A 72089-nucleotide genomic window follows, 5' to 3' on the forward strand; every position below is an offset into this window, starting at 1 on the left:
ACATCATTTCACATATATCATTATAGTTTTCACTAACACTATATATAATTATACCATGTCAACTCACATAACACATACTTCCCTACCCAACTGATATAGTTATACATCATCATTTATATTTTTTATTTTTCTTACTCTTTCCGTATTTTTTATTCAATTTAATCTCCTTAAAAAATTCCCTTTCAATTTCATCTAAATTTTACTGATACAATATAGGTAATATTATGTGAATTCTTCATACAAACATACTTTTCTACTCATTTGATACAGGTATATGTTACTACCTATATTACCGCAGTTACTTGTACTTACAAATTCTTCCTGTGTGTGGCGCGATTCGCCTCTTCCATTGACCCTCTGCATCCTCAGCTCCCGTGGGAGGCATTGGGTTTATGTCCCACCGTCATTGCCAGCTACTGCCGGAGCCACCATGTAAGTTGTGAGATTGTGGGGGTTTCTCCCTCCCTCTCCCCTCTCAGCTTTTAACGACCATCATGCTATGCAAAATTGCAAAATACTTTTATATGTATTATTTTTTGTTGTTTATAGATATGGATCATACACCCACTCTTGAAGAAGTGGCGATATTAGGCCACGAAACACGTCAGTTATGGATGTTATGATTATACTCAATTTACTTTTATCATTGTCTATTGCTATGCTGGTTCTTTCAAGCTGGCTTGGGGACCATTCATCATTTGTACTACTCCAGTTTTTTATATATACCATGCATTATGTTTATCCTGTACATTATGACTATATGATATATATATATACAAATAATAAATACTATATTTTTACCTACCAGCCCTGTCATTGTCATGTCTCTCATATAAAGTCCCAACAATTTGCCTTTTGGCTTTTTTTCTAGGCGGTGAGGGGTCCGCCGGGTTCTCCTCCCCGCACCTTTATATTTAAACTTTTACACTATCGAGACCGTGATCTTGTCCTGAGGGAGGCTCATATACAGGGTGACCTGCGCTATGACAACACCAGTCTTTCTGGATTATTCTGTTGAAACCCAACACCAGAGGAAGTCATTTTGTCCATGCCAAGCTGCGTGAGAAAGGCCTGAAATATAGTATGCTCTTCTCAGCCAGATTACGGGTCCAGGATGGCATCAATGCAATTGCAATTTTTTACTTCCCCCAGGGATGCGGCCTCATGGGTGGAAGCCTATAAGAAGAACTAATCCTCCCTCATACCCGTTGCCTTCTTTGCACGTTGCCATATGCCCCGCTCTGTTGGTTGCCTGCAGCCCCCCCCCCCTGGAGATGCTTTTCCCGGTTACTTTTCCCCTATTTAGACTGCCCCTCGGGGGGACCAAGGAGAGGCCTCTTGTATTGGTTTCTGTTGACCGCCCTACAGTTTTCTCTATCCCTGGGGTGACTCTCAACTTACTCCTCCCACTGTCCAGTTCAGCTCACGGTTCTTGACTGGCATATGTGCCCGCTTACCCTGCAAGGAGTGATGGCTATCTATGAGTGGACTGGGGGGTGCTGCAGCGGACCTCTCCCCCCTATTTTACCCTTTGCTATCTTTGGTTGCTCTGGGGAATATATATATGGTCTCATGTGTTTATCCTGTTTATGGCCCTGATTTCCTGTCACCTAACCCAGTGCAGCAACCATTGCTGGAGTTGTGTTGAGGTTCCTTTCAGGCTTCCTCTCTGTTTAATACCCACTTTATTGCCACTAAGTACTGTACCCCCAGGTTTCTGGGTGATCTATGCCTCCTATCCTGGCCGGAACCCCCACCTTCCTGGTGTGAGCTGGAAGTGGGGTAGTTCGGTGTCTCTTGATCACTCCCCCCCCAAGTGAGATTGTAATGTCCACAAACATTGGATGCAAGTCCTCTCCAGTTTTGATGGGATGGGTGGGGTGGTGGGGATGGGGGGGTTTGTTATTTGTTGGTTTTGGTTTTGTTCTATTTGTTTTTTTTTTCCATGGTACAGCATTTTCTCTGCACAGTTTTACTTGTTAATGTTGGATTGCAGTGCTTGCTGGCGTGTGCTTCACCCGGGTCCATAGGGCGAATGGATGGGGTGAGCCTTCATACCCTGCACCCTATTTGTTTTCTTTTCACCATGTCTTGCATTAATATTATCTCCTGGAACACCAGAGGACTGAACTCTCCTGTGAAGCGGTAGCTGGTGGTGTTTCAATATCTTAAATCACTAACTCCTCATATATGCATTCTCCCAGAGATTCATTTGGTGGGTAGCAGGACTCTGGCCCTTAAACTGTGGATTGGCCACCATCACCACTCCACCTACTCAAACTTTGCCAGAGGGGTCAGCGTCCTGATACATAAGTCCCTACCTTTTAGACTGCTGGACCTTGCCCTGGACCCGGATGGACGATATATCCTGCTTAATCTTAAACTTGAGTCTATTAGTCTGTTGTTGGTGGGGCTGTATATCCCTTCTCCTTCCTCAGTTAATATGTTACATAAGATTACAAAGAAAGCTGCAAAATTCTCCAATGACAATGTCATTTTTCTGGGGGATTTTAATATGGTCCCGGACCCGGGCATGGACAGGATGGCTGGGGGGTCCCTCCGTTCGTTTGGATCTTGCCATTTGGGCTGAAACTGACGGGATTACGGATGTGTGGCGACGGAGGCACCCCCAATCTCGGGAATATACTTGTCATTCTGCTACCCATAAGACCTTCTCCCGCATTGATCTGATATATGTGAGGGGGCCTGTCCTGCCTAGGGTTCAGGAGGTCAAGATTCTGTCGAGGGGAATCTCGGACCATGCCCCAGTCCTTTTTGCGTCTGGAGGTGTCCGATCACCCCTCTGATAGACTCTGGCGGCTTTCTCGCTTTTGGATTTCTGACATGGACATGGAGCCCAGAATTGGGCCCCTGCTTACCACTTATTGGGCAGTTAACCCTGGTACGGCCTCCTGGGCTGTGTCACGGCACTGCCGCGTACTCACCTGCGTCTGGGCGCCTGCGGCGTTCTCGCAACAGAGTCTCAGTGCTTGCCGGTCGCAGAGACACCCCTCTGGGTCTGCGGTGGCTCCTTCTCCTCCCCTCACCTCTGAGGCCTGCAGCAGCACACTGTCATGGCAAGATGGCGGTCGCCATGCGGTTACAGTGTTTTACACAGAGGGAGAGAGGAGAGTTGAAGATCTGGTAAGATCAGGTTCTATGAAGCAAACCAAGATGGCGCTGGGTCTCTGACCTCCCTTTATAGCCCCTGGCAGCCCCACCTACTGGTGGGAGGTGGCGGGTCATGTGATCCTGGCTCCCTATATAAACCAAGCACACCTTCCAGTCAGTGCTTGGTTATTTTCCTTGCTCCTGTGTGTCTGCTAATTGCATTGCCTGTGTTCCTGGTTCCTGATCCTTTCTCCCTCAGGTGGATACTCCTTGATTGCCTGCCAGACCTGACTCCAGAGTTGTCGACCTTACCTCCTTCTCTTCATTAAAGGCCTCCGTGCCACCACAGACCCTACGGGGCCCTGTTCCCACTTCCAGGGACTCCTGAGGGTCGTGATTGTAAGGGAGTGCTGTTCCACTGCAACTGGGTTCCCTCTCCACTGCAAGACCCCAGGTGGGTTGTGACATAATAACCAAGCCGCAAAAATGGAACCCGCAGGAACAGCCGAAGCTATTACTGCTCTCACCCAACAGATGACAGCCTTGGCTCAAGCCGTCCAAGATCTACAAGCCAGTAACGCTATGCTTCTTCAACATGAACAAAGAAGGGCTCAGTCTGTACCCCTTCCAGACTCACCCCCAGACACTGGTCCAGTACTAACTGCATTCCCAGAACCAGCCATTCCTATGCCTGACAAGTTTACTGGAAAGAAGTCTGAACTGCGATCATTCATCACAGCTTGTGAACTACTCTTCGTCCTAAAACCACGCACCTACCCCAATGATTACGTGAAGGTCCGCACAACCATTGCCTTGCTGTCAGGTCAACCACAAACCTGGGCACACCAACTCCTGCACTCAAAGAGTCCAATACTGGAGACCTGGGACTCTTTTGCCGCAGCTATGCGTACATTATATGATGACCCTTTGAGACCCTCCGCTGCTCGCTCAGCCCTCCGTTCCCTCCGGCAAGGAAGAAGACCTGTGGAGGATTACACCACGGATTTCCGGGAGTTGGCGTCTGACACTGGTTATAATGAAACTGGCCTGATAGAACAGTACCGACTAGGACTATCCGAGGCCTTAAAAGATGAATTAGCCAGAGTTGGGGTACCCCCTTCCTTGGAGGATCTGATCCTCCTAGTCACCCAATTAGACCGACGCTTCCGTGAACGAAGAAGTGAGAGACAGGCTCCAGCTAATCTCCGGTCCTTGGATTCCCCAGGCCCTATGCCTTCTGCTTCTCCGTCCTCTTCCTCATCCAAGGAACCTATGCAAATAGGCATGGTTCGCCGTCCACTAACGGAAGAAGAACGCAAGAGACGCCGTTCTCAAGGACTTTGTCTCTATTGTGGGAAAGCCGATCACCAACTCCGGTCATGCCCCGTCCGACCCACAACCTCACCTGGTAAGGGTTCCTTAGCCCCTTCTTCCTGGACTTCTACTGTTCCAGCCACCTCTTCTTACTTGTCTGTTTCTCTTTCTCTCCAGTGGGGAAGTAGAGATCTCCAGATTACGGCCATCATCGACTCCGGAGCCAGCGGGTGTTTCATAGACCAGACCTTGGTCCGATCACATCATCTGCCTATGCAACTTAAGTCACGGCCGTTATCCCTATTCGTGGTAGATGGGACTCCTATCAAAACTGGACCCGTACTACATGAAACCGGTCCCATCTGTCTCCTACTTGGTCACCATAAAGAGACTATCAATTTGGATATTGTACCCTCACCAATATTCCCACTCATCCTCGGCCTTCCCTGGCTTCGCGCCCACAATCCAGCGATAGACTGGATTAAGGGTACTCTCACCTTCTCTTCCACCTTTTGCACCACCACTTGCTTAAAAGAGGCACCCACGCATCTACTCACGATAAACCTTGACCCTCAAGTTATCTTGCCAGACAAATACAAAGAATTCCAGGATGTCTTCAACAAACAGAATGCAGATCAGTTGCCCCCAAGACGTCCATATGATTGTCCAATCGATTTGCTCCCAGGTGCCCCTATCCCCTATGGACGTGTATTCCCTCTGTCGGAAACTGAACTCGCGCACCTCAAAGGGTACATTTCTGACAGCCTCGCCAAAGGTTTCATCAGACCTTCCACGTCACCAGCAGGAGCAGGTATATTTTTTGTTGGTAAGAAAGATGGAGGTCTTCGCCCATGTATTGACTACCGTGCCTTGAATAACATCACTATTAAAAATCGATATCCTTTACCTCTGATACCTGAGCTCCTAGATCGATTAAGGAAAGCAAAGATTTTCTCGAAACTAGACCTAAGAGGGGCATATAACCTGGTCCGCATACGCAAGGGGGATGAGTGGAAGACAGCATTCAGGACACGCTACGGACATTTTGAATATTTCGTCATGCCCTTCGGGCTCTGCAATGCCCCGGCCACATTCCAGCACTTTCTGAATGATGTCTTCCGTGATATACTGGATTCTTTTGTCGTAATATATCTAGACGACATCCTGATCTTCTCCTCTTCTTCTGCTGAACATAATGAGCATATGAGAAGGGTACTTCTCCGTCTCCGTGAGCACAGACTCTATGCCAAGTTGGAGAAATGTGTTTTTGATACAGAATCTGTGGAATTCCTGGGGTACTTGATCTCTCCGGGGCAAATACAAATGGACCCTCGTAAGATCACAGCTATCCTGGAGTGGCCTATCCCTAAGGACAAGAAGTCTGTACAGCGCTTCATTGGGTTTGCCAATTTCTATAGACGTTTTATCAGAGGTTTTTCCCAGGTATGCTCCCCCATTACAGCCCTGACAAAAAGCCACAACCTGTTCACATGGACCAACCAAGCTCAAGAGGCCTTTGAGAAACTAAAAGAACTGTTTACCCAGGCTCCTATTCTCATCCAGCCCGATTCTACAAAGGCCTTCTTCCTTGAAGTTGATGCCTCCGATATTGCCATTGGGGGTATCCTGTCCCAAAGAGGTGAGAGGGATGATCGACTTCACCCCGTGGCATTCTACTCACGAAAACTCTTGCCCGCTGAAATAAACTACGACGTGGGCGAAAGGGAACTTCTTGCTGTCAAAAACACTCTAGAGGAATGGCGCCATCTCCTTGAAGGAGCACCCTTACCTGTAACTGTATATACAGACCACCGTAATCTAGAGTACCTACGTACTGCTAAGAGACTGCGCCCCCGTCAAGCCCGCTGGGCTTTATTCTTTTCCAGATTTAATTTGCAGATCACCTACCGCCCTGGGTCAAAAAATCAAAAGGCAGATGCTCTATCACGCATGTATGAAAAGACAAACCCAACAGGTCAAACCCAAGACACCATCCTACCTCCAAACCAATTCCTAGCAATACAGGTATCACTCCTAGACCGTATACGCAATTCATCGGTCCAACCACCGGTGATGATACCTCCTCTGATCCAGAAACAAGGCTTATGGTACCATGGTGAACAACTGTATATACCACCTTCACTCCAGTCTGAGGTAATTGGCCAGTTCCATGATACCCTTTCAGCAGGTCACGGAGGAATTACCCAGACATTTGAAAACATTAGCCGTTATTATTGGTGGCCTTCTATTAAATCGGACGTCAGGGATTATGTTCTTTCTTGTGATATATGTGCTCGATCAAAGACCCCAAAGATAAAACCTGTGGGTCTTCTCCAACCTCCTGCAGTTCCTCGACCATGGACCGACATAGCCATGGACTTTATTGTGGATCTACCCTTATCACACAAACACAACACCATCATGGTGGTAGTGGATAGATTCACAAAAATGGCACATTTCATTCCTTCTGTAGGACTTCCATCTGCTTCAAAGACTGCCTCCTTGTTCCTGCAAAACATCTTTCGGATACATGGATTACCCCAAACCATCATCACTGACCGTGGGTCCCAGTTTACCTCCCATTTCTGGTCCCATTTTTGTCGTCATCTAAGGATCCAACGATGTTTATCCTCGGCTTACCATCCTCAGACCAACGGCCAAACAAAACGTACCAACCAGATTCTGGAACAATATCTTCGTTGTTTCACTACACATCTGCAAGACGACTGGTTATCTCTGCTTCCCACAGCAGAGTTCTCCTACAACAACCACATGCACCACTCCAGCAAGATGACACCTTTTTATGCCAACTATGGTTTCCATCCATGTGCCCTTCCAGAGCTACCTTGTCCAAACACAGTGCCCGATGTAGCCTCACAACTGAACAAACTTAGACATCTTAAGCCTATGTTGTACCAGACCCTGAAAATAGCACAACAACGCTACAAAGGATATGCAGACAAGAAAAGGTCCCCAGCACCCACCTATGTGCCAGGGGACAAAGTCTGGCTGTCCACACAACATATGCGTTTGTCTTGCCCCTCACGGAAGTTGGGACCACGTTACATAGGGCCTTTCACTATAACCGAGATCCTATCTGCTGTGGCCGTCCGCCTGGATCTCCCTTCCACCTACAGGTTACATCCGGTTTTTCATGTATCCCTCCTAAAACCTTGGAAACCCAACAGATTTCCTTCCCGTATTGTGGCTCCACCCTCTCCAGTGGTTGTGGATGGCTCTGAAGAGTTTGAAGTCCAAGAGATTCTTGATTCCAGACGTCGTAGGGGAAATCTGGAGTATCTCATCCACTGGAAAGGGTATGGCCCAGAGGAAAGATCCTGGGAGCCAGCTAAGAATGTTCATGCACCTGCCAAGGTTAGAGCTTTCCACAGAAGACACCCTGGCCGACCAACCCTATTTCGCGCCCTGAGGTCGCGTTTAGGAAGGGGGCTCTGTCACGGCACTGCCGCGTACTCACCTGCGTCTGGGCGCCTGCGGCGTTCTCGCAACAGAGTCTCGGTGCTTGCCGGTCGCAGAGACACCCCCTCTGGGTCTGCGGTGGCTCCTTCTCCTCCCCTCACCTCTGAGGCCTGCAGCGGCACACTGTCATGGCAAGATGGCGGTCGCCATGCGGTTACAGTGTTTTACACAGAGGGAGAGAGGAGAGTTGAAGATCTGGTAAGATCAGGTTCTATGAAGCAAACCAAGATGGCGCTGGGTCTTTGACCTCCCTTTATAGCCCCTGGCAGCCCCACCTACTGGTGGGAGGTGGCGGGTCATGTGATCCTGGCTCCCTATATAAACCAAGCACACCTTCCAGTCAGTGCTTGGTTATTTTCCTTGCTCCTGTGTGTCTGCTAATTGCATTGCCTGTGTTCCTGGTTCCTGATCCTTTCTCCCTCAGGTGGATACTCCTTGATTGCCTGCCAGACCTGACTCCAGAGTTGTCGACCTTACCTCCTTCTCTTCATTAAAGGCCTCCGTGCCACCACAGACCCTACGGGGCCCTGTTCCCACTTCCAGGGACTCCTGAGGGTCGTGATTGTAAGGGAGTGCTGTTCCACTGCAACTGGGTTCCCTCTCCACTGCAAGACCCCAGGTGGGTTGTGACAGGCTGCAGTGCGGGATGCCTTTAAGGTATGCTCTCAGGGACACTACCAGACCATAATTGCACAAGTTAGGACAAGTAGGAAAGCTGACTTGACTCAAAAGGAAACGGAAGCCAAGGACCTGAAAATTTTAGATACCCGCACCCGGGACCCTGCTCATTATGCTCGCCTCCAGACGTTGACTGGAGATGTGCTGAATCTACGAACAGCCCTGACTCAAAAGAAACTGCTCCATCAATCCCAAAGAATTTTTGAAAAGGCAATCTTTTGGCTTGGCTCTCCAGGGAACAAACAAATGGCTACAGTATACCGCATATAATTGACCATTACCAGACCCTATACGAATCCCGTATCACGCACACTGACAGGGACTTAGACCAATATTTGGCTGAAGTGGACTTCCCGGTCTTGGCTGATAGCTACCACACCAAACTTGATGCTCCCATCACCGTTACTGAGATCCAGAAAGCTGTGGCCTCACTCCAGTCTTGGAAGACCCGGGGCTCGGATGTGATCCCGGTAGAATTTTATAAAACGCATATAGACCTATTGGCCCCCCACCTACATTCCACACTGACTGGTTCTCTGACGGAGGGTTCTCTCCCCAAGACTATGAGTGAAGCGGTGATTGTGGTGATTCCCAAGCCGGGCAAGGACCTGTCTTTTTGCTCTTCTTACCGCCCTATTTCCCTGCTTAATGTGGAAGGGAAAATTGTATCCAAAATCCTTGCCAATTGTCTTAACACAGTCATTGCAGCTTTGATTCATGCAGACCAAACAGGTTTTACACCTGGTAGGGACACAGACACGAACATCCGTAGGCTTAACACGCACATGGCCCTGGCGGCAGAAGGGCGGGTGGGGGTGGTGGCCTCTCTTGACGCCGAGAAGGCCTTCGATTCGGTGGAATGAGCTTTTCTTTGGAAGGTTCTCAGTCATTTCGGCTTTGGTCCTAGATTTATATCGTGGATTCAACTACTCTATGGCCAGCCGGTGGCCAGGGTCCGCACCAACTCAACCCTATCTAACTGGTTCCCATTGGCTAGGGGCAGCTGTCAGGGCTGCCCATTATCCCCGGCCCTTTTCGCTCTGGCCCTGGAACCCCTTGCGATTCTGCTGCGAGCGGATCCTGGGGTGAGGGGCATTAGAGTGGGAGCGGTGGAGAAACTATCTCTGTACGCAGATGACTCACTGATATACTTGTCTGATGCCTCATCCTCGCTCACCACCGCTCTGACTTTATTTGATACCTTTGGTCATTACTCGGGGATCCGCATCAATTGGACCAAGTCGGTCCTCTTTCCCTTGCACCCGTCGGTCCCCCTCATAGACACACAGACTCCGCTTCGTTGGGTCCAGGAGATAGTATATCTTGGTATTCAGGTAGGAGCTGCCTTAGAGGACTACAAAAAAGATAACGTAGACCCGTTGCTTATTCAGCTGACTAGGAGGTGTGCAACCTGGCACACTCTCCCCCTCTGCCCAGTCAGGAGAATAAATTGATCAAAATGGTATACTTGCCCAAATTTCTGTACTTTTTTCGGAACTCCCCGACTGATATCTCCAAATCCTTCTTTTCCAAACTTGATGCGGTTGTGTCTTTTGTCTGTGCTGGATGGACTCCCTGGGTTGCCAGATGGATACTTAGTCTACCCTTTTGGGTGGGGGGCTGGCGCTCCCCAACTTTCAACTCTATTTCTGGGCGACTGTGTTGGTGACTGTCCGGTGGTGGTTCTCCCAGCCTAGGCAGAATTCGGTGGTGACCCTGGAGGCAGCCATCTTGGGCTCCTATGGGGCATTGAGCAACCTCGTCTTTAGGGGGGCGCACTCATCCCATGGTAACAACCCCTATGCGCACGGTGATGCGGGTGTGGGCTCTGCTCGGGTGGTGTATAGGAAACCCCTGCATATCTCTCCCCATGTTCCTCTGTGGGGCAACCCGTCCCTTTAACACTTATGCACAATTCCAGATCCCCAGGTGTGGGCAGCTAGGGGAGTCACCACCCTGAAACATGTTATACAGGATGGGAAGCTTCCCACATTTGTGGCCCTACGGCAAACACACTCCCTACCCGGCTCCATTGAGTTCCGATATTGGCAGCTCTGGCATGCCCTCACAGCACAATTCCCAGAACCCATTATCCTGAAGTCAGATCCCATAGAATGTCTATTAACTTCTCGGGTCATGGGTAAACCACTCTCCTCCCTGTACCTAAGACTGTCAGCGGCATACGGCCAGAGTCTCCTGCAGTCCTTTGACAAATGGAAGGGTGACATCCAAGACCTGACGGAGGACGATTGGGACAAGTGGGTTGGCTCTTACGTCCCCTCCATGATCTCAGCTAAGGACAGGTATATACAATTGAAATTTCTTCATAGGGCCTACTTTACGCCCCAAAGACTGGCTAAAATATATCCACAACGTGACCCCAGCTGTACCCGATGTGGGCATGAGCATAAGAACTTCATTCATATGGTCTGGTCCTGTCCCAGGCTTGCCTCATTTTGGCAGGCTGTAACGGGCACGCTTGGCGATGTCCTTGACACACTGGTACCTCTGGAGCCTGCTGTGACACTACTCAATAAATGGGATGATATTGTAGGAGATAGGTATGCGAAGTTGTGTATCACATATGCTTTGTTCTATGCGAGGAGAGAGATACTTCTAAGGTGGAAGAAAGCTGCCCCCCGACTCACACCTCCTGGATAGCCACAATTGCTAAATTGCTAAAAGACATTGTCACATATAAAAGCAGGAATTGCTCAAGGAAATTTGATAAAATTTGGTCCACCTGGATTGATGCCATGGGTACGCCCGTTGCGCCCAACTTTGGTGTTGTGGGCTGATGCCAAGGTGCAGTGGAAGCTGTTATTCCTATTCACTCTGTCTGCCCCTCCTCCCCCCCCACTTTTTTTTCCTCTTTTTACGTTTACCTATCTCACTGGACAGGTAAATTCATTTATATAAAGTCCTGAGATGTATATTTGACTGCTTTTGCTGTCGAAGATGCTTCCTCTGTATGTATCCATGCTTATGTGAATAACTTGTGTCTAAGATGTGTAATTGTTACTGATGCCTGAAACGCAGTACCCTGTGCGTAGGGTGCGTTGTGCCATGTTATCTGTTTTTTCTTTTTAGTTTTGTACTGTTTGTTGTTGGTTCAATAAAAGTTCTCTGTTAAAAAAAAAAAAGATATAAGCAATTCCACATTAGCAGATCTGCTGGCAGATCGGTATCTCTCACCCACTTGCCGTAAGTGATACCCGGGTGATACAGCTCTGTTCGGCATCCACTCAATACTGCTCTGTCTCTCACCCGCTCCATCTCCCACCCACTCAATACCGATCTGTCTCTCCCCCACTTGCCGTAAGTGACACTCAGGTGATACTGCTCCGTCCAGCATACAATGACGACCTCGGAGGTCACGTGGTCACCCCGGGCGTGACAACACACGTGACCTCAGAGATTGTATGTCGGACGGAGCGGTATCACCCGAAATGAACATTTTCCAAGAGTCGTGATTCAATACATTTTTCCAGGGGTTGTATGGACCCTTCTGTCCCCCTGGCTCCCTGGCTGTAACTGGTCTTTAACCACTTTAGTCTCTGAAAGTTTTACCCCCTTAGTGACCAGGCCATTTATTTGCAATTTGGCACTGCGTTACTTCAACTAAAAATTGCGTGGTCATGTGACACTGTACCCAAATACAATTGTTGTCCTTTTTTTCTTACAAATAGAGCTTTCTTTTGGTGATATTTGATCACCTCTGCGTTTTTTAGTTATTGCGCAATAAACAAAAAAAGAGCGACAATTCTGAAAAAAACACAATATTTTTTACTTTCTGCTATAAAACATCCCAATAAAAACATTTAAAAAATCTAATTTTTTTATTTTTAGTTTAGGCCAATTTGTATTCTGCTACTTATTTTTGGTAAAAAAAAATCCCAAAAAAGCATATTTTAATTGGTTTGCGCAAAAGTTATTGTGTTTACAAATTACTGGATAGCTTTTTGGACTTTTATTTTTTTTGCTTTTCTTAGTAATGGAGGTGATCAGCGATTTGTAGCAGGACTGCGACATTGTGGTGGATAGATCGGACCCCTAAATGACATTTTTGACACTTTTTGGAGACCAGTGACACTAATACAGTAATCAGTGCTAAATAATATGTACTGTTACTGTATAAATGACACTGGAAATGAAGGGGTTAACACTGGGGGGGGGGGGGGGTGATCAAAGGCATTAATGTATGCCTACAGTGCTTACTGACTGTGGGGGGGGAGGGGCTCTTTGACAGGCACAGAGATATCGGGGTTTCAGCTTAGCTGAAACTCCTGATCTCTCTCTACCTGTGTGACAGAAGACTCGCCTGCTTTGCTTACAAAGGCATCTTGCTGGGTACACTTCAAGTCTTCCTCTGAATACCAACAATCATATCTAACATGATATTAAAAACACCTTTATTATTTTACTCTCTCCTAAGACAATTAGCTATTACAACACCCGATACATTGCGGGATGGGTTTCATACTCCCAATGTGCACATACACCATCATCAAATCTGATTGTGTCTACGTTGACTTACAATAGCTAATAATTTTCTTCAAAGTGTGGCTAAATTCCTCTTATTTCCTTTTATACCTCCCCATTTCCACCTTTTTATTAGTCATTCCTTTACCTCTCCCCCAACTCCCACTACCTAATTCGAAACAAGGTTGACATATCTTGGATGCTTGTGCTGGACACAGGCACCCTGTCATTCGCACTCTCCAACTATGACCTCTTGGATTTTTCCCATCTTTAATTCAGTAAACTTTTACTAAGATGCATTATAAGATTCAACTACATTGTTTTCATGGGTTGTATATCTTTATTGTGCTGTCCTTTTCAAGTATATAATAATGCCCACTTCTGGTCTTTCTGCTCTGATTCATGTAACAATATGTATTCATTTGTCTTTTCTTTTTTCTTCTTTTTATTGTATTCCTGTTTAAATACTCTGTATTGTTCAATATGCATCTGTTTGACATTTACGTTGGTGTTTAAGTAATTTTACCAAACCTTGTATTCTTTTTACTTGCAAATTGAAATAAACGAGTTTGGAATAAAAAAAACAAAATAACAAAAGAAGCAGGCGGGTCTTCTGTCAGTTTCACTGACGATCGCGGGAGGCTGGCAGTGATCCTCCCGTGGGCTGCCTCCTGCTGTGTCTAATCACAGTGGGAGCGCGGCTCCGGCGGCGTTTGACGCGTGCACAAAATCATGTAGATCTACGTGATTTCGCGCAGCCGAGCTGCCTTGCCGCAGTATATCTGCGGCGGGCGTTCGGCAAGTGGTTATTCATGAAATCGATAGTGTTTGGTGCTTCCTTGAAGGATGGTATTTTAAGTTTATATCTACTTGATTTTTTTTAGACCTGGCATAGAAATAATGGCTCTGTTGGTCACATCCCAAAAATATTCAAAAGAAATTAGGTAACCTGCCAGGGCAGTTTATTTATTTATATAATTTGCATTTACTGTGCTTTGAATATTGATTACGGGTATATGTCATACTAGCTGACACTTTAAATCATGAGCAAATCTTTCTAAAATCACTGAGGAATCAGTCCAATCACCTGATTTATTGCCTACAATCATTTTGATTAGAACTGAACCACAACTTACCATCAAAAAAAAACATTTTCTTCTTAGTTGATCTGGGCTCCAAACCAAGGTAGACACTCTCTGCAATGTCTTTGCATCACTCCTCAGTCGTGCACGGGGACATACAGTTTTGTCAACTGTTCTATGATAAACTTGTGTTTTGCTGGCAGTTATAAAATATATATAAAAAACAACTGCGCTAATCCAACCAAAATAGAAATGCAAAGCAGCAACTTCAAGTGTGACCGACACCCCAAAAAGCAATAATGTATATAAGTTGTGCTAAAGAATAATCAGACGTATATAATGAAATATATCAAACAGTGAAAATGAATAAATTGATAGTCCATAAAAGTCAGTGAATAAATCAAATATTGGAAACGTGACTTGGGGGTAACCGTGTAGATGAAACGCTTACCAGAAATCGGTAAAAATCGTGCCAAATGATAACGACTCCAGATGTTCGGCAGGGGCTAAACAAGATAGATCTCACAATCTCAAAATTATCCCCTCAGTGTAGTAATTATATGTGAAAATAAAAATATAAACGCCATAGCGTAAAACCAAAATACCAATTGATGGAATAGCACTCTATGTATGTGAAGATCACCAAGACTCCAGTGATAAAAAAGTGCTCATATGAAATATGTGAGGATAAAATCCAAATTGGTGTAAGAAAGGTGAAACATCCACCACCAAAGCAGACCTATAAGGTACTTCTTACCAAAAATGAGAGAAGTGACAGCTTAAATGGTAGATCCAGACACCTCCACCGATAGGAATGCAGCTTACCGGAAAATCAACTGTGAGGCTCATATAAAATCCACAAAGGGTCCCAAACATGCAAACACTGTGTAGTCAATAGCAACTCTGAATAACCTTACCAGATAGAGGTATAAATGAGCAGAGATGATATCAAGCTGATGTAAAGGATCGATGACCAGATCTCCTGTAACAGCCACTGGGAACTCGAGATGTTGTGGAGGGATTTCAAACATAAAATACAAGAGGGGACGCCATAGCATAAAATCCCACAAAGTTATAAAATATATGCTAAGGTCATCTACCTCATGAATAATGCCATTCTACCAATCCTTCTGTGCCCACTTCTCTGTTCCTGTGCATTGTGTTAATGCATGTTGTGGTACCCCTTAATTTGCATTGCGTTCAAGAAGCTCATTCACAGAAATAAACCAAAAAACAGACATTCAGCATTTTTTATGATGAAACACTCCACAATTTACTGTAGAGCACTATTTTGCATTGTGGTGAACGTTGTGCATGTTCCTCAGAGCTGCACTGCTGTTGGGGTAGCATTCAAAATGAATGGTACCTCAACACATTATCACATGTAACATGTTACCATGCTCTTTATTGCGACACAACAAATCGAAAAAGTAATGTCATTCTCTGATTTTATCTTCTAGTATGTTTGATGTTTAATTCACCAGTCTCTAGGAAATGTTGTGGTTTGACCACTGTAACAAGTTATTTTCTGTCTTTAGTTTAATACACATTATTGCAATTAACCAGTCATATTACAAATAATGGAAATCTTAGCAGTAAACAAAATGTGTTCATATTTAAAATTGCATTGAGTGTTACTTTTCGAAGTTCAAATAAGGATGCAAAAGTGATTCATGATTAGATATGTAATCATAATTACCATTAAAATATTAATAAATGTCTACCAGTCTATTGTCAATGAATGCACTATTAGAGAGTACAAAATACATCACCTTTTGTCATTAGGAGCTGCAGCACCATTTGTTATTGCTAATAAATTGATTGAGCAAACATAATATCTGAAGCAGCAGAAGGCAGCTGGCTTCTGGTGTTTAACCACCTCCTAGACAGCAAGGATTTGCTTTCCACAAATTTGTGGCAATGTTGAATTGTAAGTCTTGATAACTTGCTACACATTTTCACTGGCAAGTTGTACACTTGTAGAGCACTTGAAGCACAAGTTTTAGTTGACACTTTTCCAATTTGTAGCAAATTTGTGTGGCAAGTCTCTAGCAAGAGCAAAGTTGCACTGGTGAGTCTACAGCAGGAGCACTGCAAGTCTACAGCATTAAAATTCAGTCACAGTGACCCCTGTGGTGGGATGACTATTGCACAACATAACTAAACCAGAAAGTGCAGCATACTTGCAGAATGTTGGCAAAGAAAGTTGATCTGGAGTTATGCAATGCGGACTTCCTGCAATTGTGTGCAAACTTGTGAAGCCTGGCAAGTCTAGCAAAAGCTTAGCAAGTCATTTTTTTAAACTTGCAGCTCAATTGCTTGCTATCTGGGCTGTTGTAAAAATAGTGCAAATCCTAATATCAGAGGTCCAGAATCCAGTGGGACAGCACAGGAACTGACACAGGGATCAAAGAACAGTTTAGACAAGCTAGGTGTGTAAACTATGGATTTATGCAAACATAGAAGCGACCAAAGAGCAGATCTAGGATCTGTGCAAACAAACAGAAACTGGCGCACAGGTTTGGAATAATACAGGGTACTCTGTCATAAGCAGACTAAGAAAAGCTTTTACTCAAGAGCAAGCAGCAAAAAAGTGGGTCCTCAGGAATGCTGCGGGTGTGTTTGGCTGAAGGACAACTCCCATGCTAGGACACTTAAGATTTGCTGGCAACAGTTTACAGTACGGGGGGAATCAGAAGCAGAAGCATAACAAGAATCTTCAGGGCCCCGAAGCAATAAACCACAAAGGGCTCCCCTGACCCCCGGGCAACCCAGCCCCATGTGTCACTCCTGTAAACCTGGATAGGAGGGGTGGCGGGGTCAGCATATAGAGGAACTTATCCCCTCCATTTTCTTCCTGAAGTGGAGAGGGGATTGGTTCCTCTATATCCCACCAAGCCGCCCCTCCTATGCATGTGTACAGTGGTGAGGCATTGGCCCCTTGGGGCATGGGGTAGGAATGAGTCTCAGCTGTGGTAGTAGTGATGGGGGGATGGAATGGGATCAGTGGCAGCAGTGGTAGTAGTGGTGGGGGTTGGTATGGGATGAGTGGCAGCGGTGGTGGGGAGCATGAGATCAGTGGCAGTGGTGGTGGTGGGGTAGATAGGATGGGATGAGTGGCAGTGGTGGTGGGAGCGGTGGGGGATGGGATTAGCGGCATTGTTGGGGGGTGGAAACAGTGGGAGCAGTGGTGGGATGGGACGAGTGGAGGTGGTGGTGGGGGATGGGATGAGATGAGTGGCAGCAGTGGTGGTGGGATGGGATGAGTGGCAGCTGGGGTGGTGGTGGTGGTGGGACGGGATGAGTGGCAGCAGTGGTGGGATGGGATCAGTGACAGCTATGGTACAATGGGATGATTGGAAGTGGTGGTGGTGAAGGGATTAGGATGAGTATCAGTCGTGGTGGTGAGGGGGGGTGGGATGAGTGGCGGCGGTGGTGGTGGGGGTGGGATCAGTGGCAGCGGTGGTGGTGGTGAGGGGGGGTAGAATCAGTGGTGGTGGTGGTGAGGGGGGGTGGGATTAGTGGAAGCAGTGGTGGTAAGGGGGGTGATCAGTGGCAGCGGTGGTGGTGAGGGGGGTGGGATCAGTGGCAGTGGTGGTGGTGAGGGGGGTGGGATCAGTGGCAGTGGTGATGGTGAGGGGGGTTGCTAAGGGCCAACACATGTCAGGTCAGGAACCGAACAAGTCAGAGGGGACCGCCCATACACAGAAGCGCACTAAAATTTTGAGTCATTATATACAGTACTATCAGAAACAGTCAGACTAAACCAAGATGATGTATCTGCACTGACTGATAAGGAGGACAAACTGTATAATCTAAAAGCAGCAGATAAGATATAGGGGTAGCCAGTGCCTCTGATAAGGCAGTACAGCTGGCCCTCCTGTACCGGGCCTGAGCCTCATGAATTCAGAAGGGGGCCCGGGCACCTGCTGGCTGTACTACCTTGTGACTCCTGTGGAACCCTCTGCAGCGCAGCTGGCTTTCTCCCTGTGCTGCGCAGAGGATCAGTTCTACATTCTTGCCTATGGTTCCTTTATTTAGCAAGCTGTCCCATACCGGCTTAATTCTGCGTAATTGGCTGCGTCCCAATTTCGAGCAGCAGGGACAGCTGCAGAGTCTCTCTTTGCCTTTGCCTTTCCCTTTACGCTGCCCCTTCCCCATGTAATCGGCAGTGTTATCTCATGAATGGAAGAGAGATCGAGGGAAGAAATTTTCTGCCTGTTCCTCCCTGAGCTCTGCTCTGCCGACCTCCACACTGTGCTCTGTGTCCACTGTAACCTAAAGTACAGACTGCAGGGCCTGAATGTTGTAGTGCTTCTGCTGGAAGAGGGTGATGAAGCTGAAGAAAGTTCAGGATTCACAAAGGGGGAGAATGTGCCAGGAGCCAGCCTAGAACTGCAGGTAGACACCGGCTGCCACTGCAGTGCTGGAACTAGAGGCCAGTGAATAGACCTCGCCCTCCACCTGACAGACTACTCTGCACCAGCCATTTCTATATGGCACCCCTGAGGCCCCATTCACACTTAGCGTAGTTGGAATGCATGTTCCTGCTTGTATTTTTTATTTTTTTAGCTTGTTTTTCACACGTAGGGCAGCTCATTCACTTGAATGGACTGCCCTACGTTTGACAAAGGCACCATAGAAGCTCTAGAACATTTTTAGGCGTGCAGCTTTGCAAGTTTGCCACATGACAAAACGTAAGTCTGCTAAATGTTTTGGGGTGTCATTAACAATTAATGCGAGTTTACAGTTCATTTCTAAATTGTATTGCAAAGTGTGTATTTCCCATGCACCTTGTCACACGCTTAGGAAATGCAAAGTGTGAATGCAGCCTAAGGACTCTTTCACATGGTCGTTGAGCCGTGGATTTACCGCAACCCCTGGCTGCACACCCAAATCCTAACAATACAGTCAGACAGGGCTGTACACATGTTGTAGCTGCAATGTTTTACTACACAGCTGTGGCATTTTTAAGGTCCAGTAGGCTGTAGGGGGCTCTGTGATTTCTAACAGCAGCCCTGGGTGTAGCAGATGAGCTATAGTGGTGGAAAAGGATGGAAAAAATTAGATAAAAGGAAAGAGGTAAGTAGCTGGGGGAAACAAATGGACAAACTAGCCCAAAAGTAGGAAAACCTAAAAACGGGTAAACCAAAAAATGGAATCAGACTAGACCCAGGCTAGATTTATTACATATACTGTATCTACTGTAGCTAATGATGAATAGTTCAAAGGGAATTTAAAAAACGTATCTGCCAAAATGTTTTAAAGCAAAGCAAATCTTTACAGCTTCCCAATTGCCCGCCGCACATTTATTGTGGCAGGCTGGCTCTCTTGCGCAAACCAAAGTAGCCCTATGTCGGCCGTGCACGTGGTGCTTGGGGGCGAGCAGGCACTAAGCTGCGGGGATGCCGATCAACGGGGCTGGCAGCCGCAATCGCTCCCTGCTGAGAGAGAAAACAGTCAGCTGTTGTAAACACAGCTGACCGTTCTTCTCTCAGAAATGATCAGAGCGCCTGTGATCCTTCTATATAGGATCACAGGTTTCTGTGATCATTTCACAAGCCCATCCCCCCACAGTTAGAAAACACTCCCCTAGGCTTACATGTAACCCTTTGATCACCACTGTGTTAACCCCTTCCCTGTCAATGTCATTATTACAGTAACAGCTACTGTATTAATGTCACTGGTCCCCCCAAAAGTGTCAAAAATGTCAGTTAAGGGTCCGATCTGTCCGCCGCAATGCCGTTAAAAATCGCAGATCGCCACCATTGCTAGTAAAAAAAATGAAAAATAAAAATGACCTAAATCTTTTCCCTAGTTTGTAGACGCGATAACTTTTGTGCTAACCAATCAAAATACGCTTACTGGGATTTTTTTTTACCAAAAATATGTAGCAGAATAAAAATTGGCCTAAAAGGATGAAACATTTTGATTTTTAAATTTTTTTTTGGGAATGTTTTATAGCAGAATGTGAAATTATTATTATTTTTTTTTTTATTCAGAATTGTCGCTCTTTTTTTGTTTATAGCAAAAAAAATAAAAATCGCACAGGTGATCGAATACCACCAAAAGAAAGATCTATTTGTAGAAAAAAAAAAAGAAAATTTTATTTTGGTACAGTGCCACATGACCACACAATTTTCTGTTAAATGAACACAGTGCCAAATCGCAAAAAATAGCCTGGTCATTAAGGGGGCAAATCCTTCTGGTCCAGAAGTGGTTACATTTCTTTTGCATCTCACATTTAATTCTTCCAATGCATTGTTTAATGAGATACTGTCACCCTACACATTTAGGGAAAGCTCCCTGACTCGCTCAGATGCTGTCACTCCCATGCTGCTCCTTTCACTTTCTCAGTCTGCACAAATATCCCATTTTATTTAGAAGTTTTAGTTACTTAGGTGCCAAAAAAATTGATTAGGTAAGGTAACCATGTGCAAACCTTGCAAATTAAATTATTCATTTGTCTATCCAAAGACATCCCCATTCCCATATCAGTAATTATTATTATTATACAGGATTTATATAGCGCCAACAGTTTTCGCAGCGCTTTACAATGTGATGGAAGAAAATACAGTTACAATACAATTCAATACAGGAGGAATTAGAGGGCCCTGCTTGTTAGAGCTTACAATCTAGAAATTGATATTGATTAATGTTTCTATATTTGGATGTCGATTTTGACTGATACACGTGTAATAAAGTGCTATTTAGCCAACGCTCCCTATTAATTAAAACAGCTATCTAGTAATTGTAGTGATTTGTGTTAAGATGGCTTAAAAAAATATAATCGTGTTACCACAACTGTTATATATAAAGTGATAGTTTTTTTGTTGCACCTGCCTCCAATAAACAATAAAGTGTTACCACTCTTGTGCTTCCTTGCTTATACAAATAAATGGAATTCATTATTACGCAAACAAAAAAATACATCGACATAAGAAAACATATAAATATAAATAGAGTCTCTATATCTTCCTCAATAAAACAGTGCTTCTCCAAGTAGGTGAGGTTATACTCACCTCCAGCAAAGACCTGCTGAATCAGGTCAGAACACGCTATCCATTATGGAGGTACATATCCAGGCTCCTCTCCCCCACACCACACCACCACACATACTGTAGACTATTGTCTGTTACTTATATACATCCCTTATGGGGTACACTAAGTCGTTTTTCTGTCTAGGGGTGTAATGGAGGTGGGTGAAGGAGAGGCATCCTCATATGCCTATATATAGTGTACATCTATACTGAGTATTGTCAGCATTTAGTAATGTCTCTTTAAGAACCTTAAAGTGGTTGTAAAGTCAGAAAGTTTTTTACCTTAATGCATTCTATGCGTTAGGATAAAAAGCCTTCTGTGTGTAGCAGCCCCCATCATCCCCTCTAATACCTACCTGAGCCCCCTCTCTCTCCAGCGATGTCCACGAGTCCCTCAGCCATCCGGGACTCTCCCTCCTGATTGGCTGAGACACACAGCGGCGCCACTGGCTCCAGCTGCTGTCAATCAAAGTCAGTTAGCCAATCGGGAAAGAGAGGAGGCGGGGCTGGACGGCAGCTCTGTCAGGATGGACACAGGGAGCTTCAGCTCAGGGTGACCCATAGCAAGCTGCTTGCTGTGGGGGCACTTGACAGGAGGGAGGAGCCAGGAGCAGCGAAGAGGGACCCGAGAAGAAAAGGATCTGGGTTTCCCTGTGCAAAATCAACTGCACAGTTAGGTAGGTAAGTAAATTATGTTTGTTATTTGAGAAAAAAAAAAAAGAAAACACGAGACTTTACATTCACTTTGCGTTAAAATGTAGGTGAAGTAAGCTCTTTTTTAGAAATAGAAGCTGATATAACTCTGAAGCTTTTGTTTAGTGATACATACAATTAATTTATTAATTAAAAATGAAGAATACACACACACGCGCACACAACTTCAATGTTTCTCTAATAGCAAAAAACAAAATAGGGTGTTTTGACGCCCTGAGATGGAGCCATCCAGGTATACAATGAATAAAGGCAGGTGTACTTAAAAGTCCTTAAAGTCAAATGAATCCAAAAGTTCACCAAAAGCTAGACTCAGTGGTAGCTGATTAATAAAGAGCTAGACGATACTCTGTGTGAATGCAAAATGGAAGAACGGAAACAGTGCCATCTAAGTGTAGCATAAAAAACAAACTATTTTATTTATTTATTTATTTTCGCACATGCCTGATGAAGGGGTCCAGCGCAGCTCTGAAATGTTGAACCTTTCTTTCTGTGATGTAATTATTCTTCAATAAAAAAGCTTTTCGTACGGCATTAGTTAACAGCTGGCAAAAATGAACGTTGACCTGTGATGCTTTCAGTTTCCAACTGGATGTTGCTGAAGCCCCCCACTACATCTGAGCCTGATCCAGGAACATGTGCGATGGGAATATTGACATAAACATGTGAAGGCAGCACACAGTACATTTTAGTAAGCCATCTTCCCTACTTAGTCTCTCTCCTCCTGGGGTCATCAGTACTAACTCAAAGGGCCCTGGTTTTCCATAGGCTGTGTGTATCCAGCTTACTGCTATTTGCAGGTAACCTTCATGAGACAGGATCTGGCTTCCATGCCCCAACTACCTTAAGGCTTCTCCCAACCTGGCTTAAATATGGGCACTGACTCACCCAATACATCACTACAAGAGGGCTCTAATTTGAAGGAGCCTAGCACCTGATTATACTATTCTCTGTTACCAGCACTATTCTGGGACAAAGCCACTAAGTGGCAGAATAGCTAACTGTATCTGCCTACAGGCACATCTTCGTCTTTTCTCTGCAGAGTGCCCCAGAAGCCTTAAATCCCAGATAGCTCTATAAAAAAAAAAAATTATAGTCAGAGCCTAAATGCTGTAAACATAAGCCCTGCCTGTCCTTGCTGTGTTTTGCTACTGGCCAGCAAGGCTGCACATTCCATCTGTTGGCCATAGGAAGACACAAGCTGCAGGAAAGGTGAGTCTCATGGCAACCATGGTCACAGTTTTCTTTTGCAACCTCCTTCCCAAGCCTTTTCTGACACTTTCCTCCTTCGTGTAAAAATCTACTTTTTTTTGCTAGAAAATTACTTGGAACCCCTAAACATTATATATATTTTGTTTTAGCAGAGACCTTATAAAATAAAATGGTGTGTGTTGCAATTTTCTATGTCACACGGTATTTGCGCAGCAGTTTTTCAAACGCAATTTTTTGGGAAAAAACACATTTATGAATTAAAAAAAAAAACAATAAAGTTAGCCCATAACTTATATAAATGTGAAAGATATAAGTATAATGTGAAATAGGAAGTTACACAGAGTAAAGAGATACCTAACATGTCATGCTTTAAAATTCCATCTGCCTGTGGAATGGCAGCTAACTACTGTGCTTAAAATTCTCCAAAGGCAACGCTTTAAACGCCTTTACAGGTTACCATTTTAGAGTTGCACATGAGGTCTGGTACTAGAATTATTACTCTCACTCTGGCGTTCATGACAATACCTCACGTGTGGTGCGATCACCGTTTAAAAATGCTTGCGGGAGTAACGTATGCGTTTGCACGTAAGGGACGGGGTCACTTTCAATTTTTTATTTTTTTATTTTATACAAAATCTTTTTTTTTTTTAAACTTTCTTTTCATTTTTTTGTGCTAACTTTATTTGTGCTAACTTTATTGCCATCACAAAGGATGAACAACATCCCTTGTGACAGCATTGGCCATGACAGGTCCTCTTTATGGAGATATTTGGGGTCTATTAGACCCCAAATCTCTCCCCTGGCCCCCCATGCAGCCGATCAGACCGAGATCCGTCTGATTGGCTGCTTTCCTGGCTGTTGGTGGCCAGGTAAACAAAGGGCAGAACAGGAAGTGACAGATTACTCGTCGCTCCCGGTTTCCAGGGTTACAGAAAGAGGGGAACAACGTCGGTTCCTCTCTCTCTGTACAGGGCAACCACATCGGGACCGAAGAGCCTGGGAGAGGGGGTGGGACACCCTTCCACCACCCGCAGAAGGGATTGAGTGGCTAATTAGCCACTCCGATCACTTCTATTATTACAAACTCAAAATAAGGCTAGTTGTATATTAAATATTCCCAATCCTGCCTACACTCATATAGTGTTTGTCAACATAGCCTGAAAACCATATTTCAAAAATGTATCCTCCTGCCTTGTAGAGAATCACCGGCTGAAAAAAATGGTACCGGGATGATGTCTGTAGGTGCAGGCATCATCCTGGTATAACCACTGAAACCCAAGGACATACAGGAACGTCCTTGGGTGGGAATTGGTAAGCACCATAGGATTTTGGTTTTGTGGGGAGCTTTCCAAAGAAATAATGCAAATCTGCTATTCAACTGAAACTAAAGTGTTTTTAAAAAAGCTGACAGTTTGTCTCTTCTGTAAAAGATATTTCTCTCTGTCGCAGCTCAGCTTACAGTCTTGGCATGACTTTTTGCCATGACAAAGTAACTATTGTGCCCATTCAAAGAAATTACAGCATCCTAGCCAATTAAGTCAGCCAAAGACTCCAAATCCAAAAGAAGACCCAGTGGAGAGGGAAGCAATGTCAACTGAGCGACGAGGAAGATTTCAGCCATCGCATTGCTGGAGAAGGGCATTTTATAAGTGTAGCAGGTTTTCCAGGCATTGGGCCTGATGTGGGTCTGCCATTGTTACTGGTTACCTCTCCAGCCCATGTGAGCTGCGACCCTGGGTGTGAGAACTGAGACACTGACAACTCCGGCATCTTTGTTTTGTTGTTTTATTGTAATTAAGGAGATGGGAGAAGGGAATGAGTGGGATACTCCTTTAGGCTCAACTAAGTACAACTTGGGACTTTCTCAGGAAATGTCTGTTAACGCTGTCTTGACGCTAGCCAACGCTCACTGACACTCAGAACACACTGCAACCTGAAAGAAATGCTAGATCCTCGACCTTGAGTGTAGAAGATCCAGGACTGTAGAACAATGAGCTACAAACACTGCGGTACTGCAAAGTCACTCACTTCTTCCTCCAGCCTTGCACAGCTGGTCTCTCCCTCCTGGAACTCTGCTCCTGCCAAAGACACCCAATCACGCACTTACCTCAAACTTATACCCACTCCCAGAATCCCTTTTGGCATAATCTGCCTTCTGAGGTAGTTACAAGCCTGAATGTGTCCCCTGATTGGGTTTCCTCCACTGCCCTATGAGAAGCCTCTCATAGGAACCAGTGGGGAGACTCCCCTGTCAGCAGGCACACCTGGAAGCCATGACACCCTGACAAAAATAAATCATGGCCCTGCTGTTAGGCAGACAAGGCCCACTTTACATTTGCCTAGCACCTAGCTGTAGGGTGCTACACCAGGTTATTTTATCATAATGTACAAATATGCCTACAAGCTTACCTAAAATATATATAAAAAAGGTCATGTGGCCCACAAAATTTTCACTTGCAGTGCAGCAGTTAAAAGGAGTAAAATAAACTGACATTTGCTTTCAGGTTGAACTTGGGGATCAACAGACCAAATAATGAGTTGCTATGGGGGTCATATAGTTATATCCCTGCTATATGTACTTCATTAAGTTACAGACCTAGGTTAGGCAAGGTTAAACTGTATTTTTTTTTTTTTTACTTCAAATTGTGTGGGCCACTTCTTTTAAAAATGTACATTTCTCCCTTAACTCACGAAGACCATGCCAAAACAGTAAGGGCTCAGTCATGCACACTGCAGCTCAAAAAAAAAAGCTGCTTGTTATTAAATATCACTTAACATGTGTTAAGCATACTGGTATAAAGAAGTCTGTGGCAACTTTTTTCCACTTTCTACAGTACTTTAAATTTAGCTATAGCACCTTTAAACTTGGCATAATTACTGTATTTTATGTAAGCAGATCATAGCAAAGTAGAACAGACACTTTAATGCTGTTCTTCAGAGGAACATGGTCCAATACAGCACTTAATATTGGACCTGTTGGGAAAAAAAATATTATTTCAATCATTTTAGTGCAAATAGCTGTAATATTCCAACAATGCAGAGCTTCATTTCCCATATAAAGTCACATAGCTCCCCCAAGAGGATCTTCAGAAAAATACTTTAGTTAATAGTCCTGCAGCTACCCTTCAATGTTAAAATAGTAACAGATATTAGCTTTTTTACAATCATTGAGATTATTGGTTTGCATTTTCAGACAGATGGTTCATTTATTGTGTTACTTTATTAAAATTGCTCAGCTTTTTGTGATATCATCAAATTTTATACCACACTGTGGATATTAATGGTAGTTTTACTGTAACCATAAACCTGTATATTTTGTTTCTTAGGGTACAATGTTGATGATGATATTTTTGTCAGAATATCGATAACGTTTAAAATGTTTTTTTTTTTTTCACTTTTTTTTATTTATTTGTTTATTTTTTATTTCTATTTCTAAGTTTCTATTTTTTTTCCTAAAGCTAATATTTAGTGAGTTTTTACAAAGTATTTTAATACGTGCAGAATGATAAAACTATTCTTGCATTCTCTGTAAGGTGCCCTCTTCACATGACAAGGGGATAAAATTCAGCTACTATAATGTCTGTGAACAATAGTAAGTAATATCATGTTTGAGTATGTGTATACCAATAGTGTAGCGCTAATCATAAATTGATGAAAAATGATATGTGAAAATAGTGACATAAATTAACACATATAGTGCGTCCAAAAAAAACGTGTATCGGTTGAAAGTGCATCCAATAGTAGTGTATCAAATGAAAATCCAATAAATATTAGTTACAAACTAAACAGTACTTCATATATGAACATATAAAGTGCGTGCAAAAACGTGCATCAGATAAGAGTCCAATAGAATAGTAAAGTTCAGACTATGAGTCCCAGATTGGACAATAGGCAAAGGATGGTGTTCAGAGCCAAAAAATCCCAAAAGATGATGAAGCAAGATGAGGCACCCGTGAGGAATGGTACAAAATGGCTGCTTACCGCAGATCATGGGCCCCCAAATTAATGGACAGGCCGACAAACGCTTTGTATGAAGATCCTGTGTTCTGATCTAATTCTTCCAGAGATTCAGGGGTTAAACCATAGACACACAGGCGACTCCAACAATATAATAGACCCATGGACATGGGAAAGGAGAGTAGGAAAGAACACATAGCGTAATCCAGTTTTGAGAAGGGAAACATTTATTAAAAGTTGCACTTACATGTAAAAAAACAATCCAAGCAAATGTCATAAAAGACCGCAGCATCCCACGATCAATGAATACAGTCAGCGTTCAGGGGGCGTGGTTTCCGTAGCGTCCGGTACCGCCCTACCGGTTTTGTCACATCTGACGTCGTCCGGGGCGTGGTTACCAGACACTATCACCACGCCAATTATATCCCCCATTGAAGATGACACGTCCGCACCCGCAGCCAATCACAGGGGACTGTTTGGCGGAAGTGTCCCGCATACACCTCTTCACTTATGGGCAAAAAAACAGACTGCCTAAGATGAACGTTCTCATATGGCGTAAAGCACAAGATGAGAGGCGTAGATGACAAGATACAATTAAAAATCGTATTAGAAATACAGCAATTTAATAATAATATAAAATTATATATATATGTAGCCTGGGAGAAATAGATCTGATGGTAACTGTTTCACACCGGAACCATTGCATAAAGATGCAATGAACTGATTTCTGCTCCAGATTAATGATCACAAATAAAACATGGAAAGAAGATTCTTACCTGTGATTGATAGATGTACCATGGGGTATTAAGGAGATCGTTGAAATAAGGAAAATATTGTGATATATCTGTACTGGAATCAATCTAATATCTACCCCGAATAAATGGCATAAGGATTGGAGACATCTAATTTTACAGTTGTTGGAGAAGATTGAGAGGTCTGAGACGAGAAAAGATCCCATCTAAAACGCTCGTTTGAGTGTAAATGGAGGTGAGCGGCCATTTCACTTAATGTCGGATTGCTAGCTCACCTACCTACCCACTTGGCTATTATTGGAAGTTTCATCTCACTCTTCTATTCACCTGAATCTCTATATTGGATAATTGAGCACCTAGCACTTTAATTACTGCATTTATCCGTTAAAGGACTTTATGGACTTTTGTGCACCTTACTCAGCACTATAGCACTTTCCTCACTTTACATTAATTGTTTGTTAATTTCATATAGAATTCACAATATTACATTGTAGATGGTCACTTGTCATTCACTATATTGGATTTACAGTTTTTTATGCTTTTCATCACTACTATATATTAAGTTAAACTACTGTTACACATTTTGGAAAGATATTGTCACTTCTTGTCACCTTTTTATCACTTTTTGATACATCACCATACCATTAAGTCGGCATCTTTGCTTATTGTTTACATATAGATAATTAGGTTACTTGTTTATTTATTATCGCTCCCACATTTATTCTACACTCTTATTATCAGGTTTTTTAGATACTCTTGAGGATATCAGAATGATTTAGTCTTTGACTGGTCTTTTTAAGGTCGGCATACAAATCATCTTATATTTAGTGTTTTATCTTCCTTGAATTGTGCGTTTCTTGTGTATAAGCACCTGGATCTACTTTTATTACGGATTATTTATTCTCTTCAATTTTTATCTATTTATTTTGAGTGGTCCATCTTTTAAAGGAGTTGAGCGCTGATTTTCTTTTATGTTATAAAATAGTCTGAACTTTACTATTTCTATTGGACTCTTATCTGATGCACGTTTTTCTACGCACATTATATGTTCATATATGAAGTATTGTTTAGTTTGTAACGAATATTTATTGGATTTTCATTTGATACACTACTATTGGATGCACTTTCAACTGATACACGTTTTTTTTGGACGCACTATATGTGTTAATTTATGTCACTATTTTCACATATCATTTTTCATCAATTTATGATTAGCGCTACACAATTGGTATACACATATTGTTTTTGGATTTCTATAGATTCAGTGTTTAGCAGCTTTTATATTATCAATTTTTGACGGTTATTCATATTTAGCGCAGGTCTTTTTGGATTTTATAATATCATGTTTGAAACAGAACACATAGCGTCACATGTGGAGAAAATAAAAAATATTTAATAACATACAATTTACAGAAAATATTTTGACTGATTCTAGCTCACTTACTAAGTAACTTTACTTCCCAATAAATGTACGATGCTATCATAACTAAAATGATACTCTTCCAAAAAAAAATTCAGTTTGCAAAGAATGCACAATCATGGGCAAAGACATTTAAAAAAAAAACAGGCTTCTTCCTTGCACATGATTGAATTTGAGAATTTCAGAGATATATTCAATTTACCTCATTCACTAAGCTACAAACTCCCTCTTTGCAAAGTGGATGTTCACTTTGCAAAGAAAATGTTCACTTAGATTAGGGGGCATTTGAAATACAGTTAGTGATTTGAATGGTTTTCTGATATTCTCCAATTCACTTGACCTGTATGCTGAATAGGTTTGTATAAAGCTAAAAGCACAATAATAGGTCATGGCTTTTTTTTTTTTTTTTAAAGGCTTTATTAGGTCATGGCAATTTAATATATTTCCTAGATTGATGTACAACAGATCACAAAAATCAAGGACTGACTTTAAACTTAACCGTTTAACATCCGTCAGCAAAGAATATCTAACCTCTAGACAAATGTTATTTTAAACCCAGTTTCTAGCCAAGGTGTTAAGGGGTTCAGCAGGTACCTACTCCTAACACTTCTCTGTACTATTTAGGTAATTCCTCTAAAAAAGGATCGGGGGGTAGGAAAAGATAGTAAATTGTTTTTTTCTTAGTTAGAGATTAGAACCACTTTAACCACTTGCTGACCGCCCGCCGCTGGCTCTGCTGCGGGAATCGCTGTACCTGTACGGCTATCCGCGTCAGCGCTCCTGGGGGCGAGATCCTGGGGCCTATAGGCCGTCGGCATGTCGATCCACAGGACCGACAGCACCGATTGCCGCCGGGCACCCATGATCGCTCCCCGCTGAGGGAGAACGATGGTCAGCTGTTGTACACACAACTGACCGTTGTTCTCTCTGAAATGATCACAGAGTGCCTGTGATCCTTCTATATAGGATCACAGGTCTCTATGGTCATTTCACAAGTCCCTCCCCCCACAGTTAGTAAACACTCCTCTAGGCTCACTATTAACCCTTAGATCACCCCTAGGTTAACCCCTTCCCTGCCAGTGTCATTATTACAGTAACAGTGCATATTTTTAGCACTGATCACTGTACTAATGTCACTGGTACCCCCAAAAGTGTCAGTTAGGGGTCCGATCTGTCTGCCGCAATGTCACAGTCCTGCTAAAAATCGTAGATTGCTGCCATTACTAGAAAAGAAAAAAATGACATAAATCTTTCCCCTAGTTTGTAGACGCGATAACTTTTCCGCAAACCAATCAATATACACAAACCAATAATTAATATAAAAAAATTGATTTTTAATTTTTTTTTTGGGGGGGGGGGGAGTTATATAGCAGAAAGTGAAAAATATTGTTTTTTTTTTTTTTCAGAATTGTCGCTCTTTTTTTGTTTATAGCGCTAAAAATAAAAATCGCACAGGTGATCAAATACCACCAAAAGAAAGCTCTATTTGTGGGGAAAAAAAAGAAAAACAATTTTGTTTAGGAACAGTGTTGCATGACTGCGCAATTGTCCATTAAAGTAACGCAGTGCCAAATCTCAAAAAATGGCTGGTCATTAGGGGGCAAATCCTTCCAGTCCAGAACTGGTTAAAGTGGTTCTAGATGCTTAAAGTGGAACTTTGTCCATAGCAATTTGATGAAAAAATAATGTTCTTTAGCACAGAACATGCATTCTACTTGAATATATATGCTATCAAAATTATTGAGTGCTATAAATTGCCCCCAGCATTGCTCCTGTTTCTTTTTGGTGGAGGCTGCCATTTTGCTGAGGCCCAGATCCCCTGAACAGCAGTAAATCATAAAGTGGAACTAAACCCATTGATTTAACGGTTCAAAAACAGTTATGTACCTGGAATGCCATGATTGCTAACTGTCACATTTACTTGTGTCCTCAACCAAACTGTCAAATCATCAAATAGCTGGTGTCATAACTGACCACATATGAAGTATCATGGCAGTTGCAGATCAAACAGAAGCAGCTTCCTTGGCTGTAAAAGCTGGACGGTTTTACTCTGCTTTGAGGCTGTCAGCAGATTGGCCTCAAAAATTTAGAAAACAATTTAGATTATTTTGATAATAATAGGGAGCAACTGAGCATGTGCAGAGCAGGATGAGACAGTGTACTGCTTGATTTTAAACACTATAGACACCTATTTTTAATGTTTTACATAGCTATACCTGCAAAAGGAGCCAGCCTGAAGTGATCTAGCAGGACTTAATTTTCTGACTAAAGTTGCGCTTTCGGGTTTTTACATTTAATGCATTTTCTCCATTAACCACTTTACCCCCAGCCCTATTTCGGACACTTTTTGTTCACAAGTTAAAACCAGTATTTTTTCCTAGAAAACTACTTAGAACCCCCAAACATTATATATATTTTTTTAGCAAAGACTCTGGAGAATAAAATATCGGTCATTGCAAAATTTTTTGTCACGCGGTATTTGCGCAGCGGTCTTTAAAACGCCATTTTTTTGGAAAAAATTTGAAAAATCACATTTCACTAATTTAAAAAAATACTAAACAGTAAAGTTAGCCCATTTTTTTTGTATATTGTGAAAGAACATGTTATGCCGAGTAAATAGATACCAAACATGTTACGGTTTAAAATTGCGCCCCCCGTGGGATGGCGAAAAACTACGGTCAATAGAGATCTCAATCTGCGACGTTTTAAATTTATTTTACGGTTACCAGTTTTGAGTTAGAGTGTAGCTCTTTTTTTTAAATGATTGCCCACGCTCTGGCGATCGCGGCGATACCTCACATGTGTGGTTTGAACAGCGATTTCATTTGCGGCTCGACTTGCGTATACGTTTTTTTTTGTGCGCGAGCTAACGGTGACGGGGGCGGCTAAATTTTTTTTTTTTTTTTTTCCTATTTATTTTTTCTTTTTTTTTTAACTTTATTACAGGTTTTTTTTAAAAAAAAAAAATCTGATCACTTTTATTGCTGTCACAAGCAATGTAAACATCCCTTGTGACAGCAATATGTGTGACAGGTACACTTTATGGAGGGATCGAGGGTCTAAAAGACCCTAGACCCCTCCACTACACTTCCCTGTATGCAAAACGCCAAAAACTGCATTTTTGCATACAGCCGTTTTTTAAATCTGCCGCCTTTTGCGGCACAGTAACCCGGATGTGACGTCATGGACGCCGCCTCCGGGTTACGTCATCGGAGACCCGATCGATGCCGTTTCCGGCATTCATCGGGACTCCATCCAGCCGGCGGACGTGCCGGCTGGGTGCTCGGGGCTCCCGGTGGGACGGGAGCCCCGAGCAAAGCCGCGGAAGGCGGCGGGAGGGGGGGGCGTCCCCTCCCGCCCCCCGGGTAACGATCGAGCGGCTCCCGATCGTTACCGACGGAAAGCCGACCGCCGGCTTCAAACAACGGTACCGGGATGATGCCTCTAGCTAGAGGCATCATCCCGGTATAACCACTCAAAGTCAGCCGACGTAGATCTACGTGGCTGGTCGTTAAGTGGTTAAGTAGAAAACCTTCCAGAATCAGTTCCCTCCAGCCCCCAGCTAAAAACTGACCTGGCTTTTCTCCTCATAAGCACAGAGACAGCAGCAGGAGCCATTAGTGACTGGAACTGCAGTTAATCAAATTCTGTGAGAAGGGAGGTGGGATCGAGCCACGCTGCGTGTGTCTATGGACACAAGGAGCCCAGATTGGAAACAAGCCTGCTTGTCTGCCACCATAGCATGAGGCAGTGTGTCAGCTAGTAGCAGTGTAAATGTCAGTTAGGGGTTTATTTACTAAAGCTAGAGAGTGCAAAATAAGTCACAATTCTGCAGAGAAACCAATCAGCTTCCAGAATTTATTGCTAAAGCTTAATTAAATAAGCTAAAGTTAGAAACTGATTGGTTTCTTTGCAGAATTGTGACTAATTTTGCCCTCTCTAGCTTTAGTAAATAAACCCCTTAGTGTCAGGGTAAGTGTCTGTTAGTGTCAGTTTCAGTTAGTGTCAGTAAATGGCATTACAAGTGTCAGTTAGTAGCAGTGTTAGTCGCAATGTTAATGTCAGTGTGTTTTAGGTAAGAAAAGAAGGTTTCCTGATGGCAGCCTACATGTGGGTTAATCCCGCCTCCTCTCCAATGCGATAGGCCCCACTCCCATAAATTTTAGCTCCTGGCCAGAGACTGCGTTCCTTTTTTTTCCCCTCCTCTTGTGGACTCTATATGCACTCACCCAGAAGATGGTGGCACCCTAGTTCCACTTGTTGAGCCCCAGCTGTGGGTTGGATCGGGCCCTTTGGATGGTGCGGTGTCAACTAGCCCAGGGCCCAGCCATGGGTGGGCAAGTGGCGGTCAGGCAGGATGCCCCATGGATGTGTAGGTTGCCTATATGTTGCCCAGGATGGACGTGGTTGGTGTAGCTGGCAGATCTCAGAAGATGGTCCCCGCTACTGGCCTCCATGGCTCTTCCTGCTGTCAGGCTGCGATGGAACTTTTGCGCATGCGGGAGGCCACAAGTGAAACCGAGGCCTGGTTTCACGCATGCGTGGTTGCTCCAGATCCCCACACTTGCGCATTTGCTGTTCAGGGCGGGGGGTTTAAACGTTGTCAGGCCCCTGTCTAGAGGGAAATCCTGTGGGCAGTGTGCAGCAGCTTCTCCAGGCCCTGTGTGTCTTTCCATAGGTACCAGCTGCTGTGGGTGGTCTGGGGGGTTCTTAAAGGGGAAGAGGAATGCTTAGTGTATGCTTTTTTTGTCTTCCCTGAAACTCTGCTTTGTCCCAGCAGTCCAGTGGGACCCCCCTCTCCCCTATCAACAATGTATAAATCGCCACCTCCCTGTTGTCAGCCCTCACACCCTAGGTAGGTGAGGATTTGGGAGATCACTCAGTGACAATGAGCAGCATGCATGAGCCTATGGGGTCTAACAGTATGTCTCTTCTTCTTATCTCTCTTCCTTGTTCTCTTAGTTCCAGGTCGGATCGTTAGACCTCACGAGATGATAGAGACCTCGCCAGGCTGTTAAGTTGGCATTCTTCATCCAGATCCAGGCACCATTGCTCTCCAAGGATCCAATACCAGGGGGAGAAGTTCTAATTTCTCCTCCAGACACCGCTCCCACCGCCATGACAGCTGCAAAGGGTGGCCAAAGGGCCTGCTGGGGATGTGGGGCCCAGGTCCCAGAAGGCAGATCGGTGTGCAAGCCATGCTATGCCCAGGCAGTTGGGGAAAGAGAGACAAACAACCAGCAGATGGAGTCACTAGTAAAGCGTGGGGTGCAACAATCCCTGAGAGAATGGGGTATGACCCACACACAGAGCCAATCCACCATTAGGTCAGGCTCCCCCGCTGGGGATGCCCATGAAGACCCGGGCCCTTCCCAGCCAAGCTATGCTTCCGCAGGATCGTCGGATAGCGAGTTAGAGGGAGATGATTTCTCCAGCGGCTTTGACTTCGCCTTGGTCTCTCCCCTAATTAAGGCAATCAAGGAAGCCCTAAAGTGGGAGGAATCGGCAAAACCCCGGAAAAAAAGAGGAAATTCTTTAAGCACTTGGGGAAGGAACAAGCCAACTTGCTGCTTCTGGAAGAACTTAGAGACATTATCTCGGAGGAATGGGGGAAGGTAGACAAGAGAACCTCCCTGGCGAGCAAGGCGATGAGGCTCTATCCCTTCAAAGAGGAAAATGTGAAGCACTTGGAGGCCCCTCCCCTAGTTGACGCAGCAGTAATGCGTCTAGCCAAGCATGTCACCCTGCCTCTCGAAGATGCTGTATCCTTTAAAGATGGTTTGGAAAGAAGGATCGACCTGGTTCTTAAGAGGATTTACATGATGGCCGGTATGGCTTGTTAACCCGCCCTGGCTTTGGCAGCCATGTCCAAGGAGATTTGGAGGAGTTTTGGACGAATAACGTTGATACCGTACTCAGGGGCATCCTTGAAGAGGTGGCCAGTGGGTCAGCCATACAAGAGCTAAAGTTAGCATTGGTCTTCCTGGGGGAGGCCACTATTGACATTATCCATCTGTTGGACCGGTCTATGCTCTCGCCAGTAACAGCCAAGCGAGCGCTGTGGTTGCGTCCTTGGTTGGCCGATTCGGGCCTCTAAGCAGGCTTGGTGTAGGGTCCATTTTGAGGGGTCCTCGCTTTTTGGTAGTAAAATTGATAGTGCCATAGCCCTGGCCATAGGCGGGATATCAGGATTCTTACCCCAAGACAGATGCCTATTCAACCAGAAGATACCTCAGTCAAGGAGGTGAAGCACAGAACTGGTGAGGGAAGCGCGTTTCTATAGACCAGGCAGAGACTTCAGAAGAAATTGGAAGAGACGTCAGATGTGTTTTCAGGAGACTGCCAAGAACTCAGCGTCCAGTGGATGAGAGCCCTCCAAGTCCTTTCGAGATTTGGCCCGTCCAGGCAGGTCAGGTGGGGGCACGCCTGCTCCATTTTTGACATTGTCTGGACGGCCTCAATCTTGAACTTCTGTACCATCAAATATTCCTACTTAAGTTGTATTTGTATATCTGCTGTCTTCAGCTTTCTACACTGTTTAGAACGTGAACATTGTGTTAGAATTTTCTCTTCGTGCTTCAGCGCTGGGTGTGGAGTCTTGGCATACACTGTGTGACAGCTGATTGGAGGAAAGACACACAACACCCCTTCACATAGGCAAAGGAAGGAATAAACATGCAGAGATGTGCTGTAAATAGACAAGCTCTCTGGTAATCTATCTCTATGCACCCACCCCTACACAAATTCCCAGCTGCTTTTATCTCCTGTGTAGGAGAACTTGTCAGAAGTTATCATGCTGATAAAAGAGGAGCAGAGCAGCAGAAAGACAAGGGACTTAGGGCTTTGAAGAGAGATAAGTATATACTACAGAAATATGTGCCCAGGTCAGATTTCACGAATGGGGTTAACATCCACTTTAATGCACAATAAAACATTACATTATGGCATGTACATTAAAGCAACACATAGCCTGATTAGGGGTATTTTTTTCTTTAATTTACAAAAATTGCCCTTAATTGATTCCCTACATATACCAAGAAGAAACAAGCTTTGAACAACACTTACAATAAAAGCTCCATAAGTCAGAATCACTGTCAACTAAGCTCTACAATTGATCATTTGCAAACTCCTAATATCTGAACAAACAAGTCCTTAAGAAAATTAAAAAAAAGTAAAGAAAAAAGCAATAAGACAGAATTCTGAAAAAATCGAGTAAAATAGAACTACTTAATGTACATCATCCCATTGCAAAATATCTACTTTGATCAGTCCTGTTAAATAGGAGGTAGTAGAATATAGAATTTTTAATTTAAAATTTTACATAGATTTTTTTAGCTTCCAAGGGAAACATTGCATTTACTCTTTAAGTTTGTGCCAAAGGGATTTCTTCTTCTCCTCTGCCTGCAAATGGGCAGCTATGTGGAAAGATGTGCATCTGTGCTAGGACACAAAGTGATGCTCAGATTGAATACTCATTCTCTCTTAGAAGTAGTTGACTGAAGACTATTAAATAAAACTGAAGCAATAGAAAGTGTTTATTATCTATACCACCAATTCATGATATATTTTGAAGTATGAGCTATATATTATTTATTACAAAATGTACTTTTATTAAAAATATAATTTGTGCCACAAATTGTATGTAGCATATTGGACTTGCAATGAGACCTCTATTCCCAGGTCAGATACATACTGTATCTGGAAAGTGTTAGGCATTTACAAAGGAAACAAACCCAAAGATATCAACAGATTTAACATGGTCACTATGGCATAAATGTTGACTTAAAGGATAACTCCCCTTTCGTGGGGAAAAAATAGCAGATAAAAAAAAAAATAATAATAATATAGCATATACAATTTTGACACAGGCAAAGTCATATTTTAACTGAATGTTATTATAAATGACCTTTCCTTCTCAATCTGCAGTTCTATAATTTTCTGTAACATGCAATATGGCTACCTGGAGCTGTTCTGTACACGGAATGTGTACTGACCACACCCCAGAAACATAATTTCCTGCTTGTGTGATTGGCTCACCGATTTTCCTAGAAATCTGCCTAACATAAAAGTCAGATTTCAGGCATCCCCTGCAACAAAAATGTCATTTTTGGTGGGATACTCCCAAAAGGAAATCACATCTAAAAGGGATACAGACCCTGCAAATTTCCTGCAGGTGCAGCAGCTGGTTGATATTTGTGAAACCATTCCCATTAGATCCACTTTCCATATGAACACAAGCAAACAAACAGTGATTTCTTTAGAATAAAAAAAAGGTAGGAATCTGCAACAAAGTTTGTTAAAATCCTTACAACGTGCATAGATCACCAAGAGGGAAATGTCCATTTCTCAACAAAAGTGGAGTTACTCTTTAAACTAAAAGACAGGCAAAAGAGAGTGAAATTTATGCTTGAAATGCATTTATGGCAGCTGTTTTCCCTGTCAAAGGATTTGTATTTCTGCCTTTCTAGCCCTAAGATCTACAAAGCATTGCAGAGTGAGGTTAGTAATCTGAATATGCTCCACCACTGGAGTTACTTAATACAGCTAGGTCACCTACCTACTCTCCAGTCTATATTTGCATAGAGAAGGATCAGCAGTGGACTGTTAGGTAATCTCTCTTTCTTTGTCCTCATTCCTTGTCAGGATATAAGCATGTAAAACCCCTAATGGCTGCCAGTGTTGGCCCGCCGTCTCCCAGTCTATATAGGGTAATTACAGAAGGCTGGTATCAAGTCAAAATTAGGAACTGACATTTAAAGTGTCATTTAAATATACTTTTAGTGATTTTTATTGCTACAACAAAGCATTAATTATTGTTTTTTATACAGTATCTCACAAAAGTGAGTACACCCCTCACATTTTTGTAAATATTTTATTACATCTTTTCATGTGACAACACTGAAGAAATTACTTTTTGCTACAATGTAAAGTAGTGAGTGTACAGCTTGTGTAACAGTGTCAATTAATGTGTCAATTAATGTCTAAACCGCTGGCAACAAAAGTGAGTACACCCCTAAGTGAAAATGTCCAAATTGGGCCCAAAGCATCAATATTTTGTGTGGCCCTGTAACGTTCATGCGTTTTTGTTTGTGGATGGATTTACAGCTGCAGAATTATTACACTCAGTAGCCTTGTAGAGAATCTGTTGAACAACATATCCAACTCTCAGGACTTCATCACCGTGTACAGCCTTCTATATACTATATATATATATATATATATATATTAGTAGATGTTTAAATGGAGGGATAGAGTATATGAGGATATATAGATGAGAGACAGGCTATTTGTATGGTGAGCACTAGAAGTAGTATAGGAGAGTTGCAGGTGATGGTAAGCAGATAGGTTCTGATGTCAAGTATAGTGCAGATGGTAAGAGGACACAGATGGAGTATACTTTAGACAGAGTAACCTAGTGCAAGGATAGTTCAAGGTAGTCCCAAGAGCTAACAGTCTTATGCAGATGATAGTAAATAGGTAGATATAGATAGTCTTGGTAATTGCAGTAGATGACAGTAGGAGATTGGTTAGTAAGAATCCCCTGCGGGGTACTTATCACTTAGCTAGGTTAGGAATAACAGTGTCCATTGGAGAGGGGTGATCCCGTAGCGGGATACGGATCACCAGCGAGGTTTCCGGCTTTAGTTCAGCAAGGAAGGTATGTCAGCAGCTCCGACTTCTCAGGCGTAGGTGCGATGAACATGTGGGTTTGAACGAGCGATGAGTGAGAGCAAACCGGCGATTGAAATAGCCGCTCATAGCGGCGCTCGGCAGTGATGTCATCCGTTCTTAAAGGTGTATGCGTCCTTTGTTATACAAGATGGGACGCAAAGAGAGGAGAAATATAGGAACAAGGGTACCATAGGTGCCGGAACATTACAGGCCCGCATTATTTTCCAGCACTGCCTTAACCCTCTTGGGCATGGAGTTCACCAGAGCTTCACAGGTTGCCACTGGAGTCCTCTTCCACTTCTCTATGATGACATCATTGAGCTGGTGGATATTAGAGACCTTGCGCTCCTCTACCTTCCATTTGAGGATGCTCCACAGATGTTCATAAGGGTTAAGATCTGGAGAAATCCTTGGCTGGTTCATCACCTTTACCCTCAGCTTCTTTAGCAAGGCAGTGGTCATCTTGGAGGTGTGTTTGGGGTCGTTATCATGTTGGAATCCTGTCCTGTGGCCCAGTCTCCGAAGGATGGGGATCATGCTCTGCTTCAGTATGTCACAGTACATGTTGGCATTCATGGTTCCCTCAATGAACTGTAGCTCCCCAGTGCCGGCAGCACTCATGTAGCCCCAGACCATGACACTCCTACGCCCATGCTTGACTGTAGGCAAGACACACTTGTCTTTGTACTCCTCATCTGGTTGCAACCATACTCACTTGAAACCATCTGAACCAAATAAGTTTATCTTGGTCTCATCAGACCACAGGACATGGTTCCAGTAATCCATGTCCTTAGCCTGCTTGTCTTCAGCAAACTGTTTGCTTTCTTGTGCATCATCTTTAGAAGAGACTTCCTTCTGGTACGACAGCCATGCAGAGGTCTAAAATATATATAACTGTGTTGCGCAGAATAAAAATCTAATATTAGAACAAATAAACCAGTACTAGTACAAATGCAGTCTACTGTTTAAAATCTCCTCAATAAAAATGCTAATGCTTGTATGGGTGCAATAGGATGATATACCACTGTTCCTCCTAATTAATGGTTTAGTGTATAAAAAATAATCAATATAAACTGTACACAACAATTGGTGAATAAATAGGTGTTATAACTGATATAAATAAATAAAATATGATCTCAGCCAATCCTATAAAAAATTTTTGAGATATGAGGTGCAAAGTGCAAATTCTGTGCAAAATGCCTTAATATGCAATTCACCGTGATCAACAACCTTGAAAAAGCCTCATAAATAAATCCTATAAAAACATGCAAAATTCATAGATAAAACATGTGTTAATATAGTGTCCCAAAAACTGGAATGAAAAAAATTAATATTCATAAAGTGTCCTTTAAATAGAAATAAATAATCAAGTCCATATGTGGCTCAGTGCAAATAATAAATTCTTGCTGTGCTCATAACCACCTACGGGTGGCAGGTGCTCCCCAAATTCGTGAGTGACCTGAGTGTCACAGATCCTGCAATCGCTGTGCACCCCCTCATGAGTGGGCGCTCACCTTAGAGAGGATTAATTTAGACTCATCAATCGGGGCTCCTTGACAGGGATAACCGTTCCTGGTTTCAGTAATTCAATGGTCCATAGCTCAATAAGTACGCCCTTATGCCGGAAATCAGGTGAAATCACTCCATCCACACTCCAGCAATCAGCGTCACCGTTTAGTATGTAAAAGAAAAATCTCCAATAGTGCTTATACCTTCAAAGCATTTATTTTAATAAAAGAACTAAAGTTTAAACTCATAATATTCGGTGCAAACATGCACCTTTGACAGGCTGTTTACAATCAGACGTCCAAGCCGCGATGGAAAAGCAGGAGACTCTGTGGCTGTATAATCTCCCCTCTGCCGATGCAGCCAGGCAGTCTCACGGTGAGAGGCGTACTTATTGAGCTACGGACCATTGAATTACTGAAACCAGGAAGGGTTATCCCTGTCAAGGAGCCCCGATTGATAAGTCTAAATTAATCCTCTCTAAGGTGAGCGCCCACTCACGAGGGGCTGCACAGCGATAGCAGGATCTGTGACACTCAGGTCACTCACGAATTTGGGGAGCACCTGCCACCCGTAGGTGGTTATGAGCACAGCAAGAATTTATTATTTGCACTGAGTCACATATGGACTTGATTATTTATTTCTATTTAAAGGACACTTTATGAATATTAATTTTTTTCATTCCAGTTTTTGGGACACTATATTAACACATGTTTTATCTATGAATTTTGCACGTTTTTATAGGATTTATTTATGAGGCTTTTTTAAGTTTGTTGATCACGGTGAATTGCATATTAAGGCATTTTGCACAGGATTTGCACTTTGCACTTCATATCTCAAAAACTTTTTATAGGATTGGCTGAGATCATATTTTATTTATTTATATCAGTTATAACACTTATTTATTCACCAATTATTGGGTACAGTTTATATTGATTATTTTTTATACACGAAACCATTAATTAGGAGGAACAGTGGTATATCATCCTATTGCACCCATACAAGCATTAGCATTTTTATTGAGGAGATTTTAAACAGTAGACTGCATTTGTACTAGTACTGGTTTATTTGTTCTAATATTAGATTTTTATTCTGCGCAACACAGTTATATATATTTTAGATTTTTACACTTTTTATGAGAAGTGAAGTGTTTGCGGCATTTTAAAAGTCCTATTGAAGGGTAGCTCGCAGGAACCTGTTGTTTTTTAGTAAGCAATGCAGAGGTGCCATGTTGAACTTCCAGTGATCGCTATGAGAGAGTGAGAGCGATAACACCAAATTTAATTCACCTGCTCCCCATTCACACCTAAGACCTTGTAACACTAACGAGTCACATGACACCATGGAGGGAAAATGGCTAATTGGGCCCAATTTGGACATTTTCACTTAGGGGTGTACTCAATTTTGTTGCCAGCGGTTTAGACATTAATGGCTGCATGTTGAGTTATTTTGAGGGGACAGCAAATGTACACTGTTATACAAGCTGTACACTCACTACTTTACATTGTAGCAAAGTGTCATTTCTTCAGTGTTGTCACATGAAAAGATATAATAAAACATTTACAAAAATGGGAGGTGTGTACTCACTTTCGTGAGATACTGTACATGCTCATGTAAAAGCACAAGACACTGCTGTCTGGAAAGTTGGCCAGAATCAACCCTTCCTGCATGGTAAAACACATCGTGTTTACGATGTTTAAGTTTTTTGGATAGCATAGGGAAAGGTTAACACCACTGTAACATTTGTTTTGCTGTCTGTGCCCCTGTTCAGAAAATGTCACCTCAATTTCTGTCCCTGTGACAATTGGATTTTGAACATTTTGGGCTGTTGTGGAAAGAAGGGTTGGTAATAAAGCTTCAGTGGAGACTTTTTTCCACGATTACTCTTACAGGAGTGAATTTCCCTTCCTAGGAGTAGATTTCCTCTCACTTCCTGTTGTCTCCCTCGGTTTGTAAGTAGGAGTTGTTTGTAAGTCGGATTTTTGTAACCCAGGGACCGCCTGTATAGCTGTTGCAAACCCAGTTCTTGTATCAAGGGCTTTCGTCCTGACTAGGGATGATCGAACGGTTCGGGTCGACCATCGGTTCGACCCGAACATTGGGTGTTCGAGGTTCGGCCGAATTTAGAACTTTTTGCCCAAAAAGTTCGGAATTCGGCAACCAGAACCGACCAAAATGCAATGGTTCAGGAAATGGGCTTTAAAAGCCAGTGATTGGACCAGAACCATTAGCAAAAGCCAATTGAGGGGGCAGGAGAATGCTAGGAATGTGATTGGAGTGACTAGGGGGTCCATAGTCCAATCATTAGTGAATACGCCCCCCAATATATAAGATAGCCCCGCCAAATTCCTAGCATTGTTATAAAGGGACATGGAAGAGAGTAGAAGCAGTTCTGTTAATTTTACTTTAAAAGTGTCATTTAGCATTTATTAGTGTGAGGAAAGGGATATCTAGTGTAGTTAGAGTGCTCTTTTACACTTAAGCTAGCTTCAAAAATGTAGTTTCTGTAGGGAAAGTGTGAAGTGTCAGGGTGATCGTATTGTAGTGTAGGGTTAACTGACTGCTATGGCAGGGTGACCAAACCCTTCCATATCAGGGTGACCGTAATGTAGTGTAGGGTGAACTGACACTGACTGCTATGGCAGGGTGACCAAACCCTTCCATATCAGGGTGACCTCTATAGAGAAAAGCTAGTTTCTCTCAAGTCACTTTCGCTGCAGTAATATGGCTTCGCCCCTGTCCGCTTATCTTTTTGGCTGCAGGCGTCTATAGGGATTTTTTGAGCACATGTTTGGAGTCAGGCATGACATCTGAACAGGTGTATAGGGGGTATATATACACACCCATGTATGTATATATACACCTGCACATATATAGGTGTGAAAGGAGCAGAAATATATGCTTGCGCTAATGAAATCATTTACACTAATATAGTTACGCTCCTATCACACCTATATATGTCTAAGTGTAAAATACATATAAGTATGTGTGTATATATACCACTATACACAAGTTCAGATGTTTTGCCTGCCTCCAAAGAACCCAAAAAAATGCCCAAAAAAATGCTAGCGCCAAAAAAAACGCCCAGGTGTGTTGTTGCAGGCATTTTTTGGGGGTTTTTGGAGGCAGGCAAAACATCTGAACTTGTGTATAGTGGTATATATACACACATACTTATATGTATTTTACACTTAGACATATATAGGTGTGATAGGAGCGTAACTATATTGATGTTAATTATTTCATTAGCGCAAGCATATATTTCTGCTACTATCACACCTATATATGTCTAGGTGTATATATACATATAAGTATGTGTGTATATATACCCGTATACACAAGTTCAGATGTTTTGCCTGCCTCCAAAGAACCCAAAAAAATGCCCAAAAAAATGCTAGCATCAAAAAAAAAAAAACGCCCAGGTGTGTTGTTGCAGGCATTTTTTGGGGGTTTTTGGAGGCAGGCAAAACATCTGAACTTGTGTATACGGGTATATATACACACATACTTATATGTATATATACACCTAGACATATACAGTGGGTACGGAAAGTATTCAGACCCCCTTAAATTTTTCACTCTTTGTTATATTGCAGCCATTTGCTAAAATCATTTAAGTTCATTCTTCTTCCTCATGAATGTACACATAGCACCCCATACTGACAGAAAAACACAGAATTGTTGACATTGTTGCAGATTTATTAAAAAAGAAAAACTGAAATATCACATGGTCCTAAGTATTCAGACCCTTTGCTCAGTATTTAGTAGAAGCCCCCTTTTGATCTAATACAGCCAGGAGTCTTTTTGGGAAAGATGCAACAAGTCTTTCACACCTGGATTTGGGGATCCTCTGCCATTCCTCCTTGCAGATCCTCTCCAGTTCTGTCAGGTTGGATGGTAAACGTTGGTGGACAGCCATTTTTAGGTCTCTCCAGAGATGCTCAATTGGGTTTAAGTCAGGGCTCTGGCTGGGCCATTCAAGAACAGTCACGGAGTTGTTGTGAAGCCACTCCTTCGTTAGTTTAGCTGTGTGCTTAGGGTCATTGTCTTGTTGGAAGGTAAACCTTCGGCCCAGTCTGAGGTCCAGAGCACTCTGGAGAAGGTTTTTGTCCAGGATATCCCTGTACTTGGCCGCATTCATCTTTCCCTCGATTGCAACCAGTCGTCCTGTCCCTGCAGCTGAAAAACACCCCCACAGCATGATGCTGCCACCACCATGCTTCACTGTTGGGACTGTATTGGACAGGTGATGAGCAGTGCCTGGTTTTCTCCACACATACCGCTTAGAATTGATGCCAAAAAGTTCTATTTTGGTCTCATCAGACCAGAGAATCTTATTTATCACCATCTTGGAGTCCTTCAGGTGTTTTTTAGCAAACTCCATGCGGGCTTTAATGTGTCTTACACTGAGGAAAGGCTTCCATCGGGCCACTCTGCCCTAAAGCCCTGACTGGTGGAGGGCTGCAGTGATGGTTGACTTTCTACAACTTTCTCCCATCTCCTGACTGCATCTCTGGAGCTCAGCCACAGTGATCTTTGGGTTCTTCTTTACCTCTCTCACCAAGGCTCTTCTCCCCCGATAGCTCAGTTTGGCCGGACGGCCAGCTCTAGGAAGGGTTCTGGTCGTCCCAAACGTCTTCCATTTGAGGATTATGGAGGCCACTGTGCTCTTAGGAACCTTAAGTGCAGCAGAAATCTTTTTGTAACCTTGGCCAGATCTGTGCCTTGCCACAATTCTGTCTCTGAGCTCTTCAGGCAGTTCCTTTGACCTCATGATTCTCATTTGCTCTGACATGCATTGTGATCTGGAAGGTCTTATATAGACAGGTGTGTGGCTTTCCTAATCAAGTCCAATCAGTATAATCAAACACAGCTGGACTCAAATGAAGGTGTAGAACCATCTCAAGGATGATTAGAAGAAATGGAAAGCACCTGAGTTAAATATATGAGTGTCACAGCAAAGGGTCTGAATACTTAGGACCATGTGATATGTCAGTTTTTCTTTTTTAATAAATCTGCAACAATGTCAACAATTCTGTGTTTTTCTGTCAGTATGGGGTGCTATGTGTACATTCATGAGGAAGAAGAATGAACCTAAATGATTTTAGCAAATGGCTGCAATGTAACAAAGAATGAAAAATTTAAGGGGGTCTGAATACTTTCCGTACCCACTGTATAGGTGTGATAGTAGCAGAAATATATGCTTGCGCTAATGAAATAATTAACACTAATATGGCTCTGCTCCTATAACACCTATATATGTCTAAGTGTAAAATACACAAGTATGTGTGTATATATACCATATATGCCTCCAAAAAAAAACCAAAAAATGCCTGCAACAACACACCTGGGCGTTTTTTTTTTTTTTTTGGCGCTAGTGTTTTTTTGGGCATTTTTTTGGGTTCTTTGGAGGCAGGCAAAACATCTGAACTTGTGTATAGTGGTATATATACACACATACTTATATGTATTTTACACTTAGACATATATAGGTGTGATAGGAGCGTAACTATATTAGTTTAAATTATTTAATTAGCGCAAGCATATATTTCTGCTACTATCACACCTATATATGTCTAGGGGTATATATACATACATACATGGGTGTGTATATATATACCCCTATACACATGTTCAGATGTTTTGCCTGCCTGAAAAGACACCAAAAAATGCCCAAAAAAACGCTTGCTACTAAACCGGCAAGGTGTGAAAAGAGAGAAGCCACTAACCTGTTCTATAAGTGACAAAATACAAACAATCTTTTTTTTTATGGTTCTGGACATGCTACAGAGCTAAAAACTTCACAAGTACACTTTTTAGACCCCCCCAGATACTAAATTCAAAGAAATTTTTTTTTTTTCAATAATTGGCTCTCTATCAAAAATGACAATTTTTAAGAACTTTTTTTTGTGTGATTAATAGTCCCTGGGGTATGACCCAGAACCATAGGCACTTTTTCAAAATGGGTTTTTTTGATTACCGAAGTTCGGGTCCCATTGAATTCAATGGGGTTCTGAAATCCGGGCCGAACTTTTGAAAAGTTCGATCATCCCTAGTCCTCACTGCTACCCAACTGAACAGCTACATGCTGCATACTACAGTTATAAAATGCCTTGCTATTTCAACTAATCAAAAATATTTTTGATTGATTGTTAGATATTGAGGAGATGAGGACAATAACAACTTAATTTGACTTATTGGTCCTATATAATGGGGTTTTCACCATTTTATTCTAATAAGCTTTTCTATAAAAATGTATTCCTCTAAGAGGCAGTGCATACAGACTTTCAACGTATATCAATGAACTTTTGAGAACCTCACAGCTTGTCCCTAGATATCAACCTCATGTTGTGAAAATCCCTTCCAAATTTTAAAATAAGGGACAATAGCAAATCTAACAACATGAGAAACTCTATAAATAGCTTGGCACATTTCATCTTAATGAGCCTCTTTTATCAGTATTTCAACATTAGACATTTGTTTTATCTAATTGGCTTAATCACAGCCAGGATATTTTACACTAATATATTTAATTAAAAAAAAAAAGATAAGCCAATAAATCAGTAATGCATGTTAATCCAAATACAATTTACAATAACATCCATATTTAAAGTAAACATCTAGTCTTTTTACAGGCTAACCATAGACATTGGAAAGAGGTTGCAAATTTTATTGCAGGGTTCTACCTACACTATATTACCAAAAGTATTGGGACGCCTGCCTTTACGCGCACATGAACTTTAATGGCATTCCAGTCTTAGTCCGTAGGGTTCATTATTGAGTTGGCTCACCCTTTGCAGCTACAACGGCTTCAACTCTTCAGGGAAGGCTGTCCACAAGGTTTAGGAGAGCGTCTATGGGAATGTTTGACCATTCTTCCAGAAGCGCATTTGTGAGGTCAGGCACTGATGTAGGACAAGAATACCTGGCTCTCAGTCTGTGCTCTAATTCATCTCAAAGGTGTTCCATCTGGAAATTGTGCAGTCCAGTCAAGTGGAGGGGGGATTATGGTGGAGTTTGGTGGAGGGGGGATTATGGTGTGGGGTTGTTTTTCATGGGTTGGGTTAGCCCTTTAGTTCCAGTGAAGGAAACTCAGAATACCAAGACATTTTGTACAATTTCATGCTCCCAGCTTTGTGGGAACTGTTTGGGGATGGCCCCTTCCTGCTCCAACACGACTGTGCACCAGTGCACAAAGCAATTTCATGAAGACATGGATGAGTGAGCTTGGGGTAGAGGAACTTGAATGGCCTGCACAGAGTCCTGAGCTCTATCTGATAGAACACCTTTAGAATGAATTAGAGTGGAGACTGCGAGTCAGGCCTTCTCCTCCACATCAGTGCATGACCTCACAAATGCGCTTCTGGAAGAATGGTCAAACATTCCCATAGACACACTCCTAAACCTTGTGGACAGCCTTTCCAGAAGAGTTGAAGCTGTTATAGCTGCAAAGGGTGGGCCACCTCAATATTGAACTCTACGGACTAAGACTCAGTGGCGGCCGTCCCCGCCCCATCCATGCTTCCAGCTCCCTAATCTACATGTGGGGCGCTGGACGCATGGAGTTCAATGGAGTTTTTTTTTTTTTAATCACCTGATTAGAGCCAGAGGCTCTAATAGGCTTCAGAAAAGGGTGGACACGGGGCACAGAGCAGTGCGCCCTAGCCCAACCATTTGTGTGACAATAGCAAATGAAAATTCGCTATTGCCACACTAATCCTCCTCCTGGCCAATCAGGAAGCGGGTTTGAGACCCGCTTCCTGATTGACCGAAAGGCGAACCCATGCCATTGGCCGAGGAGGAGGCGGGAGGACTCGAGGAGACACGGGGGACTGAGGAGAAGCCGCCGCTGCAGGTTAGTGCACTGATCTCTCTGCATTGAAGGGGGCACGACACGCTGGTCACTCTGCATTGAAAGGGGGCACGGCATGCTGGTCACTCTGCATTAAAGGGGGCACGGCACGCTGGTCACTCTGCATTGAAAGGGGGCACGCTGGTCACTCTGCATTGAAAGGGGGCCCACTGGTCACTCTGCATTGAAAGGGGGCCCGCTGGTCACTCTGCATTGAAGGGGGCAAGGCACGCTGGTCCCTGCATTGAAGGGGGCACGGCATGCTGGTCACTCTGCATTGAAAGGGGGCACAGCACGCTGGTCACTCTGCATTGAAAAAGGGCATGCTTGCCACTCTGCATTGAAATGGGGCACGCTGGTCACTGCATTGAAGGGGGCATGCTGGTCACTCTGCATTGAAGGGGGCATGCTGGTCACTGCATTGAAAGGGGCACGCTGGTCACTCTGCATTGAAGGGTGCACGCTGGTCACTGCATTGAAGGGGGCACGCTGGTCACTCTGCATTGAAAGGGGGCACGCTGGTCACTCTGCATTGAATTGGCACACTTGTCACTGCATTGAAGGGGGCACGCTAGTCACTCTGCATTGAAAGGGGGCACGCTGGTCACTCTGCATTGAAGGGGGCACACTGGTCACTCTGCATTGAAAGGGGGCACGCTGGTCACTCTGCATTGAAAGGGGGCATGCTGGTCACTCTGCATTGACGTGGGCACACTATACCTTAATTACTGAAGGCCCCTTTCACACCTTTGTGACCTCAAAGTCATTAAATTTTTTACAGCGTCTTTTGCCGCAAAGCAATGCCTATTACATTTTTCTGTTTGCGCGCCCCCAAAAATTTTGAGCACCAGCTGATACTGCTAAGACTGGGATGCCATTAAAGTTCATGTGCGTGTAAAGACAGGTTTTCCAATACTTTTATAGTGTATTTCCGTTCTAAAGGAATTCTGCATGAGCTATGTAAGTACTTTTTTGAAATAATACAATTAATACTATTAGTTCATTTTGCAATGGACACATGCCTCATGTTTAAAGCGGCTGTATCCCGCTTTTTGACACTTTTACCTACAGGTAAGCCTATAATAAGGCTTACCTGTAGGTACAAATAATATCTCCTAAACCGGCACGGTTTAGGAGATATTTACAGTGCATGCAGCCGCTCGCGCGAGCGGCGCATGCGCTCTGAAGGTCCGGGGGGACCTTCAATTAACTTGCCGGGAGCTTGCCGGAAAAATCACTCCGGCGCGCATGCGCGGGAGTAACGTCATCGCGGCTCCGGCCAATCAGCGCGCTGGAGCCGTCTCTTCCGGCCAATCAGCGCGCCGGAGCCGCCGAACCCGGAAGAGACGACGAGGGATCATGGCAGCACCCGCATCGATGTCCGGGGGTCCGTGTCGGGGCTTCGTTTTAAGGTAAGTTAAACATAATGGGCTAGTATGCGATGCATACTAGCTCATTATGCCTTTGTCTTGCAGGTTTTTTTTTTTTTATTTTTTTTTTTACAGGGTTTACAACCGCTTTAAAAAGGCATGCAGTTAGATGTATGTGTCATTAAAGTATTATAAAGTATTCTAAATCCCAAAATAGACATTGCATGGTTAAACCTATTTGCCTTTGTCCTTTAGAAAGTTTTACTTAACTGGGCCAATGAACCTTAAGAAGGGATGCCATTTCATACTTCAAGCTGCACAACTGACTTTGAACACTGCACTACCATAGAGGAAATGAGTCAATTACAAAAACAGAGGGGGTCAGGATTTCAGCAAATCCTTTCTGCCCAAGGTAGTCTTTTGTCATAATGCAATGAACAGATATTTTAAAAAGTTACACTTCAATGTTGGTTTGAAACAGCTGTATATCCTATTGTTAAGAAAATTGTTATGGATTATAGTTTATCTATGAGAAATGTTTAGATAATATGGTTAACATAAATGTTACATACCTACTGCAGTCATTTGCAGGGAATGACATTGAGTAGCTCCTTAGAAGCAATAGCTTAGCAGACATATAAAGAAACTACATTAATTGCATTATCATGGTCCGCTAACATTTCTGTAGAGGTACAACGCTTGAAGCACTTCATCAAAGGGTTTGTTTTCTGGGCTGAAAGTTCAGATTTAAAATCCATGCAATATCAGGCTGTTAAATATCACTGGTAAGGTTACAAAAAGTTTATTCAGAGTGTAATCATTAGTTTCTTTACAAGAACAAGAAAATAACATCCAGAATTTTCTGGCAATATTCTTCTCAGAAGTACAGTAACCATAATATTTTGCAGTTCTTTTAGACTTTTAGAGCACACCTTTTTAGGAGATAGGCAGAATATTTGGCAACAGAGGCTCAAAAGCTGGGGATGTAGAAAGTGCTTGCAACAGTCGCCATTAAAAATTAAAAAAAGCATGGAAAAGTGACAGCAGAAAAAAGACTAAGCGGTCCATGAAGTCTGCCCCCCCCCCTTTTTTTTTTTTTTATACACATGTTTTGTTTTTTTGTTAACTTTTTGTCTGAGTATAGCTCTGGGCAGTGGCACTGGTGGACACATACGTGGCACTGGTGGGCAGTGGCACTGGTGGACACTGATATGTGGCACTGGTGGGCAGTGGCACTGGTGGACACATATGTGGCACTGGTGGGCAGTTGCACTGGTGGACACTGATACGTGGCACTGGTGGGCAATGAGAAAATGAGTAAAAAAAAAACAGAAAAGGGGAATTAGGTCACAACACATCATATTCTGATTGGCCAAATACAAAGTCGTCTGTCATATAAGTCGCGCAAAATAATTCAATTCGGTAAAATCGCGGTAAAAAGTCGCTCCGACATGGGGCGACTTATGGTCGCGGCAGTGTGAACCGGCTCTCAGAGATCCTCACTGAACTTCTGGAGAGAGTTTGCTGCACTGAAAGTAAAGGGGCTGAATAATTTTGCACGCCCAATTTTTCAGTTTTTTATTTGTTAACAAAGTTTGAAATATCCAATAAATTTCGTTCCACTTCATGATTGTGTCCCACTTGTTGTTTCTTCACAAAAAATTACAGTTTTATATCTTTATGTTTGAAGTCTGAAATGTGGCAAAAGGTTGCAAAGTTCAAGGGGACCAAATACTTTCGCAAGACACTGTATATGTAAGCAGGGAGTAAAGCAGTGACCGAATGTAGTACTTACAACAATGCAAAATCACAATATAGATTTTATTGAAAAATACACATAAAAGCAAAAAGGCAGCTGCTGTATTGATTGATGCATCTACAGTATGCAAAACATGTACAATATGTTTTGCAAACTTAAAATTCTACAATGTCCTGATAGGTTTCATGATACATATACTGAGACCAAACACAACAGGATCATCCAACGCGTTTCAGAAAGATAATCATTCTTTCATCAGGGGGGGTATATTAGTAGAACTATGTAGAGTTACTTCCATAAGTAAACATATGAAAATATAAGTACATTGTTATCATTTCAAAATGCAATACACAGTTACTTAATATAGTACTCAATCAATTGCACTTACATGTCATGTAGATATGCAATGTTTAACCACAGCCGACAAAGTTAAAAACAAACAGTGGTGACCATCCTGATGCCAGGGAGAAGTGACCATTCTGCAGACTCCAAACAAAGTCCCAAATATAAACTGGTCAAAGAAGCATAAAAACAGTCTCATAGAAATGAAAATTCCAGTAGGCTAAAAACAATGGCTGCCGCTGCTGGAGAGCTAGAAAATACTCTGCAATGGGAAGAAAAGAAAAGGCAGCACCACCTGAGTGTAGCAGGTAAGCACTTTAATGAAAGCAACAAAGTGGCAACTCACAAAGGTATAGATGATTATCATTGCAGATATAAGTCCCCGCTGCAGCTGGCCAGATGGTCGGCGTTCCTCCTCAATGGGATTTTTATCATTGATTTTTTTAAATATACATTGTATTGTAAGTAGTACAAAGAGTTAATTGGGTTTTCCTATTTATTATTTATTCATTAATTTTATAATTTATTTACTTATACAGGACCCTTAAGGTCTTCTATCTTCTTTTCATATTGAAGGCATTCTTCATTTTGTAAGTATGCCAGTATATTATTTTTTTGTGGCTATGATAATTTACACTTAGCCATGATTGTTTGTCTTTTATTAAAGCGGAGTTCCACCCTGAAAAAAAAATTTAGATAAAAATACCCCCGGGACAGTCAGGGCTAGTGCATTTAAGCAACGATAGCCTCTGGACTGTCCCCTGTTTCACTTGCCTGTAAGAAGAAATACTTACCTTGAAAATCCCTTTTCCAGCGCTGCCATCTCAGGTGTGGGCAGCTGAAGCCGGAGCGTCCTCTTCGGTGTCCTCTTCGGTGACGTCGGAGTCCCAGAATGCCCTTTAGCAGGGAATGACACGCCTGCACAGGAAGTGACGAGCAGGGCTGGTGCAGGCGCATTGACTCCTGGGATTGATGACGCTCATCTACCAGGAGTCAATGCAAGCAGGAAGTGATGTCAGTGGCCGTGTCCGCAGAGGGAGGAAGAGGAAGAAATGTAAGTATATTTTCTTTAAAAACAAGGTACGTGAATGAAAAAAAAAAAAAAATTTTTTTTTTCAGGTAATTTAGAGCAAGCGGATGGGGAAAAGTTATTTTTGAGGGTGGAACTCTGCTTTAAGTTTTATATTTCATTACATTTTTCATTGGTCTTCATCAGTGGCAGCCTATCCATTAGGGGCACAGGGGCATCGCCCCCCCTATCTATGCGTCCGGCCCCCTAATCTACATGCTGGGTGCCGGATGCATGGATTCCAATGAGGGTTTTTTTAATTTTTTTTTGAAGCACGTGATTAGAGCCAGAGGCTCTAATAGGCTTCAAAAAAGGGTGGGCTCGTGGCGCAGAGCACTGTGCCCTGGGCCCACCCAGTTGAGTTACAATAGCAAATTAATATTTGCTATTGCCACACTGATTTTCCTCCCGGCCAATCAGGAAGCGGGTCCTGAGACCTGTTTGCCAATTGGCCAAAGGAGAAGGCAGAGGAGGAGGGAGGAGAGGGCTGCCGAGAGGGGACATGGAGGTGACTGAGGGGGAAGCCGCCACCACCTGTCAGTCCGGAGGAACAAGGTAAGTGAACTGGTGCCTGGGGGGGGGTGGTGTGTGGACTGGCCTCTGGAGTGATGGGGAGGGGGGGTCCGTGGCCAGGTCTGTCTGCTGCCCCCCCCCCCGACCGATGGAGCACCAGCCGCCACTGGTCTTCATTAGATATTAGTTTATTGAGGGGATCCATATTTCTAGCAGCACCTTGTGGACTATGGTGTTGTTGCTCCTTGTGAACAAACACTGCAGCCTTGCTCGATGCTCAGCTGCCCATAAATACCATCTCCAATATGGCTTCCCCCGTGGACTGATAAAGGAGCATGTATGGTCTGAACGCGTGCCATGCCCACTGCCAGTAATGCTAGTGACATTGATCCGACCTCCACTCACCCAGGGTTTCTTGACAGCCATATAGGAAGTGCTGTCTACCTCCAGCACCACCGAGGGTTTAACCGGTCCCCCATTGAGGAGGAACGCCAACCATCTAGCCAGCTGCATCGGGGACTTACATTTACATTGTGTGAGTTGCCACTTTGTTGCTTTCATTAAAGTGCTCACTTGCTACACTGAGATGGTGCTGCCTTTTCTTCTATTCCAAGCATCAACTACCCTTTCAGTAAAATATTACTTATTAAGATTGATTGTGAACTTTCCTCCAGTTAGGCGGCCGTAGATGGTTGGAATCTTGACAGGTTCAGCAGGAACTGGCTGAGACTCGTTACCATGTGTAGGCAGGATGAATATAGCAAGTTGATTGATTGATAAACTTGGGTACAACCAGCCTGTTGGATTTTCCATACGATTATCGCTAGCGGCTAGTTTAGCCTCTAGCAATAATCACTGTCTTCTCCTGGCGGGAGAATCATTGGCTTGGCAGGAGGCATTCCCCTGACAACACTGTCTGTCAGCCCATGGTTGCAGGAAAGAAATTCACTCCATGTATGAGCTGCTGTAGTTTGAGGTTATATCCCTTTGTCCTTGATCTTGGTTTCATATTGAAATATACTGCCCTCTTGAACTTTATTCACCCTCTTGATGTATTTCAATGTTTCAATTATGTCTCCTCTTTCTCTTCTTTCATGCAGACTGTACATATGAAGCTCCTGAATTTGATCTCTATATGTTTTATCCCTCAGACCTTTCACCATTTTTGTTACCCATCTCTGGACTCGTACTATCCTATCAATATCTTTTTGTAAGTCAGGTCTCCAGAATTGGACACAGTATTCTAAGATCTACAGTATATAGGGAAATCAGGACCTTCTTCCTCCTACTGGTGACCCCTGTAGTAATGCATCCTAGAATTCTATTCACTTTTCCCACTGCCTGGTCACACTGATCATTTTGCAATCATCTGAAATAAGTACCCCCAAATCTTTTTCCTCTGTAGTGCTGGCTAACACTGTGCCCCCAATGTTGTACTCTATCAAGGGATTATTTTTCCCCTAGATGCATTAGTTTACATTTAGAAACATTGAACTGCAGTTTCCATTGTTTTGACCAATCTTCCATCAATGCCAAATCTTGTTCAATTTTACAGACACCTCCAGGGATATCAACCTTATTAGACACCATTGTATCATCAGCAAAAAGACATATCTTTCCCAGCAAATCTTTAGTCATATCACTTACATATAGATTAAATAGAACCGTACCTAGTACAGAGCCTTGTGGTACACCAATAGTGACTGCTCTCTGTTCTGAGTGAACTCCATTTACAACCACACTCTGGTATCTATCCTTTAGCCAACTGCATATCCACTGAACCACCCAAAGGGTTAAGTCCAAGAATGTAGAATTTGAATTTGTGGAATTTTAACCACATTGAAGTCAACTGAACCAATTCTTAGAAATAAGTAATGTAAATTTTCTATGCTAATAGGCTTGAGATTGTCAAACAATTGGAATTGGGCACTGTACCAATGCAAAAGAATTGCAGCACTTACCCCCGAAGTAGCCATTTGAGGTTCCTTCTAAATTTTTACCAATTTCCTACATAGATTCAAGTCGAATGCTACTATTTTTTGTATCCACAGCACCACCCTGTGAAGATACAAGCCCATACTTAAGTATAACCAATACAGTTTAATATGTGACACTAGTTACCAAAATTACACTGTGAAATGGCCAAGCCAGAACACACTAAGCGAGCATGGAGAAACAACGATACCACAAAAAAAATATATATATATAGGTAGGTTTAATAAGGGACAAGGCAACAAAAATACTAAGAACCTAACTACTACACACAGGACCTGTCTAACCACTGGCCAGTGGAACATTTCAGCCCTGCCAGTGAGCCTCTCTGCAGCTATAACAGGCAGTGGTAGCTGGAACAGAGAAAGGGATAAGGAAGAAGGACGCCGCCATTATTGTAACACAGCTTTATTCAAATGGATAAAAATAAATAACAAATGCACATTAAATAAATGTCCATGGTAAAGGGCATGTAAAGCACAGTGTAAAGCTGCCATGGTAGGTTCCTCAGACTGTGCTGGAGCCGCTTTGGAGATAGACACTCGCCGTTGGAAGATGCAGAAAGCCAAACAGTTGCCGGGGAACCACAACGAGGTAACTGGAACACTCTGGAAACAGCCACTCTGCATGTGGTCCTGGCTCCCAACATAAGCAGCAGACAGTATCAGTACAACAGCACTTGTTTCTCAGGCTCACTCCTCTGGCCATGGAGACCACAGTAATAGCAGCGGCCTCTGTACACAGTAGAACAGTACTGAGAGTGGCCAGTATCTCTCTGCCTGAGATCTCAGCAGCAAAGTCCTCTTGCAACCTTTCTTCTGCAGCACAGATCAGCAACAGACAGTCTCTGGCAGCTCTGCTTGTCTGCAGCACATGGTTCAGCAGCTCCCACCAGCAGGCTCTAGAAGTAGCAGTCTTGGTTCACACTGAGCCCTGTACACTAGCTATCGGCACAGTCTAGCAACAGCAGCCACACGCCTCTCTCTCCATCTCTGGACTCCATACAGCATAGTCTGGGCTCACAAACCCCCTGGGCACCTCTGCTCCCTCTGCAGGGCCCAACTGTCTGTCTGTATCCCATGTTGGTCCATGCTCTTCTTCCAAATGGGGACAGGCCTACACATGGCCAGCAGCCAATCTTAATCCCCCCGGCCTACCTAGCCAGTTAGAGTCCCCCCTTTATCCTGTTGATAAAAACAGGTCCTCTTCAGCTGCAAAGGCAACTAAACAAAGCTAGCTTCCTCTCTCCCTAGGCTATCCATCAAGGCTAGAAAAGTGAAAAAAAATGTTCTTTCTGCTGATTATTTTTCAAGTGCTGCTGGGTGAAATTTTTAGGAGCAAAGCCCAGCTAGTACTACCAAATTTGAAAAGAACATTTAGAGGAGAGGCGATTTTTATAATACATAAAGTGAAAATTTCAAAATTCTCAATTCCTTTAAATACCATGCTTTGGGGATGCCATGAGCCTGTCTGTCAAGTAGCAGATATGTTTGATGTATATAACATACTACAGTAAAGATGGCATTTGCAAGAACAAAATGCAGTATTAAATCGTGGGTAAACGACAGCTGCCTGATGCTTTGCTTTGTATGCAAACAAAGTCAATGGGGATTCTCTAGACCAGACCTTAATCATAGATGCAAAACCCTCTTAAATATTTTTTGAGAGTGTCCAAAGCTGAAGGAATTTTGAGATTCTGTAGAACTCACAATCAAGCCCTTACAAACGTAGTTCTGGGAAGAACGCCGCCAGCATATTTGTTGCATGATACCCTGCTATCTATAAAGAAATACAAGAGATTGCTACTTAAACATCTCCCTAGAGCTGCAAAAGCCTGTATTCCAGCAATGTGGAAACAAAGCTCACCCCCAAGCATTTCACAGTGGCAGGCTAGAATCACTGATATTCAACAACTTACCATGGCTATGAGAGAGCAAGATGAGATTTACTGGTAAATGTGGAGACCATGGTTTTTCTATAGAGATCAGACTCCCCTGGCTCATTCACCTTAAGCCATACTTGAGTCTTAAACACCATTAATTTGCATGTGTACGCAGAGTGAGATCATTACACATTGAGGGGAGATGGGGGGGATTGAGACAGTCCCCCATCCCCTTCTCCCTTCTCACTCCCTTTTACCCTCCTTTCCCCCATCCCCCTTTTCTTTATCTCCCTTCCCGGATGGTCTTGGCCTATACTCCTTCATATTTCCTCTTTTTCTTTTCTCCAAGCTTCTCCCCTCTCTTTCTTTAGGCTTTCTATAAAATTGTTGTACAATTTCTATAATATATTAAATTGTGTTAGTAGAGAGAAGGAACAATTGTGATTTGTAACATATCTATGTCTATGCCTCGCACAGAAAATGTCTGTATGGTCTTGCTCATATGCTTGGTATGGACCATTCTTGGATCTTAAATTATGAATTTATAAATAAAAAAATCCTAGATGCAGGTCTGGCATATAATGGTGTCCTTCGTTATAAAACCATCCTCAATCACATTGTCCAGTCATGTAGCTTCACGCAACCACAATTTATTTATAGATGTACAGAAATTGACAGGAATAGATATGCGTTCAGAGAGACGTTGTGCTAGCAGCCTCGATTTTTTATCTCATTTACTTATATTTTTTTCTGTTAGAGCAGTTTTGCAGGATGCCTAAATAAGACTCTGCAGCCCAGAAGTCACCAGAAAAGACCCACTGTTTTCAGTAATTGAAACAGACCTGGACATATGCATTGAAACAGTCCTGGACATACTCTCTCTCCTTCCCTGCAATACAAACTTTTGTAAAGGAGCTTGTGCTGAGGAATGTGGCCGTTAAGCTGGATACACACTATACAACTTTTGTTGTTAGATTTCCTTTAGATTTACATTCAACTATATATTGCAAGGGCCTGCCTGATTGCATACAAATTGAAAGTGTTTAGATTTGACCTCATATTATATGGTTTTGGTAAATCTAAAGGAAAAAAATTTAAAGACAATTGTATAGTATGTATGGCCCATTACTTTTCTCTGCCACCACCAAACATCGCAGTGTGAGGGGAAGAAGAAGAACTTTTACTGAGAGTAAAAGATATTTAAAAGCTGAAAATGAATGTGTTTATATTTTGCCTACCCTGCCCCTCCCCCTTTCCCTCTTCCTCGACGTGCTAATAAATTTTGAAACTTTAGTTTTCATTATATACTATTTTTAGACCAAGTGATGTCATAACTGGGCCTCTGTGCTTCTCTATGCAATGCAGGTAGATCATGACTGGGGACAGGGGCTGGTAAGGTGCTTGCCAAAGATCTCTAAAAACATTACAGTGCCCTGCCACAGTACTCCTTTTAAGAGCTCTCAGCACTGATGCAATCAGTGGGATGGCCAAACTTAAAATGCAAGATGGTCCATGAAAGTCAAAGAACTCTGACATTGTATAATGCAACTTATGGTTATATAAAGGAATCACAAAAAAAAAAAAAAAAATCCTTGCTGAAAACCAAAAATAAGAAATATTGCTGTAGCCAGGGGCACGATGGTTTATTTATTTTTCTTATTTGCATGAATGAAACAGACAGGTCCAACACCAAAAGATTTTTCAGAAGACTGAGTTGTCCTTATAAACAGGTGTAAGTCCTATAAACTGGCTCCTCTGGTCTATGTTTTGTGATTGGCCATCAGTCTGCCTATTTACAACCCAAAAGGTTATTTGGCTAAAAATGCTGAAATTCTCATTATACGCTGAAAGTCTCATATATCCATGTTTATTAATTTACTATTTAAATTAGATTTTTGGCACAGCCGATATGCACTTTCCCCGATATATCGGAATTGGCCACCAAGGTGACCGATATTGCCGATATTTTGGGAAAGTGCTTGTACCGGAGTGATACCTGCAGCTAGAGGCATCATTCTGGTACCGGCGTCCATAGCCGACGGTCGGCTGCCTTGTAATGACAACCGGTGTGGCTGAGAAGCCGCTCGGCTGTCATTACAAGGAGCGGGAGGGGACGTCCCCCGCCCTCCCGCCGCCTTCCGCAACCAGCCTGCATGGCCACCGAAGATCCAATTAAAGCCACATTCAGGTCTGATCGGGTCTCCATGCAAAAACCCGGAAGTGATGTCATGAGTGACATCACTTCCGGGTACGGTCTGGCGAAAGATTAAAAAAAAATGACAGCATTCAAAACAGCCCCAAGATCCCTCCACAAGAGTACCTGTAAAGTAAAGAAAAAAAATTATAAATGTACAAATATATCTGCCCAAATTGGCCGATACCGATATTCATTGGCCAAAATATCGGTATCGGCAACGAAAAACCGATATCGGTCGATCACTAATTTAAATATGCTTACATTGCAGCTCTGGGGAAAATTTACAATGATTTCTCCATTGTCTGTCTGCGTTCTTCACTTACCTTACAGCCCATAATTTGTAAACCTTTGCCCTCTAACAAATGAACACAAAGGCATCAAAGTAAATGCATTTAACACAAGCAGGGTATCACCCAGCACGACTTGTTATATTGCATTAAATTCCAGGGTGTCAAAATTCTAGTAAGGGTACCTACGTCCTACTTTGTATATGGAAAAAGGATTGGAGGCATAATGGACTTTGATGGTACCATAAACACTGGACATACACTAAGGATACCAGTATAAAATACAAATTTATTAATTTACCATAAAATCATCTAAAAGAAAAAAATACAAATAAACAGATCATATTTAAAAATACATCAAATTTGAACAAAGCTCCCCACAAATGGAAAAGTAAGGAGTAATGTGATAAACGTGGGGTCTACCACTTCTTCGGGGGCTTTTAGTGCGTTTTTATATTTTTGCACAAAGAGTTTGAATCGGCATCCAGGGCAGAGCAAGATATAGAGCAGGTGCAGGCGATCGGACATCAATTAACGTCTTCCCCGGCGGATATGAGAGCCCATATGAAAAATGCTCGAAGGTTTCAAGAGCTTCCTAGGTGGAGACCGAAATGTTTCCGAAGTTGCAAGTGAAAAGGTACTTCATGTATGGAGAGAATGTCACTATAAATGTAAGAAGAGGGAGGGGGAGGAGGAGCTGGGCTCCAAAATCTAATCACACAGAAGATGGTGTAGCTCTTTAATTTAGAGATCGACCAATTATCGGCAAAGCCGATATATCGAGGGCCGATCTGCACTTTCCCTGATATATCGGAATCGGCCCCTGAGGTTACTGATATTGCCGATATTTCGAGAAAGTGCATGTACCGGAGTGATGCCTGCAGCTAGAGGCATCACCCCGGTACCGGCATCCATAGCCGACGGTTGGCTGTCTAGTAATGACAACCGATGTGGCTGAGAAGCCGCTGGGCTGTCATTACAAGGAGCGGGAGGGGACACCCCCCCTCCCGCTGCCTTCCGCAGCTTGCCCGGGTCTCCTGTCCCACCGGGAGACCCAGGCAACCATCCTGCACGGCCGCTGAAGACCCGATCAAAGCCGCGTTCGGCTCTGATTGGGTCTACATGTAAAAACCCGGAAGTAATGTCATGACATCACTTCCGGGTACTCTGCGCAAAATTCTAAAAAATTGCAGCATTTAAAACAGCCAAACTTGGCGTTTTGAATGCTTTTAAATGCAGAAGAGGGGTTTGGGGTCTTTTTGACCCCCAGATCCTTCCACAAGAGTACCTGGGAAAAATAAATAAATAAATAAAAATGTTTTTTTTTTTTAATGTACGAAAACATCGGCCAATATCAGCTGATATCGATATGCGATGACCTAAATATCAGTATCGGCAATAAAAAAACGATATCGGTCAATCACTACTTTAATATAGAAAGTTCCAAAATGATAGCTATTCCTGAGGTCTCAGGGATAATATACCCCATGAACCTCCTATATATTAAGGTGAGCATTAGCTCCTATCTGTTATCCAGTGATGGAAGGATAAGACATCAATGTAAAAATGTATGTCCACCGCACTGTGTGTCCAGAGCCGCCTCCAGCCCCTAGTCATGACCGCCCAGGTGTAAGTCCTATAAACTGGCTCCTCTGGTCTATGTTTTGTGATTGGCCATCAGTCTGCTTATTTACAACCCAAAAGGTTATTTGACTAAAAATGCTGAAATTCTCATTATACGCTGAAAGTCTCATATATCCATGTTTATTCATTTACTATTTAAATATGCTTACATTGCAGCTCTAGGGAAAATTTACAACGATTTCTCCATTGTTTGTCTGCGTTCTTCACTTACCTTACAGCCCATAATTTGTAAACCTTTGCCCTCTAACAAATGAACACAAAGGCATCAAAGTAAAAGCATTTAACACCAGCAGGGTATCACCCAGCACGACTTGTTATATTGCATGTCAAAACATGGGTTCTGTGAAAATTCTTTCATGCAGTGAGTCCTTCAGGGACTCTAGAGGTGTTAATGAAGATATGAACCTTCTAGTAAGCTTCTTACTGTCCATATCACTTGGGAACATTGTAAATTTGTTCTCAGTGTCTGAAATGTTTTGTCTGTTTTTCCTTTGAGGTTGCGGTGTATGCGAATAAATGGATCTGTATGAATGGCAACTTTTTGTTTTATTGGTATCTTTTAAATAATCCTTTAAAGAGAAAAAATCAAAGATTGTATAATTTTTTTTTTTTTTATAATTTAACCACTTAAGCCCCATAAGATTTTACCCCCTTCCTGACCAGGGCCTATTTTGCTATTCGGCACTGCATTGCTTTAACGGACAATTGCGCGGTCGTGCGACGCTGTACCTAAACAAATTTCACGTCCTTTTTTTCCCACAAACAGAGCTTTCTTTTGGTGGTATTTGATCACCTGTGAGATTTTTTGATCATGCGCTATAAACAAAAAAAGAGCGTCAATTTTGCAAAAATAACAATATTTTTCACATTTTTTTATATGAAATTCCCCCCAAAAAAATGTAAAAATCAAAATTTTTTAACATTTTAGGCCAATTTTTCTGCTATATATGTTTGGTAAAAAAAATTACAAAAAGCGTATTTTGATTGGTTTGCGCAAAAGTTATTGCATTTACTAACTAAGGGAAAGATTTTTGTCATTTTTGTTGTTGTTTTGTTGTAATGGCAGCGATCTGGGTTTTTTTTTTTGTGGGACTGCGACATTGCGGCGGACAGATCGGACCCTTGACTGACATTTTTGACACTTTTGGGGTTACCAGTGACATTACTACAATAATCAGTGCTATACATATGCACTGTTACTGTAAAAATGACACTGGGAGTGAAGGGGTTAACTTTATTGGAGAGGGAGGGGTTAAGTGTGTCCCTAGGGGCGTGTTTCTAACTGTGATTGGATGTGGCTACTTGTGTAAGAACAGAGATCAGCGGTTCTACATAGTAGAACCGTGTGATCTTCATTCTTACACAGGGGAAAATGACAGGCGGCTGTGTTGACATTAGCCGCCTGCCTTTCTCCCGCTCTAACGGACGATCGCGAGTGCCCCGGCGGACATCAGGTCTGCCGGGTACACGCGCGGGGGGTCCATGAGCGAGTGGGAGCGCGCCTCCGGCAGCGCACGCTCGCTCCCCAGAGCCTCACAGGCTAGCGACGTAGACCTACGTCGCTTTGCCTGTGAGGGGCTGACTGCCGACGTAGATCTACGTTAGGCAGTCGGCAAGTGATTAATACCTATTTTAAAATATATTTTGCCACATTTTTATATGTACAGTACTTGGAGCACATTTCTTTTATAAAATGTTATAGTTTAATCAAAGATGGCATATCTTTATATATTTCTGACCTTATAATTATTATCATGTACACTATATTGTCAAAAGTATTGGAACAAAATAAAAGGGTAAATCTGCACTAGTGATTTAGACCAAGTAAAAGCTGCTGAGCACTAATACCAATGATACCAGGTACATTAAATATCGAAAAACCAAAAAATATGCAGCGCATATATAAACAGATTAATAAAAAATAATAATTATCTGTGCAACAATAATAAAATCTTCTTTAAAATACACTGTGACATTTAATATTAAGTACCTCTCCAAAGAATAGGAAAAAAGAAAAATAAAGTCCCAAAAAACAATTTCTTAGGTGCTTGATGAAAGATCCAGGAACAGCCAAGATAACACCCAAGAAAAGGTCCACACAGGAGGCTTACCAGAATGCCAGTGACCCCCTTGTGCAGGGTGCATGGCCGCTGATAAGGCAGTACAGCCAGCCCTCCTGTACTGGGCCCAGGCCTCATCAGTTTAAAAGGGGGGCCTGCAGTCCTGCCTTATTGCTGATGCTTGTGCAGTGCTGCCGGCTTCTACTTTCGTGTCTTCCTCTAGCAGCAATGAAGTCTCAAATTTTCCAACAAGAAAAATCATATTCATTTCAAAGGTTCCTGTTCATATATGAGCGTTTTGTCGCCTGAAGCGAAATGCCTGAAGCTCAAAAAAGTACATGAGCTTCTTTTTTGGCAGATTACAAGCGTTTTTGTTAGATGTTAATGCCTGCCTCTAAACCGCCAACACAGTGATCAATTGGTACCGATCGCTCACTGTGGGGTACAAATATTATCTTTATGCTGCTATTCAATACTAGACCAGTCGTGGATGGAGGTGGGTTGGGGGAAGTTTGGGTTGCTCCCTCCCACCTGCCTCCTATCCACCCATTGGCAGCCATGTGCTCCCAGAGTGGAGACACTTAAATTTAAAAGTGTTAGGACTGCAGATAAGACAGGGTGCTGTGTCGTGGCTCTGCAGCTTACACATGCGTTTGCAAATGCGTGTCAACTAAAACCCTGTTCTTTATTTATATCGAGACAGGTCTACTTGGTTGGTGGCAGACTGGAGGGTGAGTACATCAGACTGGGGGCTGGCTGGCTTCCATGCACCTCTCTTAATCCTTTTCAATTTGTTTTTTCTTCTGAATATGGGTTTCCTAGTGAAGATAATGTACAGGGATACGGAAAATAGTAGACACACACACACCTTCTGCTACAGCTGGCAGCGCTGTTTAGTGTATTCTCATGGCAGGCATGTCTTCCTGCTGTCAGAATACAATCGCTCAGAGGGGAGGGTTCCCCATCCACATTGAGTGTGCAGATGGGGAAACCAAGTAGTTTTTTTTTTTTTTTGGTAAACCCACTGAAAAAAAAAAAAAAGAATTATCCACCATGAGTTGAGATCCTTATCTTTGTGTTTTAAGCATTGCGCGTTACGCCTAATGCATTATCTTTTACTTCATAAGACCCAATACCATAATTTGTCCTACATGATCATTGTCTAATTTCTGGGCTAATCAATTTAGAACAATGACATACAGTATATCATTTTAGAAATGTTAGTTTTGAAAATATTATGTACAATAGTTACCTACATTTAATATATCCTTTCATTCTATTTTTTTTTAATGACATACTTTGGTATTTAAAATTACTTGTTAATGCCCTTACCACAAAATTCGGCATAATGTCCTCACACTTTTCCTATGAGGCTAGGGGAGTTGTGCATGACTAGTAGCCACAGTCAGGCTAGGACACACCCAGCAGCTATTCTTTAAAGAAATGATAGCACCTCCACATATCACAGTGTATTGGGCCTTATTGTATACATCTGGAAGGATGACTATTGGAGTTGTTGCAGGCTCCACTGGATGTTCTTCTCACTAAATAGGTGCAATGTCACTTTAAAGCGGTAGTAAACTGGAAAATTAAAAAAAAAAAAAAAAAAAAAACACCTTTTCCCTTGCAAGGCAATGTTATGATGTGCTAGTATGTATTGCATATTAGCGCATTATGTAAAACTTACCTTAAAAGAAGCCCTTCAGCGGCTAGCTGTCACTGCTGACAGGGCTTCCATCTTCACCCGGTCTTTCTTCCGGGTTTGCAGGCTCAGTCCCCAGCCACAATGATGTCACTCCCACGCACGCTCGTGGGAGTCATTTCTTATGGCACAGGGCTCTGCAGGGTCAGCACGGGTATCCTGTTCCTTGTAGGAACAGGATACCCGTGCTGACCCTGCAGAGCGCATGCGCTGGTGACGTCATCAGCATCTGTACAACGAATATCTCCTAAATGGTGCAGCATTAGTTTACAGCAACTACAGGTAAGCCTTATTATAGGCTTACCTGTAGGTAAAACATAAACAAATGGCCTCTACTACCACTTTAATGTGCTATTCATACTAATGTAGATACAACGACAATGTATTAATAATAAAATTAGTGCAAAATAATAAAGAAAATTAAGAATAAAAATAATCAAAGATCAATAAATGGTCCATATGTGTGAAAGCCTAAAAGTTGACAATATTGAACTGTGAATCAAGCTGAATAATACGTGCTCTCCAAGTGAATGACACCAATGCTCACACAGTACTTTTCAGATGGAGAGATCTCAATAAAAAGAGATCAACTGTGCTCTGCTGTGGTTTGATATGGCTGCAGATAGATAGCAAGACCGCAACATATATATCAATATATCAGATATCTAATAAGTGTATCTCAGCTCGTGGTGACTCAGCCACAATATCTCCATCAGCTACTTAGGTCTGCTATTTTTTCATTTATTTTTTTATATATTACCATTTTTATTATTTTTCCATCTGCATATAAAAGGCATAAACCAAGTCATTGCATCATTAAAAATATTATGGCTCCATTTATTTGGCATATGAGATAAAGATGGAAAAAAGGGCAAACTCATAGTGCAGCAAATCCTGAAGTCATAAAATGTATTGCAGTGATCCACTCACATGAGGTAAATGGGAAAATTGCTGTATACAGAAACCAAGATGACTTTACAAGCCTAGACTCTGCCCACTGAAAGTTCACCCTGTTTGTTCCCTTGGGCACTTATGTGAGGTTCTATTTATGGGTAGTACCACCCAAGAGTTCACCTATGTTCTTTGGAAGGAGATACAAAGGACTTGGAGGAATCAGATGGTCCTTGGGAACAGAGAGGAGATAAGTTGTAGAGAACCGCCTTCCTCCATGCTTTTCCTCCCGAGACCCCTATTGAAATGAAATGGAATCAGCAGTGATGTAACTTTGGCTATCTATTACCTATGAGTACTGTGATTTGTAAGTACTCCCATTGTTTCCCCTCTTGCATTGCAGGCTCCAGGAAGATTAATGTTTCTAGAAAATGTTTAAAGTGTTAATAAAACCCACAAAAGTAAAATCTGTCTACAAATGCAGAATAGCATGCTTGTAATTCTTACTGTGTAACTTAAGTGATTAATCCTCAGCATTGTGTAAAAAGGCTGATCCTGTATGAACAGATCCTCCCCCTCCTGCACGTTTACTCTGGACAAGTCCAGATAAGCACAATAAGTGTAGTTTAGCTGCACATACTCAGTTTAGTCTCTATTGCTCCATAGGACACTTCCTGGTTTTAGCTGAGCTATTCAGGTCACATGATATTAACATCACACATTTGGGCGTGTACACAGATCATAAATGAAAGCCCAGTCCCTCCCTCCTTCTCCATGCCCAGTAACTAAAAAAGAACACAGTGTCACATATTGACTGATGGATGACTTTTTTTTTCTTGGGAGGGTACATGTGATCAGCACAGGGCCAATCAGCACTGTCCAGACCTGTTCAGACAGAGAATTAAGGGTCTTAAAGCCTGATAGGACAATTGTGGGAGAAATAAAAACTCCTCCTACAAACTACCAGCACTCACTGATACAGGTCACAAGATTGCTCTAATTGCTATATACAGCTGACGTGAAAAGGTATTTATCTGTTTATATTTACTAAAATAATTGCATTTCCATGTTCTGTGTACTGTAGGAGACCAGATACAGTGAATGCAGGATCTGGGTTTAGTAACACTTTAAGAGTGCTTTTGTGCTATTATCATATCTTTGGATTTACTTACCATATTTTTGGACTTGTGAAATATAACTTTGTACTTGCTGTTGCTTAGAAGTTTAGTGAACGCCTTGGAGAAAAATGCAAATGGGACTCTTTTTCCTATGTTACCTATGCAAAACAGCCTATACCTGGAGAAGTAAGTCTATTGAAACTGGTTTTGCTTGGTGACCTACTTGAGGAGGGTCCACCTGCTTGGCATCAAAAGAAAAATTTCCCCTGGGCTCCCATATCTCATAGGCTTTTGTCACAGAGCAGGACTGGAACTACTGTATACAGAAAGGTCTCCCATAAGTATGTGAGTGAGTGTTTCCTGACATGGCCTGAGGGCTAAGGTGAGTGGGGAACCTGAAAACGTGGTGAACTACAGGATTGGTTACTGGGATCTCAGACCAACCATCACTATAATAAGACTGCAGGCCTTAGTGAGGAAACAGGCTTAACGGCCTACCTCAATAGGGGTGCTGCACACATACAGCATATAGATCAACAGTATTTCAAAAAGTGGATAGGAAGAGAGGAACACAGTTAAATAAGCACAGCAGATAAATAAAATTTACAAATTTAAAAAAAAAAAACACAAACACAGTAATAATATGTGCATTAGTGAGCTTGCCAAACTGATATGCATTGCCTATTTCTGCTTGAAGAATTTCTTGTTCTTTATTAAAATCCTAGAATGTGAACCTTGCAGTATTTTAGGGCAATGTAGCAACTCTTAGGAAACTGAAATACACTGGATACTGTAGGCTGACAATGATGTTAGGCAATTATCACATTCTCAGGCATAGATGATTATTTTGCGATTTAAGCTTTTGAGCTTGGCAAATTTACACCTGGACATCAAAATGCAAGAAAAGTCAATATCACTTGTTATACAAAAGCTGTTAATTGTGTTAATCCCTTGGCTGACAGCAAGCCTGGAGTGAGCTGCATTACAATATGTAACAAGATAATGCTACAGTTACTTTGAATAAGACACTGGCATTTGAACAGAAATTGGATTTATTCACATTTATAGATTAAGCCACCAACATAGATATGTGTGTTATGAAAGGCTTCTCCCTATACATGCTTTCCCTATAACTAGTGTGCATAAGCATTGGTTATGTTCTCTGCTGTGTGACAGGAGCCCAACAGAGAGCATAAACAGGAACCTCCTGAGCTACTTGAAAAGTACACCCCCTGCTGTGTCCCTTGACACAGACACCAGGACTCTGCCCCGCCTCCCCCCCCAACCCCCGCTCTCGTGTCACTGGATTTGATTGACAGCAGCATGAGCTGCTATCAATCTATCCAATGAGGACCTGAGACAGCAGCTGGAGTTGCTGAGCTTGTGCTTGTTGCTTGAACGTTCGAGTGCAGATAAGAATGATGGGGGGGGGGGGGGTTCTGTGGGGCAGCTGCAAACAAGAAGGTTTTTCACGTTAATGCATAGAATGCATTAAGGTGAAAAGACACTTTACAACTTCTTTAAAAGAGAGGGGCTGGCAGCGATTTTTTGAGTATTGAGAAAGTTGAGTATTTTACTAACAGCAGCGGAAGGAGGGGGCCAAGACAGAGACAAAGACTCCCGAGCTGAGAGGTAGGGAGGGGAGGGGGGAGACAAAGGAGGACAGGGGAGAGCTGCGGATGATGGAGGCACATGAACTGACCACGGTGTCAGGGTTCAGCAGCCATGAAAAATTGTGGTCAGTTTAAAGGGGGGAGGGCAGAAACTGGCAGGATCAGCCAGGTTTTTTACAGCTTTCAGAGGGGCATTTTAGACAGCACAAGCACTGTGCTGTTTAACCCGCTCTAAGGGAACAGGATATCTTTCTTTTTTTTTTTTTTTTAGGGTTGCAAATACTTTAATATCCATTTTTATTACAAGCATTTTAACCTGGTAATGTGCAGCTAAGTGGCTTTCTCTATGGAATTCTTTGTATTTTACATAACTAAAGTTCTGACAGGCACTGGAAATATTGTTAATGTAACTATCATTTTTGTTTTGACTGAAGTTCCCATTTAAATTTCAGGAATCACACAGAAAGTACTATATGATTGAGCGGCACAAATTGAATTGCTTGCCTGAGGGAAGTGTTGCACCATACAGTTGTCTTTCACAGAACATTCTTTCATTTCGCAATAAACCATTTCTAGATAAGGTGGAAAATTATTTTTTTTGTTTACAAACAATAAAAATGAATGGGAAACAGAAAAATTGTGCGCACTCATCTGCTGATTTTTTACCTTTAAGCATATGATGTGCCCCCACATTTTGCAACTCTTTTAAATGTGGGCTTGGCTATTTTTGTGGAATAATAGTTATAATCCTATAAATATAATAAAAGTCCCACTGCTTCATTACTTGTCAATTTTGAACATGGTTAGTCAAAGATGATTGACTAGATCTGCTAGGGAAATGAAAAAGGTGGAAGGGAGGTGTAGTCACGCGATTTACATGCCATTAAAGCACATGATTGGTGGGAAACCTGTCTGTGGTTCAACTCTGGGATAAAATTTTAATTTTGTTTTCAACATTCTTTTAGGTGGTATTAAAGACAGTAATTCAAACCAGAACTGTTCTCTGCAGTACCACTTCCTTGCCAAATGATTTTCCAAGTCTTCTGGTTTGAATGACACCTGGCATCAGAAAACCCCAAAGACCGAGGGTTCTACATCATTGCCTTGCAGGGACATCCCCACAGCACCCTTCATTTAAACTATACTGGAGCAGATAACACTGACATCATCACATCAACATCACTCTCAGCACTTGTATTGTCAACCCAGCCTGGAGAAGAGGTGAAGATGAAGAGAACCATTCAGCCTCACATGACTGGCCTGAAGACTTCAACAGGCCAGTCATGCATGGCTTAAACAGATTAGTGAAACAATTGCAGGTTAACCCTTTGGTGCCGACTGCCTCCCTGCCCTTTAAGAGTTCTAAAAGCCATGAGGCGGAGGCGGGCATTCAGGTCATGTGACCGCTGTGATTGGCTGTCACAGCGGTCACATAATCGTAAAGCTCCCGGTCATATGTATGCATTGGGAGTTTACTAAACCCCGCCGGCTACTATGCTGGGAGCATGCAAGGAGCGCGATCTCTCAGTATGGTAAGTTGTTAACCCGCCGAGAGGCCACATATATGCATACTGTCGGTGCCAAGAGGTTTAAAATGAAAAAAACAAATAAGGATAATATTTGCCATGGTTTTGTTTAATATGGATGAACCGTATGGGAAAATTAAAAAAAATATTCATATGATACAGTCTGCCAACAGCAATAAATAGAAAAGGGAAGTTCTGCTTCCCCGCCCCCCACACCTCTACTATTTAAATGTTTTTTTTCCTGGAGCAAGTGCCTATTTCTGACAGGTACCCACTTGATTTTTGCTTGGATTGCCTAGGTGGTAAGGCCAGAAGTTCAGTTTCCTCATCCCTGCCCTCAAACTCCTTGGGCACGTCACAGGTTCCAGGAAGCTGTGGGTCCATTGAGAAAGGGCAACGCTATTCATGCATGCACAGTGGGAAGCACCAGGAAGTCACAGCCAGATTCCCACATCCAAGTTACTGGTGCCAGGGACCAGAAGACTGGCAAAGAACCAGCTCAGGTAAGGACAGCGCTGGGTTCCTGGAATTAAAAGGAAATAGGGCATGTATATGCCCTCCATTTCCTTATGGGTTAGTGACAGGGCAGATTAGGTTAATAGGTACAGTAGAGTAGTATAGGTATAGGCTGTGAGGGAACAGGTCAGGTGAACTTTTGACCTGGTTTGTATGTTTCATATGTTTTTCCCGCTCAGGGGTCTGTAGCTAGGCAGTTTAGGCGCCCCTCTGTCTCTTCCCGCCAGTTTTTTTCCCTGTATCTAGGGAGATTTGAGGAATTTACCAGTTTCCCGCCTGATTTTGCCGCTCTTTGGGGGCTAGCTGGTTTAGATTGGTCCTCATTTAGGGCTATTTAAGGGGGCTCATTGCCGCCTAATTCTCAGTCCACCTCAGAGAAGCAAGAAGAACCTACTTCATTTTCCCCCTCCCTTCCCCCCTTGCCTGTCGCAGCCAAAGTTTGTTATTTGTGGGTCACCTTTGCGTTTTGCAAAGGGGGACATATATGTTTTGTATTTTGATGTGGGATACATTTTTTCTTGGATGTTATTTATTACCGCCTGGATCGTGGTGATCTGGTGTGTTATAGTGTTATGTATATTACTGTGTTTTAAAGTTATTTATTTATTTAATATTTATTGAAACAAATAATAAACGGCCGCGGCCTTAATATTTTTATCCAAGCAGAAGGTGTGTGTCTATTTATTTATTTATTTAAGTTTAGTATTTTTATTTAAGCATTTAGAGGTGATCCGGTCTACTAACCCATGCTAAGTTTATTAAAAGTCAACAGCTACAGTATTTGTAGCTGCTGACTTTCCTGTAACAGATCAAGTTGTCAAGCAAAAGTGGCAGTTACATGGGTTGAAATAAACTATATATCGCTGCTGTGTATGCTTGAAATGGATGCCTTTTTTTCAAATCATTTGATCTTTTTTTTTAAATGAAGAAACTGCTTAATGTGGAGATAAACTTAATTTTCTGTCAATGGTTCCCATCCATTTCACCTTCCCAAGAAATAAAACTCTCTAGTAATACACACCAAACTGAGCATGTGCAAAGTGAATCCAAAGGCTCTGTCTTATCAGGAGATGGTTAGAGGATAGTGGAAGAAGGGAAGAATCAGAGAAGATAGCCATTTTAAACAATGCATCAATGGATTAACCCCTTAGGTTCCACACTAAGTTTAACAAGCATGCTTTACTGCATATACACACTGAATTTACTGTTGTGGGTTTAGTAACACTTTAACCGGTTGCCGACCGCCGCACGACTATATACTGCGGCGGTCAGCCCCGGCCAGGCAGAGTGACGTATCGGTACGTCACTCGCCTGTCACTGACTTGCGAGCCTATCGCGG

This window comes from Pelophylax lessonae (genome assembly GCF_965119305.1).
Source record: "Pelophylax lessonae genome assembly, chromosome: 7".
Classification (NCBI taxonomy): Eukaryota; Metazoa; Chordata; class Amphibia; order Anura; family Ranidae; genus Pelophylax; species Pelophylax lessonae.